This window comes from Canis lupus, chromosome 14 (genome assembly GCF_048164855.1).
Source record: "Canis lupus baileyi chromosome 14, mCanLup2.hap1, whole genome shotgun sequence".
Taxonomy (NCBI): Eukaryota; Metazoa; Chordata; class Mammalia; order Carnivora; family Canidae; genus Canis; species Canis lupus.
The window spans coordinates 42,682,197-42,748,170 of NC_132851.1; the positions used below are offsets into that span (position 1 = coordinate 42,682,197).

The 65,974-nt window shown below is 53.2% G+C and overlaps 8 protein-coding genes and 1 long non-coding RNA gene across 18 annotated transcripts; 8 read left to right on the top strand and 1 right to left on the bottom strand.

Moving 5' to 3' along the window:
* Positions 1-5,093: 5,093 nt before the first annotated feature.
* LOC140604003 (ral guanine nucleotide dissociation stimulator-like) lies at positions 5,094-12,707 on the top strand. The gene is made up of 8 exons (XM_072774858.1): positions 5,094-5,281; positions 5,768-5,875; positions 9,305-9,489; positions 9,828-10,021; positions 10,170-10,456; positions 11,232-11,447; positions 11,804-11,907; positions 12,408-12,707. The coding sequence occupies exons 1-8, from the start codon at positions 5,144-5,146 to the stop codon at positions 12,499-12,501; spliced, it is 1,326 nt and encodes a 441-aa protein (XP_072630959.1). The 5' UTR covers positions 5,094-5,143; the 3' UTR covers positions 12,502-12,707.
* Positions 12,708-12,810: 103 nt separating this feature from the next.
* LOC140604004 (ral guanine nucleotide dissociation stimulator-like) lies at positions 12,811-15,271 on the top strand. 4 transcript variants are annotated; one of them, XM_072774859.1, is made up of 7 exons: positions 12,811-12,998; positions 13,236-13,307; positions 13,425-13,490; positions 13,729-13,803; positions 14,350-14,382; positions 14,736-14,857; positions 15,047-15,271. In XM_072774859.1, the coding sequence occupies exons 1-7, from the start codon at positions 12,990-12,992 to the stop codon at positions 15,123-15,125; spliced, it is 456 nt and encodes a 151-aa protein (XP_072630960.1). In that variant the 5' UTR covers positions 12,811-12,989; the 3' UTR covers positions 15,126-15,271. The 4 variants fall into 4 exon arrangements, with proteins under 4 accessions (XP_072630960.1, XP_072630961.1, XP_072630962.1 ...); XM_072774860.1 differs by having other exon boundaries at positions 12,813-13,005; XM_072774861.1 differs by lacking the exon at positions 13,425-13,490 and having other exon boundaries at positions 12,814-12,998.
* On the bottom strand, positions 15,017-17,491 carry LOC140604005 (uncharacterized). The gene is made up of 3 exons (XR_012007049.1): positions 17,385-17,491; positions 16,741-16,838; positions 15,017-16,628 (listed from the first exon to the last, which is right to left on the bottom strand). It is a non-coding gene; the product is annotated as an uncharacterized lncRNA (long non-coding RNA).
* A 4,059-nt stretch (positions 17,492-21,550) lies between these two features.
* On the top strand, positions 21,551-28,372 carry LOC140604006 (ral guanine nucleotide dissociation stimulator-like). The gene is made up of 7 exons (XM_072774864.1): positions 21,551-21,738; positions 22,225-22,332; positions 25,765-25,949; positions 26,288-26,481; positions 26,630-26,916; positions 27,693-27,908; positions 28,265-28,372. The coding sequence occupies exons 1-7, from the start codon at positions 21,601-21,603 to the stop codon at positions 28,370-28,372; spliced, it is 1,236 nt and encodes a 411-aa protein (XP_072630965.1). The 5' UTR covers positions 21,551-21,600.
* A 595-nt stretch (positions 28,373-28,967) lies between these two features.
* Positions 28,968-31,733, top strand: LOC140604007 (ral guanine nucleotide dissociation stimulator-like). 2 transcript variants are annotated; one of them, XM_072774865.1, is made up of 7 exons: positions 28,968-29,460; positions 29,698-29,769; positions 29,887-29,952; positions 30,191-30,265; positions 30,812-30,844; positions 31,198-31,319; positions 31,509-31,733. In XM_072774865.1, the coding sequence occupies exons 1-7, from the start codon at positions 29,452-29,454 to the stop codon at positions 31,585-31,587; spliced, it is 456 nt and encodes a 151-aa protein (XP_072630966.1). In that variant the 5' UTR covers positions 28,968-29,451; the 3' UTR covers positions 31,588-31,733. The 2 variants fall into 2 exon arrangements, with proteins under 2 accessions (XP_072630966.1, XP_072630967.1); XM_072774866.1 differs by lacking the exons at positions 28,968-29,460; positions 29,887-29,952 and having other exon boundaries at positions 29,514-29,769.
* Positions 31,734-38,012: 6,279 nt separating this feature from the next.
* On the top strand, positions 38,013-44,834 carry LOC140604008 (ral guanine nucleotide dissociation stimulator-like). Its single transcript, XM_072774867.1, has 7 exons — positions 38,013-38,200; positions 38,687-38,794; positions 42,226-42,410; positions 42,749-42,942; positions 43,091-43,377; positions 44,155-44,370; positions 44,727-44,834. Exons 1-7 carry the CDS (start codon positions 38,063-38,065, stop codon positions 44,832-44,834), a joined length of 1,236 nt encoding a protein of 411 aa, XP_072630968.1. The 5' UTR covers positions 38,013-38,062.
* A 595-nt stretch (positions 44,835-45,429) lies between these two features.
* Positions 45,430-48,194, top strand: LOC140604009 (ral guanine nucleotide dissociation stimulator-like). 4 transcript variants are annotated; one of them, XM_072774869.1, is made up of 7 exons: positions 45,430-45,929; positions 46,160-46,231; positions 46,349-46,414; positions 46,653-46,727; positions 47,273-47,305; positions 47,659-47,780; positions 47,970-48,194. In XM_072774869.1, exons 2-7 carry the CDS (start codon positions 46,196-46,198, stop codon positions 48,046-48,048), a joined length of 411 nt encoding a protein of 136 aa, XP_072630970.1. In that variant the 5' UTR covers positions 45,430-45,929; positions 46,160-46,195; the 3' UTR covers positions 48,049-48,194. The 4 variants fall into 4 exon arrangements, with proteins under 4 accessions (XP_072630970.1, XP_072630969.1, XP_072630972.1 ...); XM_072774868.1 differs by having other exon boundaries at positions 45,430-45,922; XM_072774871.1 differs by lacking the exon at positions 46,349-46,414.
* A 6,278-nt stretch (positions 48,195-54,472) lies between these two features.
* Positions 54,473-61,294, top strand: LOC140604010 (ral guanine nucleotide dissociation stimulator-like). The gene is made up of 7 exons (XM_072774873.1): positions 54,473-54,662; positions 55,149-55,256; positions 58,689-58,873; positions 59,209-59,402; positions 59,551-59,837; positions 60,615-60,830; positions 61,187-61,294. The coding sequence occupies exons 1-7, from the start codon at positions 54,525-54,527 to the stop codon at positions 61,292-61,294; spliced, it is 1,236 nt and encodes a 411-aa protein (XP_072630974.1). The 5' UTR covers positions 54,473-54,524.
* A 585-nt stretch (positions 61,295-61,879) lies between these two features.
* LOC140604011 (ral guanine nucleotide dissociation stimulator-like) lies at positions 61,880-64,654 on the top strand. Of its 3 annotated transcripts, XM_072774874.1 has the most exons (7): positions 61,880-62,382; positions 62,620-62,691; positions 62,809-62,874; positions 63,113-63,187; positions 63,733-63,765; positions 64,119-64,240; positions 64,430-64,654. In XM_072774874.1, the coding sequence occupies exons 1-7, from the start codon at positions 62,374-62,376 to the stop codon at positions 64,506-64,508; spliced, it is 456 nt and encodes a 151-aa protein (XP_072630975.1). In that variant the 5' UTR covers positions 61,880-62,373; the 3' UTR covers positions 64,509-64,654. The 3 variants fall into 3 exon arrangements, with proteins under 3 accessions (XP_072630975.1, XP_072630977.1, XP_072630976.1); XM_072774876.1 differs by lacking the exon at positions 62,809-62,874 and having other exon boundaries at positions 61,880-62,389; XM_072774875.1 differs by lacking the exon at positions 62,809-62,874.
* Positions 64,655-65,974: the final 1,320 nt, after the last annotated feature.

Here is a 65,974-nt window from a genome sequence, read left to right on the forward strand (position 1 = left end):
GGTCACAGAAGTGGAAATGCTCAATACTACAGTAGCCTTATTTTTAAATTTTGAGGAACCACCATATCTTTTGCAGAGCAACTGTACCACCCTGCGATCCCAACAACATGGCCCGAAGGTTCCCCTTTCTCCATATTCTCAGCAGCATCTCTAATCTCTTGTCTTTTCTATGATAGCCCTTGCAATGGATGTGAGGTGATGTCTCATTGTGTTCTTGGCTTGCGTTTTTCTGACGGTTAGTCATGCTGTCTACCTGTTTATCATGTGTTCACTTTCTCTAAGAAAATGCCAGAGCATCGTGCACTGCGTCTGGGTTCCAGGGACAAGACCAGTCTCCACAGGACCTTTAGGATACTTGTTTACATAGACATGGATGCGTGCAGGGTCACTCTTCTGGCTGAGGCGCAATCCCATATTTTAAAGAGGATACTAATGGAGAGGACAGGAAAGGGATGAAAGGGAGGCTTCTGAGGTCCTTTACTCTGTCCTTGGAGCTCATAGGTCCTGCTCTTTGCCCCTGTGATTCTGGAAAGACACTGCCTTGAGGACACCCAAATAAAACTGTTCTTTTCTCTGGTGGTGTACCTGCCTGGGGCTGTAATGCTAGAGCTGGAGAACACGATGCAGGAGGCCTCCTCTGCAATGGTACCTAGGGACTTCTGCTGGAGGAACTGCAGGGGTAAGACTCCTGCAGAGGCCATTGTGGTCCTCCCCCTGCCCAGAGCCAACTTGAAACTCTTAGTGGCATCTCTCCCTGCAGTCGAGGTAGCTGAAAGGGGAGGTGGCTTCCAAGAACTTTCATCGATTCATTCCATAACTAGGCATAAGCACTCGGGTACATTGGTGGGCCCAGGGGTGGAGGTGAAAATACCACGAGCTCCCTGACTTTAGGAACTTAACGGTCTGGAAATGGACAAAAGCACAAAAACAACAAGGCATGAAAGGAAAGAGCTGTATGCATGCAAGACTGTATGCTGGAAGCAAGGCTGGGGAGCCATGGGAGAGGAAGGTAAGAAAGGTCTCAGTGAGGGTGACATTGGGGAGAACAAAATAACAAAAGGGGTTTAGATCTGCACACATCTGGGTGCGGCATGTTGGGAAGAAAGGACCCCTGCTGCAGATACTGACTAACAGAAGCTGGTTTGGCCAGAGGAGGTGGAAAAGGCAGCCAGCATGGCTGAGGGGAAATGCTGAGGGATCTGGAGAGAGGGAAAAGGGCAGGGAGAGCCGCTGAGGCCCGGTGGACTGGTGGTAACGTGCTGTTCCCCTGCTACACTATTGCCCCAGGACCTTGCATCTTGCACATTGTATAATTTCTCACCGGTTCTGTGGCTAAGGAAGCCAGGCCCAAATTAGCTTGGTTCCTCCACCTCCAGGTCCATCAGAGGCTGTGGCTGTGGCCTCATGGGAGGCTAGCCTGGCAGAGGATTTTCTGCCAAGTGGATTCAGTTCTCTGCCACGTGAGCCTATGTATGTGGCAGCTCACAACATCTCTGGTTGATTTATGATTCAGGGATAGAGAAGAAAATGGGAAAGGGAAAGGGTAAGAAGTGGAACATGAGTTAGCAGGATAGGACAAGAAAGGGAGGCTATTGAAGGTAGAGGCTATTTCCAATTGGAGCTTAGATGTGACATGCCAACTTGTTGGCTGTACCGTATGGGTCAGAAGCCAGTCACGAAGCACCTCGGGGTGACACAGGGACACTTATGCCACAGGTCAGGTTCCTGGGAGCCATGTAAAGGCTGCGGCCTTCAGAGGTCGAAACGAGGGAACCAGGTCTTCTAAATAGAACAGGAAATGATTGGACAGTTGGACTACAGAAGATGACCATGTCTGCCTCTTGGAGCATTTCCACCCCACAAGGAATAAAAACCAGTCAACACCTCGACATTGAATACTGAAACTTGCAAATTCCAAAGAGAAAGAGAAGATACTTAAAGCAGCAAGAGACAAGAGATCTCTGACTTTTATGGGTAGAAATATGAGATTAACAGCAGACCTCTCCAGAGAGACCTGACAGGCCAGAAAGGGCCGGCAGGATGCATTCAGGATCCTAAATGAGATGAACCTGCAGCCGAGATTACTCTATCCAGCACGGCTCTCATGCAGAATAGAAGGAGAGATCAAGAGCTTCCAAGATAGGCAGGAACTGAAAGAATATGTGACCACCAAGCCGGCTCTGCAAGAAATACAAAGGGGGACTCTGTAATAGAAAGAGGAGGTCCAAGGAAACAATCCACAAAAACAGGGACTGCATAGGTATCATGATGACACTAAATTCCTATCTTTCAATACTAACTCTGAACGTGAATGCACTTAATGAGCCCATCAAAAGGTGCAGGGTTTCAGACTGGATGAAAAAGCAAGACCTACCTATTTGCTGTCTACAAGAGACTCATTTCATTTTTATTTTTTAAGATTGATTGATTGATTGATGATGGACATAGAGAGAGAGAGAGAGGCAGAGACACAGGAGGAGAGAGAAGCAGGCTCCAGGCCAGGAGCCGGACGTGGGACTCGATCCCGGGAATCCAGGATCGCGCCCTAGGCCAAAGGCAGGTGCCAAACTGCTGAGCCACCCAGGGATCCATGAGACTCATTTGAGGCAAACACCTACAGCCTGAAAATGAATGGGTGAAGAACCATGTACCATTCAAATGGTCCTCAAAAGTAAGCAGGGGTAGCCATCCTTATATCAGATAAACTAAAGTTTAACCCCAAGACTGTAGATAGAGACGAAGAGGGACACTATATCATACTTAAAGGATCGACCCAACAAGAAGACCTAACAATCATCAATATTTATGCCCCGAATGTGGGTGCTGCCAAGTATATCAGCCAGTTAGTAACCAAAGTTAAGACATACTGAGATAACGATACACTTACTCTTGGTGACTTGAATGTAGCGCTTTCTACGATCCACAGATCTTGTAAGCACAACATCTCCAAAGAAACCAGAGCTTTAAATGATAGACCGGACGAGATGGATTTCATAGATATTTGCAGAAATTTACATCAGACTAACTGAATACACATTTTTCTCAACTGCGCATGGAACTTTCTCCAGAATAGACCACATACTGGGTCACAAATCAGGCCTGAACCGATACCAAAAGATTGGGATCGTCCCCTGCCTATTTTGGCACCATAATGCTTTGAAATTAGAACTAAATCACAAGAAGAAGTTTGGAAGGATTTCAAACACGTGGAGGTTAAGGACAATCCTGCTGAAAGATGGAAGGCTCAAGCAGGAATTAGGAGAAGAACTAAAAAGATTCACGGAAGCCAATGAGAATGAAGATACAACCGGTCACAATCTTTGGGATACAGCAAAAGCAGCCTGAGGGGCAAATACATCGCAATGCAAGCATCCATCCAAAAACTGGAAAGCACTCAAGTACAAAAGCTAACCTTGCACGGAAAGGAGCTGGAGACAAAAAAGCAAATAGAAACTACACCCAGCAGAAGAAGAGTGTTAATAAAGATTCGAGCAGAACTTAATGAAATAGAGACCAGAAGACCTGTGGAACAGATCAACAAAACAAGGAGTTGGTTCTTTGAAAAAATTAAGAACATAGATAAACCATGAGCCAGCCTTATTAAAAAGAAGAGACAAAAGCCACGAATTAATAAAATCATGAATGACAAAGGAGAGATGACCACCAACACCAAGGAAGCAGAAACCAATTTAAAAAACATATCATGAGCAGCAATACACCAATAAATTAGACAATATAGAAGAAATAGACGCATTTCTAGGAAACCACAAACGACCAAAACTGGAACAGAAAGAAATAGAAAACCTGACAGGCCAATAACCAGGGAGGAAATTGAAGCCGTCATCAAAAACCTCCCAAGACACAAAAGTCCAAGGCCAGAGGGCTTCCCTGGGGAATTCTGTCAAACGTGAAAGGAGAAACCATACCTATTCTACTAAAGCTGTGCGGAATGATAGAAAGAGACGGGGTACTTCCAAACTCGTTCTCTGAGGCCAGCATCGCCTTGATTCCAAAACTAGACAACGAACACAGCAGAAAGGAGAATTATAGACCCATATCCCTGATGAACATGGACGGAAACATTCTCAACAAGATACTAGCCAATAGGATCCAATGCGACATTAAGAGGATTGTTCACCATGACCAAGTGGGATTTATGCCCGGGATGCAAGGCTGGTTCAACACTCTAAAGCAATCAATGTGATTGGTCATATCAGCAAGAGAAAAAACAAGAACCATGGGATCCTCTCCATAGATGCAGAGAAAGCATTTGACAAAATACCGCCTCCATTCCTGATGAAAACTCTTCAGAGTGTAGGGACGGTGGGGACACTCCTTAACTCTTAAGAGCCATCTACCAAGAGCCCACAGCAAATATCATTCTCAATGGGGAAGCACTGGGAGCCTTTCCCCTAAGACCAGGAATGAGACAGGGATGTCCACTCTCACCACTGCTAGTCAACATAGTACTGGAAGTCCTAGCCTCAGACCCTGTCTGGCTCCTGGAGCGTTACCACCACATCGTGGTGCGCCCATCCAAATGAGGCCAGAGGAACCTGCTATTGTGATATCCCATTGTTGGAGCCCAGGCCTCTGCCAAGCGGTGCTCCATGGCTCATCCCACCCCTTCTGGTCAATCTTCCATCCGTACATCTGTGCTTCAGATACACTGGGTACCAACCCACACGCCTTATAAATATCATGCATAGACCCCTGGTGATGTGCCTAGGAAGTAGATTCTAGGAGATTCCAGGCTGATCTCCGCAGTGCAGGTTGGGAAACTGTGAACTATTTGAGAGACCCAGTGTGTTAGGTATGACATAGCACTGAGAAAACTCAGAAATAAAGGTCTGAATTCAGCTCCGTGTCCTCACGGGTAGACCTCATTGCATGTTCAGTGGGTTGTGTCTATGGCATTTCTTGGCACATGATGTAAAGCTAAGGGGATGGCATGGGGTAAGCATTCATCTGCCAAGAAGGGGCTCTGGATAGGGCTGACTGGAGGAAGGGGCCCAGGACCCAGTATCTTGAAAAAGTGATGTCACTTCCTTGGTGACAGGCCTGCAACTGATTTGGAACTCTGGTGACCAGGCACCTGCATTCCACAACCGCTCACTTTACTGGAGACGGTTGAGAGAACAAGATGTCCTCTTGCTGTTGTCCTACTTTGAGTTGCTCTGGGCTCTGGAGAGTCCAGAGTGAGAGATGTTCACGTAGCTGTCGACGTCAGCTCGGCCCTCTTCTCCGACGTTTCTGCTTATGTGGCAGGAGACCTCAACAGGTACAACAAGGCAACCTGGGGAGGCCACTGGAGAGCAGGCACACTGTGATCTCAGCTGAGCGGGCTCCCACCTCTGCCACCTCCTTGTGTGTGTCTCTGTGTGTTTATGCGTGTGTGAGTGTGTCTGGGTGTGTGTGTGTATGTGTGTGTGCGAGTGTAGAGGGGACCGAGGAGAGGAACATGCCCTTCTGGGCACAAAGCAGCTGCCAGCTGTTGGCAGCCTGACACACCTTTGATGTTCAGACCCCAGGCCATAGCAGGCAGATGAGAAGGGGGGTCCTGGGGACCAAGCTCAACTCCCAGTATGGGAGTCATGAGCCCAAGAGCCTCTTTCATCTGGCTTCCTCCTTGCCAGATGTCTCCACAGCTGCCCCTCTGGCCTGAACAGGAGAACGTGGTTTCTAATGCAGGTGTCCCCTGGGGGTGATGTCGCGGGAGGACCCTAAGGTCTCTTGGCCCTGTATTTACGGGGCACTCTATTTGCAGAGCTGCACCCAGGAGGTCTTGGAAGAGATGGTCTCTGGCTTCAACTATTCCAGCTCCCTAGACAATGATCTGGTGCTCCCGACAAACAGGGATCGGTGCTGCTCTGAGGTGAGAAACGGAAGAGGGCTCACCCCAGAAATATGGCCCCCACACGAATGAGGAGAGAAAGCTGGGGCCCTCCCCTAGTGTGTCCACATGAGTGTCCCACAGGCCCAACCGCAGAGAGATCTGAACCTCTACGCCTAGCCTCCAGCTACGTGGGATGTGGGAGGACACTCTTCACCTGTGTTGGAGTGGTGCAGGATATAGTTCATGTTTTGAGGAACTGGAGGGCTTTGTTTTGTTTTGTTTTCCCAAAGCCATGAGGATCTTTGCATTCTACTTCTGTTTTTTTTTATAATAAAGTTGTTTTTATTGGTGTTCAGTTTGCCAACATACAGAATAACACCCAGTGCTCATCCCGTCGAGTGCCCCCCTCAGTGACCGTCACCCACTCACCCACACCCCCTGCCCTCCTCCCCTTCCACCACCCCTAGCTCTTTTCCCAGAGTTAGGAGTCTTCGTGTTCTGTCTCCCTTTCTGATATTTCCCACACATTTCTTCTCCCTTCCCTTATATTCCCTTTCACTATTATTTATATTCCCCAAATGGATGAGAACATACACTGTTTGTCCTTCTCCGACTGACTTACTTCACTCAGCTAATACCCTCCAGTTCCATCCACGTCGAAGCAAATGATGGGTATTTGTCATTTCTAATGGCTGAGGAATATTCCATTGTATACATAAACCACAGCTTCTTTATCCGTTCATCTTTCGATGGACACTGAGGCTCCTTCCACAGTTTGGCTATTGTGGACATTGTTGCTGTGAACATTAGGGTGCAAGTGTCCAGGTGTCTCACTGCATCTGTATCTTTGGGGTAAATCCCCAACACTGCAATTGCAGGGTCGTAGGGCAGGTCTGTTTTTAACTCTTTGAGGAACCTCCACACACTTTTCCAGAGTGGCGGCACCAGGTCACATTCCCACCAACAGTGTAAGAGGGTTCCCTTTTCTCCACATCCTCTCCAACATTTGTGGTTTCCTGCCTTGTTAATTTGCCCCATTCTCACTGGTGTGAGGTGGGATCTCATTGTGGTTTTGATTTGTATTTCCCTGATGGCAAGTGATGCAGAGCATTTTCTCATGTGCGTGTTGGCCACGTCTGTGTCTTCCTCTGTGAGATTTCTCTTCATGTCTTTTGCCCATTTCATGATTGGATTGTTTGTTTCTTTGCTGTTGAGTTGAATAAGTTCTTTATAGATCTAGGAAACTAGCCCTTGATCTGATACGTCATTTGCAAATCTCTTCTCCCACTCTGTAGGTTGTCTTTGAGTATTGTTGACTGTATCCTTTGCTGTGCAAAAGCTTCTTATCTTGATGAAGTCCCAATAGTTCATGTTTGCTTTTATTTCTTTGGCCTTCGTGGATGTATCTTGCAAGAAGTTACTGTGGCCGAGTTCAAAAAGGGTGTTGCCTGTGTTCTCCTCTAGGATTTTGATGGAATCTTGTCTCACATTTAGATCTTTCATCCATTTTGAGTTCAATTTTGTGTCTGCTGCAAGAGAGTGGTCTAGTTTCATTCTTCTGCATTTGGATGTCCAATTTTCCCAGCACCATTTATTGAAGAGACTGTCTTTCTTCCAGTGGATCGTCTTTCCACCTTATCGAATATTAGTTGACCGTAAAGTTCAGGGTCCACTTCTGGGTTCTCTATTCTGTTCCATTGATCTATGTGTCTGTTTCTGTGCCAGGACCACACTGTCTTGATGACCACAGCTTTGTAGTACACCCTGAAATCTGGCATTGTGATGCCCCCAGCTATGGTTTTCTTTTTTAAAATTCCCCTGGCGATTCCCCTGTCTTTTCGGATTGCACACAAACCTTAAAATAATTTGTTCTAACTCTCTGAAGAAAGGCCACGGTATTTTGATAGGGATTGCATTAAACGTGTACATTGCCCTGGGTAACATGGACATTTTCACAATATCAGTTCTGCCAATCCATGAGCATGGAATATTTTTCCATCTCTTTGTGTCTTCCTCTATTTCCTTCAGATGTGTTCTGTAGTTTTTAGGGTATAGATCCTTTACCTCTTTAGTTAGGTTTATTCCTAGGTATCTTATGTTTTTGAGTGCAATTGTAAATGGGATTGACTCCTTAAGTTCACTTTCTTCAGTCTCATTGGTAGTGTAGAGAAATGCCACTGATTTCTGGGCATTGATTTTGTACCCTGCCACGCTACCAAATTGCTGTATGAGTTCTAGCAATCTTGAGGTGGAGGCTTTTGGGTTTTCTATGTAGAGTATCTTCTGTCTTCTGTTTTTATTATTTCACCTACTAGTCCCAGATATGCTTTGGAGAAGCCATCTCCACCGTCCCTGCCGACCTTCTCTGAGCCCTTCCAAATCATCACACTAAGGAGGGTGATTTAACACAAAAGCAAGGGCGGGATGAAGTCATCCTATATGTTTTATATGAAATGTTTACATAGTTTCTCCCTATATGTTTCTCAATAACATGTCGTCTCTCAGAACATATCAGATCATTGTAGGCCCAACAGCTCATGAGCTGTATCCTGATAGATCTTCGTAGTCCTCCATCAATGGGGCCGTCTGCCACAGGCATTCAGACTCTCAAGGCCCTGGCCTTTGACCTAATGCCATTCTCTTGCCATCTCTGCAGTCCTGCAAGGAGCACCTTATGTGTCCCCACAGACTGTTTGGGTTGCTAGACCTGCCATAACCTGGAACCCCAGATGAGGGGGAAGGCCTCTGATGCCTCCTGGCACCAGTAGCTGGCTCTTTTTGGAATGATCCACCCAGGAACGCTTGGATGAGGTGCTCATCCAAGAGTTCAACTCCTCCATCTCCCCTGACAAGCAGAAGGGGATCAGGCCACCAACCACATCCATTAAAGGCCTGCAGTGAGAGCAGGCCCCCATTCATGGTCAATCCACACGCAGAGAGGATCAGGGCATGCCCAGAGCCTACTCTAGAAAAAACTGACACCCTTGGGCCCTGCAGGAGAAGGGAATTTTCCCTTGAGCCTTCCTCCTAGGTCAGGGACAGCCGAAGCCACATCCGCTTAAGGGAAACCCCATGCAGCCCACGCTCTGGTCTCTTCTCACCCGCAATGTATATGAACGTGAACAGCATTTGAGAGTCTAGGCCTCTGTGTTCTCGTGGCAGTTGGGATGTAACTGAAGACTCTGTGGCATCCTGGTCTTCGTAAGAGCTAGTAGTTGAGAGGAATGCTGTTGTTGCTCGGCTAACAGAACGTGTTGAAGTGGCCAATGCTTTACCACGTCTTCTCTAAAACCAGTGGTACTTTGAAGCCTCGAACCTTTTTCTGTGTGGGCACTCGAGTCCCTTGTCCTGTGCAACTTTCTGAGGGGTTGGGAGTCTGTGGGCGGGGCGCCAGACCTTGATCTTCCCAGTGGTTCCCGGTTTGGAGGCTGACTACAGTGCCCCTCCTTGTGTCTCTGGTGTGAAAAGCAATCAACCCTATCCGTGAGTGAGGCCAGGACCATGCTGACGCTCAGAGAAGGGAGAATGGATGATTTTCTACAGTCCTTGGTGCCATCCTTCCAGGACAGAAGCCTCATCATCAACCCAGTCCTTTCTTGTCTCTACCAAGTGTTCACCACAGCCCAACGAGTCCTGGGCCAGCAATTCTCTAGGTGAGTGACCACCCCATACACCACTGGGGCCAAGAACAGAAGCTTTGGCGAGCAGACCACTCACCAATCTGCCACAAACCTAAGCCCCAAATCCGGTGTGCGTGGAGGATGCAGTAGAGGAGGCCCTTGGCCATTGAGAAGAGAGAAGAAGTAGAAACACCAGACTCAGACAGGTTTTCTGGATGACCAGGTCATCTACTGCAAGGCCAGCGACAGGGGGGTTGGAAGTCATGCTGAGGACATTCTCGGGGACCCCTACACAAAGAATGGTGCTATGCGAGTACCACATGGCATGAAAGGCCATGCTCTGATGCGGCTCCGCACCTGACTCTCCCCAGCACCCTCTCTCCCATCTCGGGGACCTGGCCTGACCGCAATCTGCAGGACACCTGGCCGTCCCTGCACCGGGCCTGCTTCGATGTACAGGAGTCCTGGGTGCAGGCAAACCTGTATGCCCTGTATTGCCATGCCCCCATTATCGTGATGCCACGGCAACTTCTGCAGCTCACGGAGGCAGACGCAGAGTCAGAGGGTAAGGGGGATTGCAAGCTGGGCAGACTATCTGGGATGGGGTTCAGGGGCTGCGTGTTTCTCTATCGGCCATGGACTCTGCCCTGTTTCTGGAAGGACATGGGGCAAGTCAGCCCTGTGGACAAACATTTCTCCTTATCCTGTCCCAGTGCCAGCTCCACGGCTCCTTCCGGCGTCTCCTCCGTCGGCTCCTCCAGACCTGAAACAAGAGCTGGTGCCTTCCTCACGCGTACCGGGTCCTGAACTGCAGTCAGTTCCACCACCAGCCTTCGTGGGGACTGACACTCCTTCCCTAAGCACAAAGACGGAGCCACCTCCAGCCCCAGAGGCCACCTGCCACTGGGGAACCCCCGCGCACCAGCGGCATGAGGAGCAGCCTGGGCTCATGGCCTTCCCTCCCAAGCTGGTGGCAGAGCAGTTGACCTCCATAGACGCGGTGAGCAGCGGGGCGCCCAGGCCGGGGCCCGGGGCAGGCTTGCTTCCTGCTATTATCTGCCCCAGTCCTGCCTTTCCCTGATGCGCACTTGTGTGGTCGGGGTCCAGATCTCAGCTCCATCCCTTACCAACCACCTCACCCTGTCCAGCTCCTCAAACCCTTGCTCTCACTGTCCAGCTGCAGACTGTGGAGCTAGACCATGGGATGGACTGACCCAGAGTCCCTGTGTCGATTACATGAGCCAGAACTGATACATAAAGGGGCAGGCCCTGGTCCTGGGCGGGCAGCGGGGGCAACTCACTGTGTGCGGCCGAGCCCACGACTCACCACGCACCTGCCTTGGAGGCCGAGCACCCCACACTTATTAGGCATCTAATGGAAACCGAAGTTCAGGGAGGCAGACAAATGTGTGGCTGCCCCCCACTCTGTGAGAATGTGCTGTTGAGAGAGGAGGAGGGCCAGGGCATGAACAGTGGGAGGGGAAGATGCCCCCTGAGGATCCCCCTTAAACTGCCACCTGTAACTTGAAGTTAGTGGGGATGATCAGGGTACAGAGCCCACCTGCCCCCCTACCACCCCCTGGCAGTACCTGCTCCTCGTTCATCCTGCACTGGGCTCCCTCAGGGAAGAGCAATGGAGGGCAGTCCAGGGACTCTAACTGGGTCAGGCCACTTTCTGTGCTGGCTGAGCCCCGGCTCTGACAGGGGACCCCTATGTAGGACATGAATCCTGCATGTGCAATGGCTGTGTGAGCGAGCGTCCCCCTATTCTCTAGGATCTTTTCAAGAAGGTGCAGCCCCAACAGTGCCTGGGCTCCATCTGGTCCAAGAGAAATGAGCCTGGATATGAGCACCGGACATGCACAGTCAGTGCCACCGTCACCCAGTTCAACAACGTGGCCAACTGCGTCATCACCACCTGCCTTGGCAACGCACGCATGACGGCCCGGGACAGGGCGGAGGTGGTGGAGCACTGGATCAAGGTGGCCAAGGTCAGCCTACGGGAGGCCCGGCTGACCTGCTCTTCTGAGCCTGGCAACTGCTCTTCCCTTGATCATTCCTCAAGGCTGAAGTCTCTGCTCTGAGTTCTTCTTCCCGGGAACATGCTGCCCATCCCTTGCATGGCCTGATGTTGGGATGCTCAGTTCCCACATGACTCTTTCCTTGGAGGGAAGGGAAATGCCGCCTCTCCCCAGCAGGGCTCCTCGGGGGGTCCTCCATGCGCCCTTCTGTAGGCCCCTGCACATCCGTCTCATGCAGGAGAGGAGACTGACACTGAGCAGAGTGCAGCTCTCCAGCACACAGGGCTCCTGCTGGCCACCTGACAGCTCATGCTCTTCCTCCCCAGGCCTGCCGAACCTTACGGAACTACTCCTCCCTGCACGCCATCCTCTCGGCTCTGCAGAGTGTCTCAATTCACCGCCTGAAGAACACATGGGCCAAAGTTTCCAGGTGAGGGGTCCTTGCTCCAGAAGGACCATGAACGATGAGAGATGTCCCATAGGCCTGTCCTTTCTGGCTTCCTCGGTCACCCTGGACTTCCTAGGAGGCAGGAATCCATGACAACAGGATGTGGGTGGGCAGGCGGGCAGGGGATTTTCTCAGGCTTCCTGGCCAAGAGGCCACCATGCCTCCAAAGGTCCCCATTTGGGGAGTCTGGGCTGAGCTGAGGTACAAGGTTTTGGATGCGAACATGACAGCAACTAGAGTCTCTTCGCAATTGAAACCAAAACTGACCAAAGCAGAGCTGTTCAATTAATAGGGCATCGGATGCACCGGATGACCCTCCAAAGAGCTCCCTCCCGTGTCCTTCAACGACCTGAGTGCTCAGAGGAACCCAAGGAAACCCTGATCCAGCAGTTGAACTCCTTCGAGGTCTCAGATCACAGGGTCTGCCCTCAACCCGACCCTAGTGTTCCAACATCCGTCCTGCCTTCTTTCTCTCTCCTCAGGAAGAAGATTCAAGCATTTGAAAAACTGTGCTCCCAGGACAATCCCCAGAGCAGGAACCTGCTTCTCAAGGTAGTATGGGAGGTGTTGGGATAGAAAGAGAGGCGGCGTGGGAGCAACGGTGTCCTACGTGACTGAATTAGGGACTGGCCCGGAGCATTCCTTCGGCGAGTGAAGCCTTTGGCATGAACGTGGACGCAGCCTGGGGTGAAAATCCACCAGGGGTGGAAAAGCAGCTGCTGCTCAACCAGGATCCCTGAGCTGGACCCTCGCGCTCCCTGTCACCAGCCGGTCTCGATGGGGGCCTCTCCCGAACTGGAGAGCCCAGAGGACAGGCCTGCGCCCAGCGAGGGGTTTGAATGGGATGAGGGCCCCAAAGGTGATGGTAGGAACAGGATCCTGGGCACTGGGAGACCGAGGGAGGGAGCTGGAATTCGCCCCTTTCCCAGTGAGGAACCAGGCTCAGGGAGGCCAGGCTGCAAGCTCCAGGTCACACAGGGAGTGAATGCTGGAGCTGAGGTTGTTCTGGAATCCCTCACGGGAGGCTGAAGGAGGACGTCGCGGCTACCCTCTGCTTCTGGTCGATGTCCAGGGTGTGAGGTCAAAGATGGGTGGTGGAAGGGGAGGTGGGCGCGGTGTGGGGGCGACTGGGTGATGGGCACTGGGAGGGGCACCTGATGGCATGAGCACTGGGTGTTATTCTATATGTTGGCAAAATGAACAGCATTAGAAATAAATATATACATAAAAAGAAAAGAAAAAAGAAAGTTTGGTGGGAGTAGTGGCCCGAGGTGATCACGGTCTTGAGGAACTTGTCCTTGGCCCTACAGGACCGGCCGGCTAAGCTTGGAGCCCTGGGGATCAACATGCAGACAGCATGGAAGAGGCGGCAGCAGCAGCAGGTGAGCGAGCCCCGGATCCGTGGCCTCGAGCCCAGAGGAGAGGGTTCTCCCCGGAGAGCTGGAAGGCCCCAAATCAAGGCAGGTGGGGCCTTCCGACTCCAGCTCTGCCTCCCGTAGCCACAGCTTCGACAACCCTTCTTTCGAGGTGACCCGGAGGAGGGTCTATACAGCTGGAAACAATGTGTCTGTGGGGGCAGGGCCCGGAGCACCTACACCCCGATGTCCTACAGCTCGCCCTTGACGCGCTTAGGAGGACTCTGGTGTTGTGGGAGGGTGAGGGGGGGAGCCCAGGGGAGGCCCCAAGGGTCCTGGTGTGCACCACGTGGGAGCTGGGGCGGGCGGGCCGGGGTGCTGACCTGTCCCAGGGAGGGACCCCGGGGACCCGAGAGCAGGGCCTCATTCCTTCCCCGCCCCGACACAGGGTGTCGTCCCCTTCCTGGGCTCCTTCCTCACCGAGCTCTTCATGCTGGATACTGCCATGGAGGAGTACCTGGAGGTGCGTGGGCCCGGGGCTGGGACGGGGGGCCAGAGTCCTGATGTGGGGGAGCACAGGGCCCCTGAGCCGAGCCCCGAGCTCTCCGTCCTTGGCAAGTCTCCCCTCCTGAAAGGCTCCCCGCTGCCCTGGGAGCGCGGGTCCAGGGCCCAGGGCTGGGAGGAGTGAGGGAGGCTGCACCTAGGTCACGGGTCCCGAGATCGAGTCTGCGGCCCGAATGCCAAGCGGCCGAGGTCAGGCTGGGTGGGCCTCAGCCTGTGGGGGCCGAGTGACGTCAGGGTCCCCGGCCTGAGCGGGCCCTTAGCGAGCCTCGCATCTCCTGCCCACCTGAGGCTTTGGCCTCCCCTCCTGTGCTCCGGGACGCCAGATCCGCTCCCTCCCCGCCAGGTCTCCTTTCCCTGGACCCGGGGCCTGGCCTGGATCGCAGGCCTGTCACCGGGGTGTCCTGGCCCCTGTGTGCCTGGCCCTAGGGCGTGAGTGGGGGTGGGTAGCGGCACCCAGTAGCACCCGAGGCCTCTCCCCGATGGACTGTGCTTGTCTGCTTTCCAGGGCAATGAGGTCAACCACCGGAAGAAGAACAAGGTGAGGCTCTCTCTGAGCTCCCGCACGGAGGGGGAGGCTGGGGCTGTCAGAGGGGTCCCCGGGAGCACCACGCCGGGCCTCCATCCCCTCATTGTCACATTGTGGGGGACGGTTCCCTGAGAAAGGGAAAGTCCCCGCAGTTGGCCAGGCCAGAGGCGCGGCCATCAGGGACACCTGGCCAGGGCTGGGCCGGGTGGGCTCCCCTCTGAGAACCAGCTGGGACGGGAGGAGTGTGCAGGATGGGGGGTCGCCACGTGTCAGAGACCAGCCCCGGGCCCCTGTCCCCGGGCGCAGCCCCCGAAGGCCTCGCCGCCCCCAGGCTCCTCATGCCCCCGTCCTCTCTCCGGGCCCAGGAGTACCGAGTCCTGACCGAGATCCTGCTGCTCCAGGTGGCCGCGGATCGGTACCGCATCGAGCCCGAGCAGCCGTTCCGGGCCTGGTTCCAGTCTGGGACGTGGCTCAGCGAGGAGGAGAGGTGAGGCCCCCAGGGCTGAGGGCGGGAGGGCGGCCTGCTCAGGGGCCCCTCAGGGATCCTTCTCCTTTGGCTCCCGGGGCGGCCTCCAGCCCTGCTGCTGGGGCTCCAGGCTCCAGCTCCTTGGAAATCCCAGGGGAGACTCCGGACCTGAAGCTCCTGCTCAACTCACACGTGTCCCTCTGTCCTCAGCTACACCCTGTCCTGCCAGCTGGAGCCCCGAGCCGGCCACCAGACAGGAGGAGCCGGCCGCAGTCACCCTCAGGCCTGAGCCGAGGTGCAGGGGCCTCAAGGGGACGGGGCCCGTCTGTGCGACACCACTTCCTCCCGCCTCTTCTATTGGGAGGATGATATGTCATGGTCTTAACTCATAAATGGAAGATTTCAATGTTGTGATATTAAAGCCGCTTTACTGTCCAGGAGTCGTTTGGGTCTTTTGCTTCCTGTTGGAATCTAAGAGAATCAAAAGGTCTCATAGTCATTTTCTATCTTTTCCATCCAGATATTGTTTTCTTTATTGACGAGGGACAGACAGAGGCGGGCTCCGTGTGGGGGGTCGGTCATGGGCCTGAAACCCAGGGCTCCAGGGTCAGGATCTGAGACAGAGGCAGAGGCCCCGACACTGAGCCACCAGGCGACCCTCTTGTGCTCATTTTATAGGAGAAATCTTACAGAGTCCCCAGCTCCTGTATGTGGGAAGAAGTAGAGGATCCAGCCTCCTCCCAGCTCCTGAAGTGCATCCCCAGGCCCCCTTCCCCAGAGGACAGTGTCAGGAACTTGGGCAGACAGCAGAGACACCCCTCAGAGCTGCTGATATTCAGAGGGTGCAGGGACTTCCCCAGGAACAGCAACACCCCTGACCTGGGGGTCCTGAAGGGGACCGCCCGCCAGGACCCTCTCCTGCCCAGGACAGGGGCTCCCTTTGTACACTTTCAAGGAAGGAGGACTTTGTCTTGCCACTTCTTCTGATGTGGATTCTTTTGGCTTGGGTTTCGGGTTTGCCATTCCCATTATTCGGAGCGTGGAGTCGTCTAGGTCAACCTCTGCAATTGCATCAACACCAAAGTGGGCACACACGTAAAGAGACCCTGTGCTGCACATGGACGGCATGAGGCCAGGGGAAGATCATTAGTGGATGACCTCAGGGCAGGCACGGCTTCCATCCTCAGTCTCGCTCTTGGGTTCCAACTTCACCCCTGACCAAGCCTGGAATCCTCCTGGGTCCTTGACAGTGATCTCTGACGTCCTTTTCCCTCTTGGTGTGCATGAGGGGGAGAGATATTTGTGTACATGAAGGCCACACCTGGGCCAGGTTCCATGAACTCCTGTGCTGACTCCTGAGCTAAGATCTCCTGCCTCCCTGTACCTCCCTGGGCAGCTCTCTTGAAAGCAGCAATTCCCTGATGGCCCCAGTTTCTTGGTCGAGGGCCTAGTGGCCGCTCTTCCCTGCTGGGACCTGATGGGTCAGACATCGGCTCCCCCTTGCCAGAATAATGGTTCGGCCGCAGAAACCCACACAATCTCCCTGCGAGACAGGTCTTTGTTGTTCTGATGTCCGTGGTCCCAGACATTCAGCAGCTTGCACACTCAGGCTCAGTGTACACACTTAGACTGTCTTGTCTGGAATCGCTAACTGAGCCTGACCCCTTAGGTCTTATACTTCGGTTATGTCATGGGGGCTCATGAGCCTTTGCTGTCTGGATCGTTGATAGATGATGAATGAGAGAAGAGCATTCAGGGACTTCCGTGAGGGCAATGCCACCAAGCTGATGACCTGAAGGATCAAATGGCAATAAATATATTCCTATCAATTACCATACGAACGGGGCAGGGGGCAAGGGGGTGGAAGAAGAGGGTCTGCAGGTCACCTGCCCCCCCCAACTTACCTAGATAACTTTAGCATCATCCTGAAAACCTATGAATTCGGCCTGAGATTTAAATAGAGAGTAGCTGGAAGGCCGCAGTGAGAAGAGTTGGCGCTTCTCTGAAGGTCGGAAGATGGGGAAAAAGTAAACAAATAAAAAAGCCAACAAGGGGAGGCCCCCCGAAGAACCAGGCTGAGGCTCCAGGGCGAGGCCCCCAGGGCAGGAGAGCCCCCCCGCCCCCGAGGAGCATGAGTTCCAATGAGTTTGGCAGGATCCCAGGAGGGTGGGGAGGCCCTCAGTCTCCCGGGGGCACTAACAGAGCACCTGCGCCCAGGGGGAGCCCCCACCCCGCGGCCAAGATGCCTAAAGGGCTGCAGGGGGCCCCAGGGCCCCGAGTGCGGATTCCAGCAACGCAGGTCCCAGCGCCCAGGGTACTAGGGGCACAGCCCAGGACCTGGCTTCCACCCGGGACAGGCAAAGCCCAAAGGCCCAGGAGAGGAGGATGTTCCTGCCCAGGGGGATCCAAGTTGTGCAGGTCCACGGCCCTGCCCCCGGAGCATCCAGGCCCCTGGAGACTGGGAGCTGAGGTAGCTACTGCGGGAGCTGACTCCAGGGCTGGGGAGCCGGCTGCCGCCACAGTGGTTCCTCCTGGGGTCACCTTGTACCTGGGATGAGCAGGGACCTCACAGGATGAACAGCTCCCACTTTGCCGTGCACCTGGCAGGGGCCTGCGCAGCTCCCCCAGGTTCTCATTCCTTAGGAACAGCACAGCAGGACCTGCCACCAGAAGACCACCTAGAAGGACAGCAGAAAAGCCTGTTATTGCTCAAACAGCACTGCAAAGGTCCAGGGGAAGTCGAGGGGGTTACAGTACATAGATTCAGAGGATACGCCCCCTGGCTTTTGGTTTTCTGTTTGCTTCCCCTCCGTTTTTTCTCTTCTCCTCCTCGTCCTCCTCCTCTTCCTCCCCCTCCTCCTCCTCCCTCTTCTTCTTCTTTCCTTTTTTTCTGCTCTTTTCTCCTTTTCCCAATACAACTTGTTTCTGGCCACTCTGCACTGAGCAAAATGACTGAAGGAAAAACTAACCTCAAAAGTGAGACTCAGGAACATTCCTCTTTCTCACTGAGTTACAGAATTTGGATTACAATTCAACGTCAGAAAGCCAATTCAGAAGCACAATTATAAAGCTACTGGTGTCTCTAGAAAAAAGCGGAAAGGATTCAAGAGACTTCATGACTGCAGATTTTAGAGGTCACCAGGCAGAAATTAGAAATCAGTTAAATGAGATGCAATCCAAACTAGAGGTCCTAAAGACGAGGGTTCATGAGGTAGAAGAACGAGTGAGAGACATAGAAGACAAGTTGAAGGCAAAGAGGGAAACTGAGAAAAAAAGATAAAAACATTTAAAAGATCATGAGGATCGGTGAAGGGAAAAAAATGACAGCCTCAGAAGGAAAAATCTCCATTTCCTGGGGGTTCCCGAGGGCGCCGCAAGGGACAGAGGTCCAGACATGCATTTGAACAAATCCTAGCTCAGAACTTTCCTCACTTGGGAAGGGAAACAGGCATTCAGATCCAGGAAATGGAGAGATTCCCCCCCAAAAGGAATAAAAACCAGTCAACACCTCGACATTGAATACTGAAACTTGCAAATTCCAAAGAGAAAGAGAAGATACTTAAAGCAGCAAGAGACAAGAGATCTCTGACTTTTATGGGTAGAAATATGAGATTAACAGCAGACCTCTCCAGAGAGACCTGACAGGCCAGAAAGGGCCGGCAGGATGCATTCAGGATCCTAAATGAGATGAACCTGCAGCCGAGATTACTCTATCCAGCACGGCTCTCATCCAGAATAGAAGGAGAGATCAAGAGCTTCCAAGATAGGCAGGAACTGAAAGAATATGTGACCACCAAGCCGGCTCTGCAAGAAATACAAAGGGGGACTCTGTAATAGAAAGAGGAGGTCCAAGGAAACAATCCACAAAAACAGGGACTGCATAGGTATCATGATGACACTAAATTCCTATCTTTCAATACTAACTCTGAACGGGAATGGACTTAATGAGCCCATCAAAAGGTGCAGGGTTTCAGACTGGATGAAAAAGCAAGACCTACCTATTTGCTGTCTACAAGAGACTCATTTCATTTTTATTTTTTTAAGATTGATTGATTGATGATGGACATAGAGAGAGAGAGAGAGGCAGAGACACAGGAGGAGAGAGAAGCAGGCTCCAGGCCAGGAGCCGGACGTGGGACTCGATCCCGGGAATCCAGGATCGCGCCCTAGGCCAAAGGCAGGTGCCAAACTGCTGAGCCACCCAGGGATCCATGAGACTCATTTGGGGCAAACACCTACAGCCTGAAAATGAATGGGTGAAGAACCATGTACCATTCAAATGGTCCTCAAAAGTAAGCAGGGGTAGCCATCCTTATATCAGATAAACTAAAGTTTAACCCCAAGACTGTAGGAAGAGATGAAGAGGGACACTATATCATACTTAAAGGATCGACCCAACAAGGAGACCTAACAATCATCAATATTTATGCCCCGAATGTGGGTGCTGCCAAGTATATCAGCCAGTTAGTAACCAAAGTTAAGACATACTGAGATAACGATACACTTACTCTTGGTGACTTGAATGTAGCGCTTTCTACGATCCACAGATCTTGTAAGCACAACATCTCCAAAGAAACCAGAGCTTTAAATGATAGACCGGACGAGATGGATTTCACAGATATTTGCAGAAATTTACATCAGACTAACTGAATACACATTTTTCTCAACTGCGCATGGAACTTTCTCCAGAATAGACCACATACTGGGTCACAAATCAGGCCTGAACCGATACCAAAAGATTGGGATCGTCCCCTGCCTATTTTGGCACCATAATGCTTTGAAATTAGAACTAAATCACAAGAAGAAGTTTGGAAGGATTTCAAACACGGGGAGGTTAAGGACCATCCTGCTGAAAGATGGAAGGCTCAAGCAGGAAATTGGAGAAGAACTAAAAAGATTCACGGAAGCCAATGAGAATGAAGATACAACCGGTCACAATCTTTGGGATACAGCAAAAGCAGCCTGAGGGGCAAATACATCGCAATGCAAGCATCCATCCAAAAACTGGAAAGCACTCAAGTACAAAAGCTAACCTTGCATGGAAAGGAGCTGGAGACAAAAAAGCAAATAGAAACTACACCCAGCAGAAGAAGAGTGTTAATAAAGATTCGACCAGAACTTAATGAAATAGAGACCAGAAGACCTGTGGAACAGATCAACAAAACAAGGAGTTGGTTCTTTGAAAAAATTAAGAACATAGATAAACCATGAGCCAGCCTTATTAAAAAGAAGAGAGAAAAGCCACGAATTAATGAAATCATGAATGACAAAGGAGAGATGACCACCAACACCAAGGAAACACAAACCATTTTAAAAAACATATCATGAGCAGCAATACACCAATAAATTAGACAATATAGAAGAAATAGACGCATTTCTGGGAAACCACAAACGACCAAAACTGGAACAGAAAGAAATAGAAAACCTGACAGGCCAATAACCAGGGAGGAAATTGAAGCCGTCATCAAAAACCTCCCAAGACACAAAAGTCCAAGGCCAGAGGGCTTCCCTGGGGAATTCTGTCAAACGTGAAAGGAGAAACCATACCTATTCTACTAAAGCCGTGCGGAATGATAGAAAGAGACGGGGTACTTCCAAACTCGTTCTCTGAGGCCAGCATCGCCTTGATTCCAAAACTAGACAACGAACCCAGCAGAAAGGAGAATTATAGACCCATATCCCCGATGAACATGGAGGGAAACATTCTCAACAAGATACTAGCCAATAGGATCCAATGCGACATTAAGAGGATTGTTCACCATGACCAAGTGGGATTTATGCCCGGGATGCAAGGCTGGTTCAACACTCTAAAGCAATCAATGTGATTGGTCATATCAGCAAGAGAAAAAACAAGAACCATGGGATCTTCTCCATAGATGCAGAGAAAGCATTTGACAAAATACCGCCTCCATTCCTGATGAAAACTCTTCAGAGTGTAGGGACGGTGGGGACACTCCTTAACTCTTAAGAGCCATCTACCAAGAGCCCACAGCAAATATCATTCTCAATGGGGAAGCACTGGGAGCCTTTCCCCTAAGACCAGGAATGAGACAGGGATGTCCACTCTCACCACTGCTAGTCAACATAGTACTGGAAGTCCTAGCCTCAGACCCTGTCTGGCTCCTGGAGCGTTACCACCACATCGTGGTGCGCCCATCGAAATGAGGCCAGAGGAACCTGCTATTGTGATATTCCATTGCTGGAGCCCAGGCCTCTGCCAAGCGGTGCTCCATGGCTCATCCCACCCCTTCTGGTCAATCTTCCATCCGTATATCTGTGCTTCAGATACACTGGGTACCAGCCCACACGCCTTATAAATATCATGCATAGACCCCTGGTGATGTGCCTAGGAAGTAGATTCTAGGAGATTCCAGGCTGATCTCCACAGTGCAGGTTGGGAAACTGTGAACTATTTGAGAGACCCAGTGGGTTAGGTATGACATAGCACTGAGAAAACTCAGAAATAAAGGTCTGAATTCAGCTCCGTGTCCTCACGGGTAGACCTCATTGCATGTTCAGTGGGTTGTGTCTATGGCATTTCTTGGCACATGATGTAAAGCTAAGGGGATGGCATGGGGTAAGCATTCATCTGCCAAGAAGGGGCTCTGGATAGGGCTGACTGGAGGAAGGGGCCCAGGTCCCAGTATCTTGAAAAAGTGATGTCACTTCCTTGGTGACAGGCCTGCAACTGATTTGGAACTCTGGTGACCAGGCACCTGCATTCCACAACCGCTCACTTTACTGGAGACGGTTGAGAGAACAAGATGTCCTCTTGCTGTTGTCCTACTTTGAGTTGCTCTGGGCTCTGGAGAGTCCAGAGTGAGAGATGTTCACGTAGCTGTCGACGTCAGCTCGGCCCTCTTCTCCGACGTTTCTGCTTATGTGGCAGGAGACCTCAACAGGTACAACAAGGCAACCTGGGGAGGCCACTGGAGAGCAGGCACACTGTGATCTCAGCTGAGCGGGCTCCCACCTCTGCCACCTCCTTGTGTGTGTGTCTGTGTGTTTATGCGTGTGTGAGTGTGTCTGGGTGTGTGTGTGTATGTGTGTGTGCGAGTGTAGAGGGGACCGAGGAGAGGAACATGCCCTTCTGGGCACAAACCAGCTGCCAGCTGTTGGCAGCCTGACACACCTTTGATGTTCAGACCCCAGGCCATAGCAGGCAGATGAGAAGGGGAGTCCTGGGGACCAAGCTCAACTCCCAGTATGGGAGTCATGAGCCCAAGAGCCTCTTTCATCTGGCTTCCTCCTTGCCAGATGTCTCCACAGCTGCCCCTCTGGCCTGAACAGGAGAACGTGGTTTCTAATGAAGGTGTCCCCTGGGGGTGATGTCGCGGGAGGACCCTAAGGTCTCTTGGCCCTGTATTTACGGGGCACTCTATTTGCAGAGCTGCACCCAGGAGGTCTTGGAAGAGATGGTCTCTGGCTTCAACTATTCCAGCTCCCTAGACAATGATCTGGTGCTCCCGACAAACAGGGATCGGTTCTGCTCTGAGGTAAGAAACGGAAGAGGGCTCACCCCAGAAATATGGCCCCCACACAAATGAGGAGAGAAAGCTGGGGCCCTCCCCTAGTGTGTCCACATGAGTGTCCCACAGGCCCAACCGCAGAGAGATCTGAACCTCTACGCCTAGCCTCCAGCTACGTGGGATGTGGGAGGACACTCTTCACCTGTGTTGGAGTGGTGCAGGATATAGTTCATGTTTTGAGGAATTGGAGGGCTTTGTTTTGTTTTGTTTTCCCAAAGCCATGAGGATCTTTGCATTCTACTTCTGTTTTTTTTTTTATAATAAAGTTGTTTTTATTGGTGTTCAGTTTGCCAACATACAGAATAACACCCAGTGCTCATCCGTCGAGTGCCCCCCTCAGTGCCCGTCACCCACTCACCCACACCCCCTGCCCTCCTCCCCTTCCACCACCCCTAGCTCTTTTCCCAGAGTTAGGAGTCTTCGTGTTCTGTCTCCCTTTCTGATATTTCCCACACATTTCTTCTCCCTTCCCTTATATTCCCTTTCACTATTATTTATATTCCCCAAATGGATGAGAACATACACTGTTTGTCCTTCTCCGACTGACTTACTTCACTCAGCATAATACCCTCCAGTTCCATCCACGTCGAAGCAAATGATGGGTATTTGTCATTTCTAATGGCTGAGGAATATTCCATTGTATACATAAACCACAGCTTCTTTATCCGTTCATCTTTCGATGGACACTGAGGCTCCTTCCACAGTTTGGCTATTGTGGACATTGTTGCTGTGAACATTAGGGTGCAAGTGTCCAGGCGTCTCACTGCATCTGTATCTTTGGGGTAAATCCCCAACACTGCAATTGCAGGGTCGTAGGGCAGGTCTGTTTTTAACTCTTTGAGGAACCTCCACACACTTTTCCAGAGTGGCGGCACCAGGTCACATTCCCACCAACAGTGTAAGAGGGTTCCCTTTTCTCCACATCCTCTCCAACATTTGTGGTTTCCTGCTTTGTGAATTTTCCCCATTCTCACTGGGGCGAGGTGGTATCTCATTGTGGCTTTGATTTGTATTTCCCTGGTGGCAAGTGATGCAGAGCATTTTCTCATGTGCGTGTTGGCCACGTCTGTGTCTTCCTCTGTGAGATTTCTCTTCATGTCTTTTGCCCATTTCATGATTGGATTGTTTGTTTCTTTGCTGTTGAGTTGAATAAGTTCTTTATAGATCTTGGAAACTAGCCCTTGATCTGATACGTCATTTGCAAATCTCTTCTCCCACTCTGTAGGTTGTCTTTGAGTATTGTTGACTGTATCCTTTGCTGTGCAAAAGCTTCTTATCTTGATGAAGTCCCAATAGTTCACGTTTGCTTTTGTTTCTTTTGCCTTCGTGGATGTACCTTGCAAGAAGTTACTGTGGCCGAGTTCAAAAAGGGTGTTGCCTGTGTTCTCCTCTAGGATTTTGATGGAATCTTGTCTCACATTTAGATCTTTCATCCATTTTGAGTTCAATTTTGTGTCTGCTGCAAGAGAGTGGTCTAGTTTCATTCTTCTGCATGTGGATGTCCAATTTTCCCAGCACCATTTATTGAAGAGACTGTCTTTCTTCCAGTGGATCGTCTTTCCTCCTTATCGAATATTAGTTGACCGTAAAGTTCAGGGTCCACTTCTGGGTTCTCTATTCTGTTCCATTGATCTATGTGTCTGTTTCTGTGCCAGGACCACACTGTCTTGATGACCACAGCTTTGTAGTACACCCTGAAATCTGGCATTGTGATGCCCCCAGATATGGTTTTCTTTTTTAAAATTCCCCTGGCGATTCCCCTGTCTTTTCGGATTGCACACAAACCTTAAAATAATTTGTTCTAACTCTCTGAAGAAAGGCCACGGTATTTTGATAGGGATTGCATTAAACGTGTAAATTGCCCTGGGTAACATGGACATTTTCACAATATCAATTCTGCCAATCCATGAGCATGGAATATTTTTCCATCTCTTTGTGTCGTCCTCTATTTCCTTCAGATGCGTTCTGTAGTTTTTAGGGTATAGATCCTTTACCTCTTTAGTTAGGTTTATTCCTAGGTATCTTATGCTTTTGGGTGCAATTGCAAATGGGATTGACTCCTTAAGTTCACTTTCTTCAGTCTCATTGGTAGTGTAGAGAAATGCCACTGATTTCTGGGCATTGATTTTGTACCCTGCCACGCTACCAAATTGCTGTATGAGTTCTAGCAATCTTGAGGTGGAGGCTTTTGGGTTTTCTATGTAGAGTATCTTCTGTCTTCTGTTTTTATTATTTCACCTACTAGTCCCAGATATGCTTTGGAGAAGCCAGCTCCACCGTCCCTGCCGACCTTCTCTGAGCCCTTCCAAATCATCACACTAAGGAGGGTGATTTAACACAAAAGCAAGGGCGGGATGAAGCCATCCTATATGTTTTCATATCGAATGTTTACATAGTTTCTCCCTATATGTTTCTCAATAACATGTCGTCTCTCAGAACACATCAGATCATTGTAGGCCCAACAGCTCATGAGCTGTATCCTGATAGATCTTCGTAGGCCTCCATCAATGGGGCCGTCTGCCACAGGCATTCAGACTCTCAAGGCCCTGGCCTTTGACCTAATGCCATTCTCTTGCCATCTCTGCAGTCCTGGAAGGAGCACCTTATGTGTCCCCACAGACTGTTTGGGTTGCTAGACCTGCCATAACCTGGAACCCCAGATGAGGGGGAAGGCCTCTGATGCCTCCTGGCACCAGTAGCTGGCTCTTTTTGGAATGATCCACCCAGGAACGCTTGGATGAGGTGCTCATCCAAGAGTTCAACTCCTCCATCTCCCCTGACAAGCAGAAGGGGATCAGGCCACCAACCACATCCATTAAAGGCCTGCAGTGAGAGCAGGCCCCCATTCATGGTCAATCCACACGCAGAGAGGATCAGGGCATGCCCAGAGCCTACTCTAGAAAAAACTGACACCCTTGGGCCCTGCAGGAGAAGGGAATTTTCCCTTGAGCCTTCCTCCTAGGTCAGGGACAGCCGAAGCCACATTCGCTTAAGGGAAACCCCATGCAGCCCACGCTCTGGTCTCTTCTCACCCACAATGTATATGAACTTGAACAGCATTTGAGGGTCTAGGCCTCTGTGTTCTCGTGGCAGTTGGGATGTAACTGAAGACTCTGTGGCATCCTGGTCTTCGTAAGAGCTAGTAGTTGAGAGGAATGCTGTTGTTGCTCGGCTAACAGAACGTGTTGAAGTGGCCAATGCTTTACCATGTCTTCTCTAAAACCAGTGGTACTTTGAAGCCTCGAACCTTTTTCTGTGTGGGCACTCGAGTCCCTTGTCCTGTGCAACTTTCTGAGGGGTTGGGAGTCTGTGGGCGGGGCGCCAGACCTTGATCTTCCCAGTGGTTCCCGGTTTGGAGGCTGACTACAGTGCCCCTCCTTGTGTCTCTGGTGTGAAAAGCAATCAACCCTATCCGTGAGTGAGGCCAGGACCATGCTGACGCTCAGAGAAGGGAGAATGGATGATTTTCTACAGTCCTTGGTGCCATCCTTCCAGGACAGAAGCCTCATCATCAACCCAGTCCTTTCTTGTCTCTACCAAGTGTTCACCACAGCCCAACGAGTCCTGGGCCAGCAATTCTCTAGGTGAGTGACCACCCCATACACCACTGGGGCCAAGAACAGAAGCTTTGGCGAGCAGACCACTCACCAATCTGCCACAAACCTAAGCCCCAAATCCGGTGTGCGTGGAGGATGCAGTAGAGGAGGCCCTTGGCCATTGAGAAGAGAGAAGAAGTAGAAACACCAGACTCAGACAGGTTTTCTGGATGACCAGGTCATCTACTGCAAGGCCAGCGACAGGGGGGTTGGAAGTCATGCTGAGGACATTCTCGGGGACCCCTACACAAAGAATGGTGCTATGCGAGTACCACATGGCATGAAAGGCCATGCTCTGATGCGGCTCCGCACCTGACTCTCCCCAGCACCCTCTCTCCCATCTCGGGGACCTGGCCTGACCGCAATCTGCAGGACACCTGGCCGTCCCTGCACCGGGCCTGCTTCGATGTACAGGAGTCCTGGGTGCAGGCAAACCTGTATGCCCTGTATTGCCATGCCCCCATTATCGTGATGCCACGGCAACTTCTGCAGCTCACGGAGGCAGACGCAGAGTCAGAGGGTAAGGGGGATTGCAAGCTGGGCAGACTATCTGGGATGGGGTTCAGGGGCTGCGTGTTTCTCTATCGGCCATGGACTCTGCCCTGTTTCTGGAAGGACATGGGGCAAGTCAGCCCTGTGGACAAACATTTCTCCTTATCCTGTCCCAGTGCCAGCTCCACGGCTCCTTCCGGCGTCTCCTCCGTCGGCTCCTCCAGACCTGAAACAAGAGCTGGTGCCTTCCTCACGCGTACCGGGTCCTGAACTGCAGTCAGTTCCACCACCAGCCTTCGTGGGGCCTGACACTCCTTCCCTAAGCACAAAGACGGAGCCACCTCCAGCCCCAGAGGCCACCTGCCACTGGGGAACCCCCGCGCACCAGCGGCATGAGGAGCAGCCTGGGCTCATGGCCTTCCCTCCCAAGCTGGTGGCAGAGCAGTTGACCTCCATAGACGCGGTGAGCAGCGGGGCGCCCAGGCCGGGGGGCCGGGGCAGGCTTGCTTCCTGCTGTCATCTGCCCCAGTCCTGCCTTTCCCTGATGCGCACTTGTGTGGTCGGGGTCCAGATCTCAGCTCCATCCCTTACCAACCACCTCACCCTGTCCAGTTCCTCAAACCCTTGCTCTCACTGTCCAGCTGCAGACTGTGGAGCTAGACCATGGGATGGACTGACCCAGAGTCCCTGTGTCGATTACATGAGCCAGAACTGATACGTAAAGGGGCAGGCCCTGGTCCTGGGCGGGCAGCGGGGGCAACTCACTGTGTGCGGCCGAGCCCACGACTCACCACGCACCTGCCTTGGAGGCCGAGCACCCCACACTTATTAGGCATCTAATGGAAACCGAAGTTCAGGGAGGCAGACAAATGTGTGGCTGTCCCCTACTCTGTGAGAATGTGCTGCTGAGAGGGGAGGAGGGCCAGGGCATGAACACTGGGAGGGGAAGATGCCCCCTGAGGATCCCCCTTAAACTGCCACCTGTAACTTGAAGTTAGTGGGGATGATCAGGGTACAGAGCCCACCTGCCCCCCTACCACCCCCTGGCAGTACCTGCTCCTCGTTCATCCTGCACTGGGCTCCCTCAGGGAAGAGCAATGGAGGGCAGTCCAGGGACTCTAACTGGGTCAGGCCACTTTCTGTGCTGGCTGAGCCCCGGCTCTGACAGGGGACCCCTATGTAGGACATGAATCCTGCATGTGCAATGGCTGTGTGAGCGAGCGTCCCCCTATTCTCTAGGATCTTTTCAAGAAGGTGCAGCCCCAACAGTGCCTGGGCTCCATCTGGTCCAAGAGAAATGAGCCTGGATATGAGCACCGGACATGCACAGTCAGTGCCACCGTCACCCAGTTCAACAACGTGGCCAACTGCGTCATCACCACCTGCCTTGGCAACGCACGCATGACGGCCCGGGACAGGGCGGAGGTGGTGGAGCACTGGATCAAGGTGGCCAAGGTCAGCCTACGGGAGGCCCGGCTGACCTGCTCTTCTGAGCCTGGCAACTGCTCTTCCCTTGATCATTCCTCAAGGCTGAAGTCTCTGCTCTGAGTTCTTCTTCCCGGGAACATGCTGCCCATCCCTTGCATGGCCTGATGTTGGGATGCTCAGTTCCCACATGACTCTTTCCTTGGAGGGAAGGGAAATGCCGCCTCTCCCCAGCAGGGCTCCTCGGGGGGTCCTCCATGCGCCCTTCTGTAGGCCCCTGCACATCCGTCTCATGCAGGAGAGGAGACTGACACTGAGCAGAGTGCAGCTCTCCAGCACACAGGGCTCCTGCTGGCCACCTGACAGCTCATGCTCTTCCTCCCCAGGCCTGCCGAACCTTACGGAACTACTCCTCCCTGCACGCCATCCTCTCGGCTCTGCAGAGTGTCTCAATTCACCGCCTGAAGAACACATGGGCCAAAGTTTCCAGGTGAGGGGTCCTTGCTCCAGAAGGACCATGAACGATGAGAGATGTCCCATAGGCCTGTCCTTTCTGGCTTCCTCGGTCACCCTGGACTTCCTAGGAGGCAGGAATCCATGACAACAGGATGTGGGTGGGCAGGCGGGCAGGGGATTTTCTCAGGCTTCCTGGCCAAGAGGCCACCATGCCTCCAAAGGTCCCCATTTGGGGAGTCTGGGCTGAGCTGAGGTACAAGGTTTTGGATGCGAACATGACAGCAACTAGAGTCTCTTCGCAATTGAAACCAAAACTGACCAAAGCAGAGCTGTTCAATTAATAGGGCATCGGATGCACCGGATGACCCTCCAAAGAGCTCCCTCCCGTGTCCTTCAACGACCTGAGTGCTCAGAGGAACCCAAGGAAACCCTGATCCAGCAGTTGAACTCCTTCGAGGTCTCAGATCACAGGGTCTGCCCTCAACCCGACCCTAGTGTTCCAACATCCGTCCTGCCTTCTTTCTCTCTCCTCAGGAAGAAGATTCAAGCATTTGAAAAACTGTGCTCCCAGGACAATCCCCAGAGCAGGAACCTGCTTCTCAAGGTAGTATGGGAGGTGTTGGGATAGAAAGAGAGGCGGCGTGGGAGCAACGGTGTCCTACGTGACTGAATTAGGGACTGGCCCGGAGCATTCCTTCGGCGAGTGAAGCCTTTGGCATGAACGTGGACGCAGCCTGGGGTGAAAATCCACCAGGGGTGGAAAAGCAGCTGCTGCTCAACCAGGATCCCTGAGCTGGACCCTCGCGCTCCCTGTCGCCAGCCGGTCCCGATGGGGGCCTCTCCCGAACTGGAGAGCCCAGAGGACAGGCCTGCGCCCAGCGAGGGGTTTGAATGGGATGAGGGCCCCAACGGGGATGGTAGGAATAGGACCCTGGGTCCTCGGGAGACCGAGGGAGGGAGCTGGAATTCGCCCCTTTCCCAGTGAGGAACCAGGCTCAGGGAGGCCAGGCTGCAAGCTCCAGGTCACACAGGGAGTGAATGCTGGAGCTGAGGTTGTTCTGGAATCCCTCACGGGAGGCTGAAGGAGGACGTCGCGGCTACCCTCTGCTTCTGGTCGATGTCCAGGGTGTGAGGTCAAAGATGGGTGGTGGAAGGGGAGGTGGGCGGGGTGTGGGGGCGCCTGGGTGACGGGCACTGGGAGGGGCACCTGATGGCATGAGCACTGGGTGTTATTCTATATGTTGGCAAAATGAACAGCATTAGAAATAAATATATACATAAAAAGAAAAGAAAAAAGAAAGTTTGGTGGGAGTAGTGGCCCGAGGTGATCACGGTCTTGAGGAACTTGTCCTTGGCCCTACAGGACCGGCCGGCTAAGCTTGGAGCCCTGGGGATCAACATGCAGACAGCATGGAAGAGGCGGCAGCAGCAGCAGGTGAGCGAGCCCCGGATCCGTGGCCTCGAGCCCAGAGGAGAGGGTTCTCCCCGGAGAGCTGGAAGGCCCCAAATCAAGGCAGGTGGGGCCGTCCAACTCCAGCTCTGCCTCCCGTAGCCACAGCTTCGACAACCCTTCTTTCGAGGTGACCCGGAGGAGGGTCTATACAGCTGGAAACAATGTGTCAGTGGGGGCAGGGCCCGGAGCACCTACACCCCGATGTCCTACAGCTCGCCCTTGACGCGCTTAGGAGGACTCTGGTGTTGTGGGAGGGTGAGGGGGGGAGCCCAGGGGAGGCCCCAAGGGTCCTGGTGTGCACCACGTGGGAGCTGGGGCGGGCGGGCCGGGGTGCTGACCTGTCCCAGGGAGGGACCCCGGGGACCCGAGAGCAGGGCCTCATTCCTTCCCCGCCCCGACACAGGGTGTCGTCCCCTTCCTGGGCTCCTTCCTCACCGAGCTCTTCATGCTGGATACTGCCATGGAGGAGTACCTGGAGGTGCGTGGGCCCGGGGCTGGGACGGGGGGCCAGAGTCCTGATGTGGGGGAGCACAGGGCCCCTGAGCCGAGCCCCGAGCTCTCCGTCCTTGGCAAGTCTCCCCTCCTGAAAGGCTCCCCGCTGCCCTGGGAGGGCGGGTCCAGGGCCCAGGGCTGGGAGGAGTGAGGGAGGCTGCACCTAGGTCACGGGTCCCGAGATCGAGTGTGCGGCCCGAATGCCAAGCGGCCGAGGTCAGGCTGGGTGGGCCTCAGCCTGTGGGGGCCGAGTGACGTCAGGGTCCCCGGCCTGAGCGGGCCCTTAGCGAGCCTCGCATCTCCTGCCCACCTGAGGCTTTGGCCTCCCCTCCTGTGCTCCGGGACGCCAGATCCGTTCCCTCCCCGCCAGGTCTCCTTTCCCTGGACCCGGGGCCTGGCCTGGATCGCAGGCCTGTCACCGGGGTGTCCTGGCCCCTGTGTGCCTGGCCCTAGGGCGTGAGTGGGGGTGGGTAGCGGCACCCAGTAGCACCCGAGGCCTCTCCCCGATGGACTGTGCTTGTCTGCTTTCCAGGGCAATGAGGTCAACCACCGGAAGAAGAACAAGGTGAGGCTCTCTCTGAGCTCCCGCACGGAGGGGGAGGCTGGGGCTGTCAGAGGGGTCCCCGGGAGCACCACGCCGGGCCTCCATCCCCTCATTGTCACATTGTCGGGGACGGTTCCCTGAGAAAGGGAAAGTCCCCGCAGTTGGCCAGGCCAGAGGCGCGGCCATCAGGGACACCTGGCCGGGGCTGGGCCGGGTGGGCTCCCCTCTGAGAACCAGCTGGGACGGGAGGAGTGTGCAGGATGGGGGGTCGCCACGTGTCAGAGACCAGCCCCGGGCCCCTGTCCCCGGGCGCAGCCCCCGAAGGCCTCGCCGCCCCCAGGCTCCTCATGCCCCCGTCCTCTCTCCGGGCCCAGGAGTACCGAGTCCTGACCGAGATCCTGCTGCTCCAGGTGGCCGCGGATCGGTACCGCATCGAGCCCGAGCAGCCGTTCCGGGCCTGGTTCCAGTCTGGGACGTGGCTCAGCGAGGAGGAGAGGTGAGGCCCCCAGGGCTGAGGGCGGGAGGGCGGCCTGCTCAGGGGCCCCTCAGGGATCCTTCTCCTTTGGCTCCCGGGGCGGCCTCCAGCCCTGCTGCTGGGGCTCCAGGCTCCAGCTCCTTGGAAATCCCAGGGGAGACTCCGGACCTGAAGCTCCTGCTCAACTCACACGTGTCCCTCTGTCCTCAGCTACACCCTGTCCTGCCAGCTGGAGCCCCGAGCCGGCCACCAGACAGGAGGAGCCGGCCGCAGTCACCCTCAGGCCTGAGCCGAGGTGCAGGGGCCTCAAGGGGACGGGGCCCGTCTGTGCGACACCACTTCCTCCCGCCTCTTCTATTGGGAGGATGATATGTCATGGTCTTAACTCATAAATGGAAGATTTCAATGTTGTGATATTAAAGCCGCTTTACTGTCCAGGAGTCGTTTGGGTCTTTTGCTTCCTGTTGGAATCTAAGAGAATCAAAAGGTCTCATAGTCATTTTCTATCTTTTCCATCCAGATATTGTTTTCTTTATCGACGAGGGACAGACAGAGGCGGGCTCCGTGTGGGGGGTCGGTCATGGGCCTGAAACCCAGGGCTCCAGGGTCAGGATCTGAGACAGAGGCAGAGGCCCCGACACTGAGCCACCAGGCGACCCTCTTGTGCTCATTTTATAGGAGAAATCTTACAGAGTCCCCAGCTCCTGTATGTGGGAAGAAGTAGAGGATCCAGCCTCCTCCCAGCTCCTGAAGTGCATCCCCAGGCCCCCTTCCCCAGAGGACAGTGTCAGGAACTTGGGCAGACAGCAGAGACACCCCTCAGAGCTGCTGATATTCAGAGGGTGCAGGGACTTCCCCAGGAACAGCAACACCCCTGACCTGGGGGTCCTGAAGGGGACCGCCCGCCAGGACCCTCTCCTGCCCAGGACAGGGGCTCCCTTTGTACACTTTCAAGGAAGGAGGACTTTGTCTTGCCACTTCTTCTGATGTGGATTCTTTTGGCTTGGGTTTCGGGTTTGCCATTCCCATTATTCGGAGCGTGGAGTCGTCTAGGTCAACCTCTGCAATTGCATCAACACCAAAGTGGGCACACACGTAAAGAGACCCTGTGCTGCACATGGACGGCATGAGGCCAGGGGAAGATCATTAGTGGATGACCTCAGGGCAGGCACGGCTTCCATCCTCAGTCTCGCTCTTGGGTTCCAACTTCACCCCTGACCAAGCCTGGAATCCTCCTGGGTCCTTGACAGTGATCTCTGACGTCCTTTTCCCTCTTGGTGTGCATGAGGGGGAGAGATATTTGTGTACATGAAGGCCACACCTGGGCCAGGTTCCATGAACTCCTGTGCTGACTCCTGAGCTAAGATCTCCTGCCTCCCTGTACCTCCCTGGGCAGCTCTCTTGAAAGCAGCAATTCCCTGATGGCCCCAGTTTCTTGGTCGAGGGCCTAGTGGCCGCTCTTCCCTGCTTGGACCTGATGGGTCAGACATCGGCTCCCCCTTGCCAGAATAATGGTTCGGCCGCAGAAACCCACACAATCTCCCTGCGAGACAGGTCTTTGTTGTTCTGATGTCCGTGGTCCCAGACATTCAGCAGCTTGCACACTCAGGCTCAGTGTACACACTTAGACTGTCTTGTCTGGAATCGCTAACTGAGCCTGACCCCTTAGGTCTTATACTTCGGTTATGTCATGGGGGCTCATGAGCCTTTGCTGTCTGGATCGTTGATAGATGATGAGTGAGAGAGGAGCATTCAGGGACTTCCGTGAGGGCAATGCCACCAAGCTGATGACCTGAAGGATCAAATGGCAATAAATATATTCCTATCAATTACCATACGAATGGGGCAGGGGGCAAGGGGGTGGAAGAAGAGGGTCTGCAGGTCACCTGCCCCCCCCAACTTACCTAGATAACTTTAGCATCATCCTGAAAACCTATGAATTCGGCCTGAGATTTAAATAGAGAGTAGCTGGAAGGCCGCAGTGAGAAGATTTGGCGCTTCTCTGAAGGTCGGAAGATGGGGAAAAAGTAAACAAATAAAAAAGCCAACAAGGGGAGGCCCCCCGAAGAACCAGGCTGAGGCTCCAGGGCGAGGCCCCCAGGGCAGGAGAGCCCCCCCGCCCCCGAGGAGCATGAGTTCCAATGAGTTTGGCAGGATCCCAGGAGGGTGGGGAGGCCCTCAGGCTCCCGGGGGCACTAACAGAGCACCTGCGCCCAGGGGGAGCCCCCACCCCGCGGCCAAGATGCCTAAAGGGCTGCAGGGGGCCCCAGGGCCCCGAGTGCGGATTCCAGCAACGCAGGTCCCAGCACCCAGGGTACTAGGGGCACAGCCCAGGACCTGGCTTCCACCCGGGACAGGCAAAGCCCAAAGGCCCAGGAGAGGAGGATGTTCCTGCCCAGGGGGATCCAAGTTGTGCAGGTCCACGGCCCTGCCCCCGGAGCATCCAGGCCCCTGGAGACTGGGAGCTGAGGTAGCTACTGCGGGAGCTGACTCCAGGGCTGGGGAGCCGGCTGCCGCCACAGTGGTTCCTCCTGGGGTCACCTTGTACCTGGGATGAGCAGGGACCTCACAGGATGAACAGCTCCCACTTTGCTGTGCACCTGGCAGGGGCCTGCGCAGCTCCCCCAGGTTCTCATTCCTTAGAAACAGCACAGCAGGACCTGCCACCAGAAGACCACCTAGAAGGACAGCAGAAAAGCCTGTTATTGCCCAAACAGCACTGCAAAGGTCCAGGGGAAGTCGAGGGGGTTACAGTACATAGATTCAGAGGATACGCCCCCTGGCTTTTGGTTTTCTGTTTGCTTCCCCTCCGTTTTTTCTCTTCTCCTCCATGTCCTCCTCCTCTTCCTCCCCCTCCTCCTCCTCCCTCTTCTTCTTCTTTCCTTTTTTTCTGCTCTTTTCTCCTTTTCCCAATACAACTTGTTTCTGGCCACTCTGCACTGAGCAAAATGACTGAAGGAAAAACTAACCTCAAAAGTGAGACTCAGGAACATTCCTCTTTCTCACTGAGTTACAGAATTTGGATTACAATTCAACGTCAGAAAGCCAATTCAGAAGCACAATTATAAAGCTACTGGTGTCTCTAGAAAAAAGCGTAAAGGATTCAAGAGACTTCATGACTGCAGATTTTAGAGGTCACCAGGCAGAAATTAGAAATCAGTTAAATGAGATGCAATCCAAACTAGAGGTCCTAAAGACGAGGGTTCATGAGGTAGAAGAACGAGTGAGAGACATAGAAGACAAGTTGAAGGCAAAGAGGGAAACTGAGAAAAAAAGATAAAAACATTTAAAAGATCATGAGGATCGGTGAAGGGAAAAAAATGACAGCCTCAGAAGGAAAAATCTCCATTTCCTTGGGGTTCCCGAGGGCGCCGCAAGGGACAGAGGTCCAGACATGCATTTGAACAAATCATAGCTCAGAACTTTCCTCACTTGGGAAGGGAAACAGGCATTCAGATCCAGGAAATGAAGAGATTCCACCCCAAAAGGAATAAAAACCAGTCAACACCTCGACATTGAATACTGAAACTTGCAAATTCCAAAGAGAAAGAGAAGATACTTAAAGCAGCAAGAGACAAGAGATCTCTGACTTTTATGGGTAGAAATATGAGATTAACAGCAGACCTCTCCAGAGAGACCTGACAGGCCAGAAAGGGCCGGCAGGATGCATTCAGGATCCTAAATGAGATGAACCTGCAGCCGAGATTACTCTATCCAGCACGGCTCTCATCCAGAATAGAAGGAGAGATCAAGAGCTTCCAAGATAGGCAGGAACTGAAAGAATATGTGACCACCAAGCCGGCTCTGCAAGAAATACAAAGGGGGACTCTGTAATAGAAAGAGGAGGTCCAAGGAAACAATCCACAAAAACAGGGACTGCATAGGTATCATGATGACACTAAATTCCTATCTTTCAATACTAACTCTGAACGGGAATGGACTTAATGAGCCCATCAAAAGGTGCAGGGTTTCAGACTGGATGAAAAAGCAAGACCTACCTATTTGCTGTCTACAAGAGACTCATTTCATTTTTATTTTTTTAAGATTGATTGATTGATGATGGACATAGAGAGAGAGAGAGAGGCAGAGACACAGGAGGAGAGAGAAGCAGGCTCCAGGCCAGGAGCCGGACGTGGGACTCGATCCCGGGAATCCAGGATCGCGCCCTAGGCCAAAGGCAGGTGCCAAACTGCTGAGCCACCCAGGGATCCATGAGACTCATTTGGGGCAAACACCTACAGCCTGAAAATGAATGGGTGAAGAACCATGTACCATTCAAATGGTCCTCAAAAGTAAGCAGGGGTAGCCATCCTTATATCAGATAAACTAAAGTTTAACCCCAAGACTGTAGGAAGAGATGAAGAGGGACACTATATCATACTTAAAGGATCGACCCAACAAGGAGACCTAACAATCATCAATATTTATGCCCCGAATGTGGGTGCTGCCAAGTATATCAGCCAGTTAGTAACCAAAGTTAAGACATACTGAGATAACGATACACTTACTCTTGGTGACTTGAATGTAGCGCTTTCTACGATCCACAGATCTTGTAAGCACAACATCTCCAAAGAAACCAGAGCTTTAAATGATAGACCGGACGAGATGGATTTCACAGATATTTGCAGAAATTTACATCAGACTAACTGAATACACATTTTTCTCAACTGCGCATGGAACTTTCTCCAGAATAGACCACATACTGGGTCACAAATCAGGCCTGAACCGATACCAAAAGATTGGGATCGTCCCCTGCCTATTTTGGCACCATAATGCTTTGAAATTAGAACTAAATCACAAGAAGAAGTTTGGAAGGATTTCAAACACGTGGAGGTTAAGGACCATCCTGCTGAAAGATGGAAGGCTCAAGCAGGAAATTGGAGAAGAACTAAAAAGATTCACGGAAGCCAATGAGAATGAAGATACAACCGGTCACAATCTTTGGGATACAGCAAAAGCAGCCTGAGGGGCAAATACATCGCAATGCAAGCATCCATCCAAAAACTGGAAAGCACTCAAGTACAAAAGCTAACCTTGCATGGAAAGGAGCTGGAGACAAAAAAGCAAATAGAAACTACACCCAGCAGAAGAAGAGTGTTAATAAAGATTCGAGCAGAACTTAATGAAATAGAGACCAGAAGACCTGTGGAACAGATCAACAAAACAAGGAGTTGGTTCTTTGAAAAAATTAAGAACATAGATAAACCATGAGCCAGCCTTATTAAAAAGAAGAGAGAAAAGCCACGAATTAATGAAATCATGAATGACAAAGGAGAGATGACCACCAACACCAAGGAAACACAAACCATTTTAAAAAACATATCATGAGCAGCAATACACCAATAAATTAGACAATATAGAAGAAATAGACGCATTTCTGGGAAACCACAAACGACCAAAACTGGAACAGAAAGAAATAGAAAACCTGACAGGCCAATAACCAGGGAGGAAATTGAAGCCGTCATCAAAAACCTCCCAAGACACAAAAGTCCAAGGCCAGAGGGCTTCCCTGGGGAATTCTGTCAAACGTGAAAGGAGAAACCATACCTATTCTACTAAAGCCGTGCGGAATGATAGAAAGAGACGGGGTACTTCCAAACTCGTTCTCTGAGGCCAGCATCGCCTTGATTCCAAAACTAGACAACGAACCCAGCAGAAAGGAGAATTATAGACCCATATCCCCGATGAACATGGACGGAAACATTCTCAACAAGATACTAGCCAATAGGATCCAATGCGACATTAAGAGGATTGTTCACCATGACCAAGTGGGATTTATGCCCGGGATGCAAGGCTGGTTCAACACTCTAAAGCAATCAATGTGATTGGTCATATCAGCAAGAGAAAAAACAAGAACCATGGGATCTTCTCCATAGATGCAGAGAAAGCATTTGACAAAATACCGCCTCCATTCCTGATGAAAACTCTTCAGAGTGTAGGGACGGTGGGGACACTCCTTAACTCTTAAGAGCCATCTACCAAGAGCCCACAGCAAATATCATTCTCAATGGGGAAGCACTGGGAGCCTTTCCCCTAAGACCAGGAATGAGACAGGGATGTCCACTCTCACCACTGCTAGTCAACATAGTACTGGAAGTCCTAGCCTCAGACCCTGTCTGGCTCCTGGAGCGTTACCACCACATCGTGGTGCGCCCATCGAAATGAGGCCAGAGGAACCTGCTATTGTGATATTCCATTGCTGGAGCCCAGGCCTCTGCCAAGCGGTGCTCCATGGCTCATCCCACCCCTTCTGGTCAATCTTCCATCCGTATATCTGTGCTTCAGATACACTGGGTACCAGCCCACACGCCTTATAAATATCATGCATAGACCCCTGGTGATGTGCCTAGGAAGTAGATTCTAGGAGATTCCAGGCTGATCTCCACAGTGCAGGTTGGGAAACTGTGAACTATTTGAGAGACCCAGTGGGTTAGGTATGACATAGCACTGAGAAAACTCAGAAATAAAGGTCTGAATTCAGCTCCGTGTCCTCACGGGTAGACCTCATTGCATGTTCAGTGGGTTGTGTCTATGGCATTTCTTGGCACATGATGTAAAGCTAAGGGGATGGCATGGGGTAAGCATTCATCTGCCAAGAAGGGGCTCTGGATAGGGCTGACTGGAGGAAGGGGCCCAGGTCCCAGTATCTTGAAAAAGTGATGTCACTTCCTTGGTGACAGGCCTGCAACTGATTTGGAACTCTGGTGACCAGGCACCTGCATTCCACAACCGCTCACTTTACTGGAGACGGTTGAGAGAACAAGATGTCCTCTTGCTGTTGTCCTACTTTGAGTTGCTCTGGGCTCTGGAGAGTCCAGAGTGAGAGATGTTCACGTAGCTGTCGACGTCAGCTCGGCCCTCTTCTCCGACGTTTCTGCTTATGTGGCAGGAGACCTCAACAGGTACAACAAGGCAACCTGGGGAGGCCACTGGAGAGCAGGCACACTGTGATCTCAGCTGAGCGGGCTCCCACCTCTGCCACCTCCTTGTGTGTGTGTCTGTGTGTTTATGCGTGTGTGAGTGTGTCTGGGTGTGTGTGTGTATGTGTGTGTGCGAGTGTAGAGGGGACCGAGGAGAGGAACATGCCCTTCTGGGCACAAACCAGCTGCCAGCTGTTGGCAGCCTGACACACCTTTGATGTTCAGACCCCAGGCCATAGCAGGCAGATGAGAAGGGGAGTCCTGGGGACCAAGCTCAACTCCCAGTATGGGAGTCATGAGCCCAAGAGCCTCTTTCATCTGGCTTCCTCCTTGCCAGATGTCTCCACAGCTGCCCCTCTGGCCTGAACAGGAGAACGTGGTTTCTAATGCAGGTGTCCCCTGGGGGTGATGTCGCGGGAGGACCCTAAGGTCTCTTGGCCCTGTATTTACGGGGCACTCTATTTGCAGAGCTGCACCCAGGAGGTCTTGGAAGAGATGGTCTCTGGCTTCAACTATTCCAGCTCCCTAGACAATGATCTGGTGCTCCCGACAAACAGGGATCGGTTCTGCTCTGAGGTAAGAAACGGAAGAGGGCTCACCCCAGAAATATGGCCCCCACACGAATGAGGAGAGAAAGCTGGGGCCCTCCCCTAGTGTGTCCACATGAGTGTCCCACAGGCCCAACCGCAGAGAGATCTGAACCTCTACGCCTAGCCTCCAGCTACGTGGGATGTGGGAGGACACTCTTCACCTGTGTTGGAGTGGTGCAGGATATAGTTCATGTTTTGAGGAATTAGAGGGCTTTGTTTTGTTTTGTTTTCCCAAAGCCATGAGGATCTTTGCATTCTACTTCTGTTTTTTTTTTTATAATAAAGTTGTTTTTATTGGTGTTCAGTTTGCCAACATACAGAATAACACCCAGTGCTCATCCGTCAAGTGCCCCCCTCAGTGACCGTCACCCACTCACCCACACCCCCTGCCCTCCTCCCCTTCCACCACCCCTAGCTCTTTTCCCAGAGTTAGGAGTCTTCGTGTTCTGTCTCCCTTTCTGATATTTCCCACACATTTCTTCTCCCTTCCCTTATATTCCCTTTCACTATTATTTATATTCCCCAAATGGATGAGAACATACACTGTTTGTCCTTCTCCGACTGACTTACTTCACTCAGCATAATACCCTCCAGTTCCATCCACGTCGAAGCAAATGATGGGTATTTGTCATTTCTAATGGCTGAGGAATATTCCATTGTATACATAAACCACAGCTTCTTATCCGTTCATCTTTCGATGGACACTGAGGCTCCTTCCACAGTTTGGCTATTGTGGACATTGTTGCTGTGAACATTAGGGTGCAAGTGTCCAGGCGTCTCACTGCATCTGTATATTTGGGGTAAATCCCCAACACTGCAATTGCAGGGTCGTAGGGCAGGTCTGTTTTTAACTCTTTGAGGAACCTCCACACACTTTTCCAGAGTGGCGGCACCAGGTCACATTCCCACCAACAGTGTAAGAGGGTTCCCTTTTCTCCACAACCTCTCCAACATTTGTGGTTTCCTGCTTTGTGAATTTTCCCCATTCTCACTGGGGCGAGGTGGTATCTCATTGTGGCTTTGATTTGTATTTCCCTGATGGCAAGTGATGCAGAGCATTTTCTCATGTGCGTGTTGGCCACGTCTGTGTCTTCCTCTGTGAGATTTCTCTTCATGTCTTTTGCCCATTTCATGATTGGATTGTTTGTTTCTTTGCTGTTGAGTTGAATAAGTTCTTTATAGATCTAGGAAACTAGCCCTTGATCTGATACGTCATTTGCAAATCTCTCCTCCCACTCCGTAGGTTGTCTTTGAGTATTGTTGACTGTATCCTTTGCTGTGCAAAAGCTTCTTATCTTGATGAAGTCCCAATAGTTCACGTTTGCTTTTATTTCTTTTGCCTTCGTGGATGTATCTTGCAAGAAGTTACTGTGGCCGAGTTCAAAAAGGGTGTTGCCTGTGTTCTCCTCTAGGATTTTGATGGAATCTTGTCTCACATTTAGATCTTTCATCCATTTTGAGTTCAATTTTGTGTCTGCTGCAAGAGAGTGGTCTAGTTTCATTCTTCTGCATGTGGATGTCCAATTTTCCCAGCACCATTTATTGAAGAGACTGTCTTTCTTCCAGTGGATCGTCTTTCCTCCTTATCGAATATTAATTGACCGTAAAGTTCAGGGTCCACTTCTGGGTTCTCTATTCTGTTCCATTGATCTATGTGTCTGTTTTTGTGCCAGGACCACACTGTCTTGATGACCACAGCTTTGTAGTACACCCTGAAATCTGGCATTGTGATGCCCCCAGATATGGTTTTCTTTTTTAAAATTCCCCTGGCGATTCCCCTGTCTTTTCGGATTGCACACAAACCTTAAAATAATTTGTTCTAACTCTCTGAAGAAAGGCCACGGTATTTTGATAGGGATTGCATTAAACGTGTACATTGCCCTGGGTAACATGGACATTTTCACAATATCAATTCTGCCAATCCATGAGCATGGAATATTTTTCCATCTCTTTGTGTCGTCCTCTATTTCCTTCAGATGCGTTCTGTAGTTTTTAGGGTATAGATCCTTTACCTCTTTAGTTAGGTTTATTCCTAGGTATCTTATGCTTTTGGGTGCAATTGCAAATGGGATTGACTCCTTAAGTTCACTTTCTTCAGTCTCATTGGTAGTGTAGAGAAATGCCACTGATTTCTGGGCATTGATTTTGTACCCTGCCACGCTACCAAATTGCTGTATGAGTTCTAGCAATCTTGAGGTGGAGGCTTTTGGGTTTTCTATGTAGAGTATCTTCTGTCTTCTGTTTTTATTATTTCACCTACTAGTCCCAGATATGCTTTGGAGAAGCCAGCTCCACCGTCCCTGCCGACCTTCTCTGAGCCCTTCCAAATCATCACACTAAGGAGGGTGATTTAACACAAAAGCAAGGGCGGGATGAAGCCATCCTATATGTTTTCATATCGAATGTTTACATAGTTTCTCCCTATATGTTTCTCAATAACATGTCGTCTCTCAGAACACATCAGATCATTGTAGGCCCAACAGCTCATGAGCTGTATCCTGATAGATCTTCGTAGGCCTCCATCAATGGGGCCGTCTGCCACAGGCATTCAGACTCTCAAGGCCCTGGCCTTTGACCTAATGCCATTCTCTTGCCATCTCTGCGGTCCTGCAAGGAGCACCTTATGTGTCCCCACAGACTGTTTGGGTTGCTAGACCTGCCATAACCTGGAACCCCAGATGAGGGGGAAGGCCTCTGATGCCTCCTGGCACCAGTAGCTGGCTCTTTTTGGAATGATCCACCCAGGAACGCTTGGATGAGGTGCTCATCCAAGAGTTCAACTCCTCCATCTCCCCTGACAAGCAGAAGGGGATCAGGCCACCAACCACATCCATTAAAGGCCTGCAGTGAGAGCAGGCCCCCATTCATGGTCAATCCACACGCAGAGAGGATCAGGGCATGCCCAGAGCCTACTCTAGAAAAAACTGACACCCTTGGGCCCTGCAGGAGAAGGGAATTTTCCCTTGAGCCTTCCTCCTAGGTCAGGGACAGCCGAAGCCACATCCGCTTAAGGGAAACCCCATGCAGCCCACGCTCTGGTCTCTTCTCACCCGCAATGTATATGAACTTGAACAGCATTTGAGGGTCTAGGCCTCTGTGTTCTCGTGGCAGTTGGGATGTAACTGAAGACTCTGTGGCATCCTGGTCTTCGTAAGAGCTAGTAGTTGAGAGGAATGCTGTTGTTGCTCGGCTAACAGAACGTGTTGAAGTGGCCAATGCTTTACCATGTCTTCTCTAAAACCAGTGGTACTTTGAAGCCTCGAACCTTTTTCTGTGTGGGCACTCGAGTCCCTTGTCCTGTGCAACTTTCTGAGGGGTTGGGAGTCTGTGGGCGGGGCGCCAGACCTTGATCTTCCCAGTGGTTCCCGGTTTGGAGGCTGACTACAGTGCCCCTCCTTGTGTCTCTGGTGTGAAAAGCAATCAACCCTATCCGTGAGTGAGGCCAGGACCATGCTGACGCTCAGAGAAGGGAGAATGGATGATTTTCTACAGTCCTTGGTGCCATCCTTCCAGGACAGAAGCCTCATCATCAACCCAGTCCTTTCTTGTCTCTACCAAGTGTTCACCACAGCCCAACGAGTCCTGGGCCAGCAATTCTCTAGGTGAGTGACCACCCCATACACCACTGGGGCCAAGAACAGAAGCTTTGGCGAGCAGACCACTCACCAATCTGCCACAAACCTAAGCCCCAAATCCGGTGTGCGTGGAGGATGCAGTAGAGGAGGCCCTTGGCCATTGAGAAGAGAGAAGAAGTAGAAACACCAGACTCAGACAGGTTTTCTGGATGACCAGGTCATCTACTGCAAGGCCAGCGACAGGGGGGTTGGAAGTCATGCTGAGGACATTCTCGGGGACCCCTACACAAAGAATGGTGCTATGCGAGTACCACATGGCATGAAAGGCCATGCTCTGATGCGGCTCCGCACCTGACTCTCCCCAGCACCCTCTCTCCCATCTCGGGGACCTGGCCTGACCGCAATCTGCAGGACACCTGGCCGTCCCTGCACCGGGCCTGCTTCGATGTACAGGAGTCCTGGGTGCAGGCAAACCTGTATGCCCTGTATTGCCATGCCCCCATTATCGTGATGCCACGGCAACTTCTGCAGCTCACGGAGGCAGACGCAGAGTCAGAGGGTAAGGGGGATTGCAAGCTGGGCAGACTATCTGGGATGGGGTTCAGGGGCTGCGTGTTTCTCTATCGGCCATGGACTCTGCCCTGTTTCTGGAAGGACATGGGGCAAGTCAGCCCTGTGGACAAACATTTCTCCTTATCCTGTCCCAGTGCCAGCTCCACGGCTCCTTCCGGCGTCTCCTCCGTCGGCTCCTCCAGACCTGAAACAAGAGCTGGTGCCTTCCTCACGCGTACCGGGTCCTGAACTGCAGTCAGTTCCACCACCAGCCTTCGTGGGGCCTGACACTCCTTCCCTAAGCACAAAGACGGAGCCACCTCCAGCCCCAGAGGCCACCTGCCACTGGGGAACCCCCGCGCACCAGCGGCATGAGGAGCAGCCTGGGCTCATGGCCTTCCCTCCCAAGCTGGTGGCAGAGCAGTTGACCTCCATAGACGCGGTGAGCAGCGGGGCGCCCAGGCCGGGGGGCCGGGGCAGGCTTGCTTCCTGCTGTCATCTGCCCCAGTCCTGCCTTTCCCTGATGCGCACTTGTGTGGTCGGGGTCCAGATCTCAGCTCCATCCCTTACCAACCACCTCACCCTGTCCAGTTCCTCAAACCCTTGCTCTCACTGTCCAGCTGCAGACTGTGGAGCTAGACCATGGGATGGACTGACCCAGAGTCCCTGTGTCGATTACATGAGCCAGAACTGATACGTAAAGGGGCAGGCCCTGGTCCTGGGCGGGCAGCGGGGGCAACTCACTGTGTGCGGCCGAGCCCACGACTCACCACGCACCTGCCTTGGAGGCCGAGCACCCCACACTTATTAGGCATCTAATGGAAACCGAAGTTCAGGGAGGCAGACAAATGTGTGGCTGTCCCCTACTCTGTGAGAATGTGCTGCTGAGAGGGGAGGAGGGCCAGGGCATGAACACTGGGAGGGGAAGATGCCCCCTGAGGATCCCCCTTAAACTGCCACCTGTAACTTGAAGTTAGTGGGGATGATCAGGGTACAGAGGCCCTCCTGCCCCCCTACCACCCCCTGGCAGTACCTGCTCCTCGTTCATCCTGCACTGGGCTCCCTCAGGGAAGAGCAATGGAGGGCAGTCCAGGGACTCTAACTGGGTCAGGCCACTTTCTGTGCTGGCTGAGCCCCGGCTCTGACAGGGGACCCCTATGTAGGACATGAATCCTGCATGTGCAATGGCTGTGTGAGCGAGCGTCCCCCTATTCTCTAGGATCTTTTCAAGAAGGTGCAGCCCCAACAGTGCCTGGGCTCCATCTGGTCCAAGAGAAATGAGCCTGGATATGAGCACCGGACATGCACAGTCAGTGCCACCGTCACCCAGTTCAACAACGTGGCCAACTGCGTCATCACCACCTGCCTTGGCAACGCACGCATGACGGCCCGGGACAGGGCGGAGGTGGTGGAGCACTGGATCAAGGTGGCCAAGGTCAGCCTACGGGAGGCCCGGCTGACCTGCTCTTCTGAGCCTGGCAACTGCTCTTCCCTTGATCATTCCTCAAGGCTGAAGTCTCTGCTCTGAGTTCTTCTTCCCGGGAACATGCTGCCCATCCCTTGCATGGCCTGATGTTGGGATGCTCAGTTCCCACATGACTCTTTCCTTGGAGGGAAGGGAAATGCCGCCTCTCCCCAGCAGGGCTCCTCGGGGGGTCCTCCATGCGCCCTTCTGTAGGCCCCTGCACATCCGTCTCATGCAGGAGAGGAGACTGACACTGAGCAGAGTGCAGCTCTCCAGCACACAGGGCTCCTGCTGGCCACCTGACAGCTCATGCTCTTCCTCCCCAGGCCTGCCGAACCTTACGGAACTACTCCTCCCTGCACGCCATCCTCTCGGCTCTGCAGAGTGTCTCAATTCACCGCCTGAAGAACACATGGGCCAAAGTTTCCAGGTGAGGGGTCCTTGCTCCAGAAGGACCATGAACGATGAGAGATGTCCCATAGGCCTGTCCTTTCTGGCTTCCTCGGTCACCCTGGACTTCCTAGGAGGCAGGAATCCATGACAACAGGATGTGGGTGGGCAGGCGGGCAGGGGATTTTCTCAGGCTTCCTGGCCAAGAGGCCACCATGCCTCCAAAGGTCCCCATTTGGGGAGTCTGGGCTGAGCTGAGGTACAAGGTTTTGGATGTGAACATGACAGCAACTAGAGTCTCTTCGCAATTGAAACCAAAACTGACCAAAGCAGAGCTGTTCAATTAATAGGGCATCGGATGCACCGGATGACCCTCCAAAGAGCTCCCTCCCGTGTCCTTCAACGACCTGAGTGCTCAGAGGAACCCAAGGAAACCCTGATCCAGCAGTTGAACTCCTTCGAGGTCTCAGATCACAGGGTCTGCCCTCAACCCGACCCTAGTGTTCCAACATCCGTCCTGCCTTCTTTCTCTCTCCTCAGGAAGAAGATTCAAGCATTTGAAAAACTGTGCTCCCAGGACAATCCCCAGAGCAGGAACCTGCTTCTCAAGGTAGTATGGGAGGTGTTGGGATAGAAAGAGAGGCGGCGTGGGAGCAACGGTGTCCTACGTGACTGAATTAGGGACTGGCCCGGAGCATTCCTTCGGCGAGTGAAGCCTTTGGCATGAACGTGGACGCAGCCTGGGGTGAAAATCCACCAGGGGTGGAAAAGCAGCTGCTGCTCAACCAGGATCCCTGAGCTGGACCCTCGCGCTCCCTGTCGCCAGCCGGTCCCGATGGGGGCCTCTCCCGAACTGGAGAGCCCAGAGGACAGGCCTGCGCCCAGCGAGGGGTTTGAATGGGATGAGGGCCCCAACGGGGATGGTAGGAATAGGACCCTGGGTCCTCGGGAGACCGAGGGAGGGAGCTGGAATTCGCCCCTTTCCCAGTGAGGAACCAGGCTCAGGGAGGCCAGGCTGCAAGCTCCAGGTCACACAGGGAGTGAATGCTGGAGCTGAGGTTGTTCTGGAATCCCTCACGGGAGGCTGAAGGAGGACGTCGCGGCTACCCTCTGCTTCTGGTCGATGTCCAGGGTGTGAGGTCAAAGATGGGTGGTGGAAGGGGAGGTGGGCGGGGTGTGGGGGCGCCTGGGTGACGGGCACTGGGAGGGGCACCTGATGGCATGAGCACTGGGTGTTATTCTATATGTTGGCAAAATGAACAGCATTAGAAATAAATATATACATAAAAAGAAAAGAAAAAAGAAAGTTCGGTGGGAGTAGTGGCCCGAGGTGATCACGGTCTTGAGGAACTTGTCCTTGGCCCTACAGGACCGGCCGGCTAAGCTTGGAGCCCTGGGGATCAACATGCAGACAGCATGGAAGAGGCGGCAGCAGCAGCAGGTGAGCGAGCCCCGGATCCGTGGCCTCGAGCCCAGAGGAGAGGGTTCTCCCCGGAGAGCTGGAAGGCCCCAAATCAAGGCAGGTGGGGCCGTCCAACTCCAGCTCTGCCTCCCGTAGCCACAGCTTCGACAACCCTTCTTTCGAGGTGACCCGGAGGAGGGTCTATACAGCTGGAAACAATGTGTCAGTGGTGGCAGGGCCCGGAGCACCTACACCCCGATGTCCTACAGCTCGCCCTTGATGCGCTTAGGAGGACTCTGGTGTTGTGGGAGGGTGAGGGGGGGAGCCCAGGGGAGGCCCCAAGGGTCCTGGTGTGCACCACGTGGGAGCTGGGGCGGGCGGGCCGGGGTGCTGACCTGTCCCAGGGAGGGACCCCGGGGACCCGAGAGCAGGGCCTCATTCCTTCCCCGCCCCGACACAGGGTGTCGTCCCCTTCCTGGGCTCCTTCCTCACCGAGCTCTTCATGCTGGATACTGCCATGGAGGAGTACCTGGAGGTGCGTGGGCCCGGGGCTGGGACGGGGGGCCAGAGTCCTGATGTGGGGGAGCACAGGGCCCCTGAGCCGAGCCCCGAGCTCTCCGTCCTTGGCAAGTCTCCCCTCCTGAAAGGCTCCCCGCTGCCCTGGGAGCGCGGGTCCAGGGCCCAGGGCTGGGAGGAGTGAGGGAGGCTGCACCTAGGTCACGGGTCCCGAGATCGAGTGTGCGGCCCGAATGCCAAGCGGCCGAGGTCAGGCTGGGTGGGCCTCAGCCTGTGGGGGCCGAGTGACGTCAGGGTCCCCGGCCTGAGCGGCCCTTAGCGAGCCTCGCATCTCCTGCCCACCTGAGGCTTTGGCCTCCCCTCCTGTGCTCCGGGACGCCAGATCCGCTCCCTCCCCGCCAGGTCTCCTTTCCCTGGACCCGGGGCCTGGCCTGGATCGCAGGCCTGTCACCGGGGTGTCCTGGCCCCTGTGTGCCTGGCCCTAGGGCGTGAGTGGGGGTGGGTAGCGGCACCCAGTAGCACCCGAGGCCTCTCCCCGATGGACTGTGCTTGTCTGCTTTCCAGGGCAATGAGGTCAACCACCGGAAGAAGAACAAGGTGAGGCTCTCTCTGAGCTCCCGCACGGAGGGGGAGGCTGGGGCTGTCAGAGGGGTCCCCGGGAGCACCACGCCGGGCCTCCATCCCCTCATTGTCACATTGTGGGGGACGGTTCCCTGAGAAAGGGAAAGTCCCCGCAGTTGGCCAGGCCAGAGGCGCGGCCATCAGGGACACCTGGCCAGGGCTGGGCCGGGTGGGCTCCCCTCTGAGAACCAGCTGGGACGGGAGGAGTGTGCAGGATGGGGGGTCGCCACGTGTCAGAGACCAGCCCCGGGCCCCTGTCCCCGGGCGCAGCCCCCGAAGGCCTCGCCGCCCCCAGGCTCCTCATGCCCCCGTCCTCTCTCCGGGCCCAGGAGTACCGAGTCCTGACCGAGATCCTGCTGCTCCAGGTGGCCGCGGATCGGTACCGCATCGAGCCCGAGCAGCCGTTCCGGGCCTGGTTCCAGTCTGGGACGTGGCTCAGCGAGGAGGAGAGGTGAGGCCCCCAGGGCTGAGGGCGGGAGGGCGGCCTGCTCAGGGGCCCCTCAGGGATCCTTCTCCTTTGGCTCCCGGGGCGGCCTCCAGCCCTGCTGCTGGGGCTCCAGGCTCCAGCTCCTTGGAAATCCCAGGGGAGACTCCGGACCTGAAGCTCCTGCTCAACTCACACGTGTCCCTCTGTCCTCAGCTACACCCTGTCCTGCCAGCTGGAGCCCCGAGCCGGCCACCAGACAGGAGGAGCCGGCCGCAGTCACCCTCAGGCCTGAGCCGAGGTGCAGGGGCCTCAAGGGGACGGGGCCCGTCTGTGCGACACCACTTCCTCCCGCCTCTTCTATTGGGAGGATGATATGTCATGGTCTTAACTCATAAATGGAAGATTTCAATGTTGTGATATTAAAGCCGCTTTACTGTCCAGGAGTCGTTTGGGTCTTTTGCTTCCTGTTGGAATCTAAGAGAATCAAAAGGTCTCATAGTCATTTTCTATCTTTTCCATCCAGATATTGTTTTCTTTATCGACGAGGGACAGACAGAGGCGGGCTCCGTGTGGGGGGTCGGTCATGGTCCTGAAACCCAGGGCTCCAGGGTCAGGATCTGAGACAGAGGCAGAGGCCCCGACACTGAGCCACCAGGCGACCCTCTTGTGCTCATTTTATAAGAGAAATCTTACAGAGTCCCCAGCTCCTGTATGTGGGAAGAAGTAGAGGATCCAGCCTCCTCCCAGCTCCTGAAGTGCATCCCCAGGCCCCCTTCCCCAGAGGACAGTGTCAGGAACTTGGGCAGACAGCAGAGACACCCCTCAGAGCTGCTGATATTCAGAGGGTGCAGGGACTTCCCCAGGAACAGCAACACCCCTGACCTGGGGGTCCTGAAGGGGACCGCCCGCCAGGACCCTCTCCTGCCCAGGACAGGGGCTCCCTTTGTACACTTTCAAGGAAGGAGGACTTTGTCTTGCCACTTCTTCTGATGTGGATTCTTTTGGCTTGGGTTTCGGGTTTGCCATTCCCATTATTCGGAGCGTGGAGTCGTCTAGGTCAACCTCTGCAATTGCATCAACACCAAAGTGGGCACACACGTAAAGAGACCCTGTGCTGCACATGGACGGCATGAGGCCAGGGGAAGATCATTAGTGGATGACCTCAGGGCAGGCACGGCTTCCATCCTCAGTCTCGCTCTTGGGTTCCAACTTCACCCCTGACCAAGCCTGGAATCCTCCTGGGTCCTTGACAGTGATCTCTGACGTCCTTTTCCCTCTTGGTGTGCATGAGGGGGAGAGATATTTGTGTACATGAAGGCCACACCTGGGCCAGGTTCCATGAACTCCTGTGCTGACTCCTGAGCTAAGATCTCCTGCCTCCCTGTACCTCCCTGGGCAGCTCTCTTGAAAGCAGCAATTCCCTGATGGCCCCAGTTTCTTGGTCGAGGGCCTAGTGGCCGCTCTTCCCTGCTTGGACCTGATGGGTCAGACATCGGCTCCCCCTTGCCAGAATAATGGTTCGGCCGCAGAAACCCACACAATCTCCCTGCGAGACAGGTCTTTGTTGTTCTGATGTCCGTGGTCCCAGACATTCAGCAGCTTGCACACTCAGGCTCAGTGTACACACTTAGACTGTCTTGTCTGGAATCGCTAACTGAGCCTGACCCCTTAGGTCTTATACTTCGGTTATGTCATGGGGGCTCATGAGCCTTTGCTGTCTGGATCGTTGATAGATGATGAATGAGAGAGGAGCATTCAGGGACTTCCGTGAGGGCAATGCCACCAAGCTGATGACCTGAAGGATCAAATGGCAATAAATATATTCCTATCAATTACCATACGAATGGGGCAGGGGGCAAGGGGGTGGAAGAAGAGGGTCTGCAGGTCACCTGCCCTCCCCAACTTACCTAGATAACTTTAGCATCATCCTGAAAACCTATGAATTCGGCCTGAGATTTAAATAGAGAGTAGCTGGAAGGCCGCAGTGAGAAGATTTGGCGCTTCTCTGAAGGTCGGAAGATGGGGAAAAAGTAAACAAATAAAAAAGCCAACAAGGGGAGGCCCCCCGAAGAACCAGGCTGAGGCTCCAGGGCGAGGCCCCCAGGGCAGGAGAGCCCCCCCGCCCCCGAGGAGCATGAGTTCCAATGAGTTTGGCAGGATCCCAGGAGGGTGGGGAGGCCCTCAGGCTCCCGGGGGCACTAACAGAGCACCTGCGCCCAGGGGGAGCCCCCACCCCGCGGCCAAGATGCCTAAAGGGCTGCAGGGGGCCCCAGGGCCCCGAGTGCGGATTCCAGCAACGCAGGTCCCAGCGCCCAGGGTACTAGGGGCACAGCCCAGGACCTGGCTTCCACCCGGGACAGGCAAAGCCCAAAGGCCCAGGAGAGGAGGATGTTCCTGCCCAGGGGGATCCAAGTTGTGCAGGTCCACGGCCCTGCCCCCGGAGCATCCAGGCCCCTGGAGACTGGGAGCTGAGGTAGCTACTGCGGGAGCTGACTCCAGGGCTGGGGAGCCGGCTGCCGCCACAGTGGTTCCTCCTGGGGTCACCTTGTACCTGGGATGAGCAGGGACCTCACAGGATGAACAGCTCCCACTTTGCTGTGCACCTGGCAGGGGCCTGCGCAGCTCCCCCAGGTTCTCATTCCTTAGAAACAGCACAGCAGGACCTGCCACCAGAAGACCACCTAGAAGGACAGCAGAAAAGCCTGTTATTGCCCAAACAGCACTGCAAAGGTCCAGGGGAAGTCGAGGGGGTTACAGTACATAGATTCAGAGGATACGCCCCCTGGCTTTTGGTTTTCTGTTTGCTTCCCCTCCGTTTTTTCTCTTCTCCTCCACGTCCTCCTCCTCTTCCTCCCCCTCCTCCTCCTCCCTCTTCTTCTTCTTTCCTTTTTTTCTGCTCTTTTCTCCTTTTCCCAATACAACTTGTTTCTGGCCACTCTGCACTGAGCAAAATGACTGAAGGAAAAACTAACCTCAAAAGTGAGACTCAGGAACATTCCTCTTTCTCACTGAGTTACAGAATTTGGATTACAATTCAACGTCAGAAAGCCAATTCAGAAGCACAATTATAAAGCTACTGGTGTCTCTAGAAAAAAGCGTAAAGGATTCAAGAGACTTCATGACTGCAGATTTTAGAGGTCACCAGGCAGAAATTAGAAATCAGTTAAATGAGATGCAATCCAAACTAGAGGTCCTAAAGACGAGGGTTCATGAGGTAGAAGAACGAGTGAGAGACATAGAAGACAAGTTGAAGGCAAAGAGGGAAACTGAGGAAAAAAAGATAAAAACATTTAAAAGATCATGAGGATCGGTGAAGGGAAAAAAATGACAGCCTCAGAAGGAAAAATCTCCATTTCCTTGGGGTTCCCGAGGGCGCCGCAAGGGACAGAGGTCCAGACATGCATTTGAACAAATCATAGCTCAGAACTTTCCTCACTTGGGAAGGGAAACAGGCATTCAGATCCAGGAAATGGAGAGATTCCCCCCCAAAAGGAATAAAAACCAGTCAACACCTCGACATTGAATACTGAAACTTGCAAATTCCAAAGAGAAAGAGAAGATACTTAAAGCAGCAAGAGACAAGAGATCTCTGACTTTTATGGGTAGAAATATGAGATTAACAGCAGACCTCTCCAGAGAGACCTGACAGGCCAGAAAGGGCCGGCAGGATGCATTCAGGATCCTAAATGAGATGAACCTGCAGCCGAGATTACTAAATCCAGCACGGCTCTCATCCAGAATAGAAGGAGAGATCAAGAGCTTCCAAGATAGGCAGGAACTGAAAGAATATGTGACCACCAAGCCGGCTCTGCAAGAAATACAAAGGGGGACTCTGTAATAGAAAGAGGAGGTCCAAGGAAACAATCCACAAAAACAGGGACTGCATAGGTATCATGATGACACTAAATTCCTATCTTTCAATACTAACTCTGAACGGGAATGGACTTAATGAGCCCATCAAAAGGTGCAGGGTTTCAGACTGGATGAAAAAGCAAGACCTACCTATTTGCTGTCTACAAGAGACTCATTTCATTTTTATTTTTTTAAGATTGATTGATTGATGATGGACATAGAGAGAGAGAGAGAGGCAGAGACACAGGAGGAGAGAGAAGCAGGCTCCAGGCCAGGAGCCGGACGTGGGACTCGATCCCGGGAATCCAGGATCGCGCCCTAGGCCAAAGGCAGGTGCCAAACTGCTGAGCCACCCAGGGATCCATGAGACTCATTTGGGGCAAACACCTACAGCCTGAAAATGAATGGGTGAAGAACCATGTACCATTCAAATGGTCCTCAAAAGTAAGCAGGGGTAGCCATCCTTATATCAGATAAACTAAAGTTTAACCCCAAGACTGTAGGAAGAGATGAAGAGGGACACTATATCATACTTAAAGGATCGACCCAACAAGGAGACCTAACAATCATCAATATTTATGCCCCGAATGTGGGTGCTGCCAAGTATATCAGCCAGTTAGTAACCAAAGTTAAGACATACTGAGATAACGATACACTTACTCTTGGTGACTTGAATGTAGCGCTTTCTACGATCCACAGATCTTGTAAGCACAACATCTCCAAAGAAACCAGAGCTTTAAATGATAGACCGGACGAGATGGATTTCACAGATATTTGCAGAAATTTACATCAGACTAACTGAATACACATTTTTCTCAACTGCGCATGGAACTTTCTCCAGAATAGACCACATACTGGGTCACAAATCAGGCCTGAACCGATACCAAAAGATTGGGATCGTCCCCTGCCTATTTTGGCACCATAATGCTTTGAAATTAGAACTAAATCACAAGAAGAAGTTTGGAAGGATTTCAAACACGTGGAGGTTAAGGACCATCCTGCTGAAAGATGGAAGGCTCAAGCAGGAAATTGGAGAAGAACTAAAAAGATTCACGGAAGCCAATGAGAATGAAGATACAACCGGTCACAATCTTTGGGATACAGCAAAAGCAGCCTGAGGGGCAAATACATCGCAATGCAAGCATCCATCCAAAAACTGGAAAGCACTCAAGTACAAAAGCTAACCTTGCATGGAAAGGAGCTGGAGACAAAAAAGCAAATAGAAACTACACCCAGCAGAAGAAGAGTGTTAATAAAGATTCGACCAGAACTTAATGAAATAGAGACCAGAAGACCTGTGGAACAGATCAACAAAACAAGGAGTTGGTTCTTTGAAAAAATTAAGAACATAGATAAACCATGAGCCAGCCTTATTAAAAAGAAGAGAGAAAAGCCACGAATTAATGAAATCATGAATGACAAAGGAGAGATGACCACCAACACCAAGGAAACACAAACCATTTTAAAAAACATATCATGAGCAGCAATACACCAATAAATTAGACAATATAGAAGAAATAGACGCATTTCTGGGAAACCACAAACGACCAAAACTGGAACAGAAAGAAATAGAAAACCTGACAGGCCAATAACCAGGGAGGAAATTGAAGCCGTCATCAAAAACCTCCCAAGACACAAAAGTCCAAGGCCAGAGGGCTTCCCTGGGGAATTCTGTCAAACGTGAAAGGAGAAACCATACCTATTCTACTAAAGCCGTGCGGAATGATAGAAAGAGACGGGGTACTTCCAAACTCGTTCTCTGAGGCCAGCATCGCCTTGATTCCAAAACTAGACAACGAACCCAGCAGAAAGGAGAATTATAGACCCATATCCCCGATGAACATGGACGGAAACATTCTCAACAAGATACTAGCCAATAGGATCCAATGCGACATTAAGAGGATTGTTCACCATGACCAAGTGGGATTTATGCCCGGGATGCAAGGCTGGTTCAACACTCTAAAGCAATCAATGTGATTGGTCATATCAGCAAGAGAAAAAACAAGAACCATGGGATCTTCTCCATAGATGCAGAGAAAGCATTTGACAAAATACCGCCTCCATTCCTGATGAAAACTCTTCAGAGTGTAGGGACGGTGGGGACACTCCTTAACTCTTAAGAGCCATCTACCAAGAGCCCACAGCAAATATCATTCTCAATGGGGAAGCACTGGGAGCCTTTCCCCTAAGACCAGGAATGAGACAGGGATGTCCACTCTCACCACTGCTAGTCAACATAGTACTGGAAGTCCTAGCCTCAGACCCTGTCTGGCTCCTGGAGCGTTACCACCACATCGTGGTGCGCCCATCGAAATGAGGCCAGAGGAACCTGCTATTGTGATATTCCATTGCTGGAGCCCAGGCCTCTGCCAAGCGGTGCTCCATGGCTCATCCCACCCCTTCTGGTCAATCTTCCATCCGTATATCTGTGCTTCAGATACACTGGGTACCAGCCCACACGCCTTATAAATATCATGCATAGACCCCTGGTGATGTGCCTAGGAAGTAGATTCTAGGAGATTCCAGGCTGATCTCCACAGTGCAGGTTGGGAAACTGTGAACTATTTGAGAGACCCAGTGGGTTAGGTATGACGTAGCACTGAGAAAACTCAGAAATAAAGGTCTGAATTCAGCTCCGTGTCCTCACGGGTAGACCTCATTGCATGTTCAGTGGGTTGTGTCTATGGCATTTCTTGGCACATGATGTAAAGCTAAGGGGATGGCATGGGGTAAGCATTCATCTGCCAAGAAGGGGCTCTGGATAGGGCTGACTGGAGGAAGGGGCCCAGGTCCCAGTATCTTGAAAAAGTGATGTCACTTCCTTGGTGACAGGCCTGCAACTGATTTGGAACTCTGGTGACCAGGCACCTGCATTCCACAACCGCTCACTTTACTGGAGACGGTTGAGAGAACAAGATGTCCTCTTGCTGTTGTCCTACTTTGAGTTGCTCTGGGCTCTGGAGAGTCCAGAGTGAGAGATGTTCACGTAGCTGTCGACGTCAGCTCGGCCCTCTTCTCCGACGTTTCTGCTTATGTGGCAGGAGACCTCAACAGGTACAACAAGGCAACCTGGGGAGGCCACTGGAGAGCAGGCACACTGTGATCTCAGCTGAGCGGGCTCCCACCTCTGCCACCTCCTTGTGTGTGTGTCTGTGTGTTTATGCGTGTGTGAGTGTGTCTGGGTGTGTGTGTGTATGTGTGTGTGCGAGTGTAGAGGGGACCGAGGAGAGGAACATGCCCTTCTGGGCACAAACCAGCTGCCAGCTGTTGGCAGCCTGACACACCTTTGATGTTCAGACCCCAGGCCATAGCAGGCAGATGAGAAGGGGAGTCCTGGGGACCAAGCTCAACTCCCAGTATGGGAGTCATGAGCCCAAGAGCCTCTTTCATCTGGCTTCCTCCTTGCCAGATGTCTCCACAGCTGCCCCTCTGGCCTGAACAGGAGAACGTGGTTTCTAATGCAGGTGTCCCCTGGGGGTGATGTCGCGGGAGGACCCTAAGGTCTCTTGGCCCTGTATTTACGGGGCACTCTATTTGCAGAGCTGCACCCAGGAGGTCTTGGAAGAGATGGTCTCTGGCTTCAACTATTCCAGCTCCCTAGACAATGATCTGGTGCTCCCGACAAACAGGGATCGGTGCTGCTCTGAGGTAAGAAACGGAAGAGGGCTCACCCCAGAAATATGGCCCCCACACAAATGAGGAGAGAAAGCTGGGGCCCTCCCCTAGTGTGTCCACATGAGTGTCCCACAGGCCCAACCGCAGAGAGATCTGAACCTCTACGCCTAGCCTCCAGCTACGTGGGATGTGGGAGGACACTCTTCACCTGTGTTGGAGTGGTGCAGGATATAGTTCATGTTTTGAGGAATTGGAGGGCTTTGTTTTGTTTTGTTTTCCCAAAGCCATGAGGATCTTTGCATTCTACTTCTGTTTTTTTTTTTATAATAAAGTTGTTTTTATTGGTGTTCAGTTTGCCAACATACAGAATAACACCCAGTGCTCATCCGTCGAGTGCCCCCCTCAGTGACCGTCACCCACTCACCCACACCCCCTGCCCTCCTCCCCTTCCACCACCCCTAGCTCTTTTCCCAGAGTTAGGAGTCTTCGTGTTCTGTCTCCCTTTCTGATATTTCCCACACATTTCTTCTCCCTTCCCTTATATTCCCTTTCACTATTATTTATATTCCCCAAATGGATGAGAACATACACTGTTTGTCCTTCTCCGACTGACTTACTTCACTCAGCATAATACCCTCCAGTTCCATCCACGTCGAAGCAAATGATGGGTATTTGTCATTTCTAATGGCTGAGGAATATTCCATTGTATACATAAACCACAGCTTCTTTATCCATTCATCTTTCGATGGACACTGAGGCTCCTTCCACAGTTTGGCTATTGTGGACATTGTTGCTGTGAACATTAGGGTGCAAGTGTCCAGGCGTCTCACTGCATCTGTATCTTTGGGGTAAATCCCCGACACTGCAATTGCAGGGTCGTAGGGCAGGTCTGTTTTTAACTCTTTGAGGAACCTCCACACACTTTTCCAGAGTGGCGGCACCAGGTCACATTCCCACCAACAGTGTAAGAGGGTTCCCTTTTCTCCACATCCTCTCCAACATTTGTGGTTTCCTGCTTTGTGAATTTTCCCCATTCTCACTGGGGCGAGGTGGTATCTCATTGTGGCTTTGATTTGTATTTCCCTGATGGCAAGTGATGCAGAGCATTTTCTCATGTGCGTGTTGGCCACGTCTGTGTCTTCCTCTGTGAGATTTCTCTTCATGTCTTTTGCCCATTTCATGATTGGATTGTTTGTTTCTTTGCTGTTGAGTTGAATAAGTTCTTTATAGATCTAGGAAACTAGCCCTTGATCTGATACGTCATTTGCAAATCTCTTCTCCCACTCCGTAGGTTGTCTTTGAGTATTGTTGACTGTATCCTTTGCTGTGCAAAAGCTTCTTATCTTGATGAAGTCCCAATAGTTCACGTTTGCTTTTGTTTCTTTTGCCTTCGTGGATGTATCTTGCAAGAAGTTACTGTGGCCGAGTTCAAAAAGGGTGTTGCCTGTGTTCTCCTCTAGGATTTTGATGGAATCTTGTCTCACATTTAGATCTTTCATCCATTTTGAGTTCAATTTTGTGTCTGCTGCAAGAGAGTGGTCTAGTTTCATTCTTCTGCATGTGGATGTCCAATTTTCCCAGCACCATTTATTGAAGAGACTGTCTTTCTTCCAGTGGATCGTCTTTCCTCCTTATCGAATATTAGTTGACCGTAAAGTTCAGGGTCCACTTCTGGGTTCTCTATTCTGTTCCATTGATCTATGTGTCTGTTTCTGTGCCAGGACCACACTGTCTTGATGACCACAGCTTTGTAGTACACCCTGAAATCTGGCATTGTGATGCCCCCAGATATGGTTTTCTTTTTTAAAATTCCCCTGGCGATTCCCCTGTCTTTTCGGATTGCACACAAACCTTAAAATAATTTGTTCTAACTCTCTGAAGAAAGGCCACGGTATTTTGATAGGGATTGCATTAAACGTGTACATTGCCCTGGGTAACATGGACATTTTCACAATATCAATTCTGCCAATCCATGAGCATGGAATATTTTTCCATCTCTTTGTGTCGTCCTCTATTTCCTTCAGATGCGTTCTGTAGTTTTTAGGGTATAGATCCTTTACCTCTTTAGTTAGGTTTATTCCTAGGTATCTTATGCTTTTGGGTGCAATTGCAAATGGGATTGACTCCTTAAGTTCACTTTCTTCAGTCTCATTGGTAGTGTAGAGAAATGCCACTGATTTCTGGGCATTGATTTTGTACCCTGCCACGCTACCAAATTGCTGTACGAGTTCTAGCAATCTTGAGGTGGAGGCTTTTGGGTTTTCTATGTAGAGTATCTTCTGTCTTCTGTTTTTATTATTTCACCTACTAGTCCCAGATATGCTTTGGAGAAGCCAGCTCCACCGTCCCTGCCGACCTTCTCTGAGCCCTTCCAAATCATCACACTAAGGAGGGTGATTTAACACAAAAGCAAGGGCGGGATGAAGCCATCCTATATGTTTTCATATCGAATGTTTACATAGTTTCTCCCTATATGTTTCTCAATAACATGTCGTCTCTCAGAACACATCAGATCATTGTAGGCCCAACAGCTCATGAGCTGTATCCTGATAGATCTTCGTAGGCCTCCATCAATGGGGCCGTCTGCCACAGGCATTCAGACTCTCAAGGCCCTGGCCTTTGACCTAATGCCATTCTCTTGCCATCTCTGCGGTCCTGCAAGGAGCACCTTATGTGTCCCCACAGACTGTTTGGGTTGCTAGACCTGCCATAACCTGGAACCCCAGATGAGGGGGAAGGCCTCTGATGCCTCCTGGCACCAGTAGCTGGCTCTTTTTGGAATGATCCACCCAGGAACGCTTGGATGAGGTGCTCATCCAAGAGTTCAACTCCTCCATCTCCCCTGACAAGCAGAAGGGGATCAGGCCACCAACCACATCCATTAAAGGCCTGCAGTGAGAGCAGGCCCCCATTCATGGTCAATCCACACGCAGAGAGGATCAGGGCATGCCCAGAGCCTACTCTAGAAAAAACTGACACCCTTGGGCCCTGCAGGAGAAGGGAATTTTCCCTTGAGCCTTCCTCCTAGGTCAGGGACAGCCGAAGCCACATCCGCTTAAGGGAAACCCCATGCAGCCCACGCTCTGGTCTCTTCTCACCTGCGATGTATATGATCTTGAACAGCATTTGAGGGTCTAGGCCTCTGTGTTCTCGTGGCAGTTGGGATGTAACTGAAGACTCTGTGGCATCCTGGTCTTCGTAAGAGCTAGTAGTTGAGAGGAATGCTGTTGTTGCTCGGCTAACAGAACGTGTTGAAGTGGCCAATGCTTTACCATGTCTTCTCTAAAACCAGTGGTACTTTGAAGCCTCGAACCTTTTTCTGTGTGGGCACTCGAGTCCCTTGTCCTGTGCAACTTTCTGAGGGGTTGGGAGTCTGTGGGCGGGGCGCCAGACCTTGATCTTCCCAGTGGTTCCCGGTTTGGAGGCTGACTACAGTGCCCCTCCTTGTGTCTCTGGTGTGAAAAGCAATCAACCCTATCCGTGAGTGAGGCCAGGACCATGCTGACGCTCAGAGAAGGGAGAATGGATGATTTTCTACAGTCTTTGGTGCCATCCTTCCAGGACAGAAGCCTCATCATCAACCCAGTCCTTTCTTGTCTCTACCAAGTGTTCACCACAGCCCAACGAGTCCTGGGCCAGCAATTCTCTAGGTGAGTGACCACCCCATACACCACTGGGGCCAAGAACAGAAGCTTTGGCGAGCAGACCACTCACCAATCTGCCACAAACCTAAGCCCCAAATCCGGTGTGCGTGGAGGATGCAGTAGAGGAGGCCCTTGGCCATTGAGAAGAGAGAAGTAGAAACACCAGACTCAGACAGGTTTTCTGGATGACCAGGTCATCTACTGCAAGGCCAGCGACAGGGGGGTTGGAAGTCATGCTGAGGACATTCTCGGGGACCCCTACACAAAGAATGGTGCTATGCGAGTACCACATGGCATGAAAGGCCATGCTCTGATGCGGCTCCGCACCTGACTCTCCCCAGCACCCTCTCTCCCATCTCGGGGACCTGGCCTGACCGCAATCTGCAGGACACCTGGCCGTCCCTGCACCGGGCCTGCTTCGATGTACAGGAGTCCTGGGTGCAGGCAAACCTGTATGCCCTGTATTGCCATGCCCCCATTATCGTGATGCCACGGCAACTTCTGCAGCTCACGGAGGCAGACGCAGAGTCAGAGGGTAAGGGGGATTGCAAGCTGGGCAGACTATCTGGGATGGGGTTCAGGGGCTGCGTGTTTCTCTATCGGCCATGGACTCTGCCCTGTTTCTGGAAGGACATGGGGCAAGTCAGCCCTGTGGACAAACATTTCTCCTTATCCTGTCCCAGTGCCAGCTCCACGGCTCCTTCCGGCGTCTCCTCCGTCGGCTCCTCCAGACCTGAAACAAGAGCTGGTGCCTTCCTCACGCGTACCGGGTCCTGAACTGCAGTCAGTTCCACCACCAGCCTTCGTGGGGCCTGACACTCCTTCCCTAAGCACAAAGACGGAGCCACCTCCAGCCCCAGAGGCCACCTGCCACTGGGGAACCCCCGCGCACCAGCGGCATGAGGAGCAGCCTGGGCTCATGGCCTTCCCTCCCAAGCTGGTGGCAGAGCAGTTGACCTCCATAGACGCGGTGAGCAGCGGGGCGCCCAGGCCGGGGGGCCGGGGCAGGCTTGCTTCCTGCTGTCATCTGCCCCAGTCCTGCCTTTCCCTGATGTGCACTTGTGTGGTCGGGGTCCAGATCTCAGCTCCATCCCTTACCAACCACCTCACCCTGTCCAGTTCCTCAAACCCTTGCTCTCACTGTCCAGCTGCAGACTGTGGAGCTAGACCATGGGATGGACTGACCCAGAGTCCCTGTGTCGATTACATGAGCCAGAACTGATACGTAAAGGGGCAGGCCCTGGTCCTGGGCGGGCAGCGGGGGCAACTCACTGTGTGCGGCCGAGCCCACGACTCACCATGCACCTGCCTTGGAGGCCGAGCACCCCACACTTATTAGGCATCTAATGGAAACCGAAGTTCAGGGAGGCAGACAAATGTGTGGCTGTCCCCTACTCTGTGAGAATGTGCTGCTGAGAGGGGAGGAGGGCCAGGGCATGAACACTGGGAGGGGAAGATGCCCCCTGAGGATCCCCCTTAAACTGCCACCTGTAACTTGAAGTTAGTGGGGATGATCAGGGTACAGAGGCCCTCCTGCCCCCCTACCACCCCCTGGCAGTACCTGCTCCTCGTTCATCCTGCACTGGGCTCCCTCAGGGAAGAGCAATGGAGGGCAGTCCTGGGACTCTAACTGGGTCAGGCCACTTTCTGTGCTGGCTGAGCCCCGGCTCTGACAGGGGACCCCTATGTAGGACATGAATCCTGCATGTGCAATGGCTGTGTGAGCGAGCGTCCCCCTATTCTCTAGGATCTTTTCAAGAAGGTGCAGCCCCAACAGTGCCTGGGCTCCATCTGGTCCAAGAGAAATGAGCCTGGATATGAGCACCGGACATGCACAGTCAGTGCCACCGTCACCCAGTTCAACAACGTGGCCAACTGCGTCATCACCACCTGCCTTGGCAACGCACGCATGACGGCCCGGGACAGGGCGGAGGTGGTGGAGCACTGGATCAAGGTGGCCAAGGTCAGCCTACGGGAGGCCCGGCTGACCTGCTCTTCTGAGCCTGGCAACTGCTCTTCCCTTGATCATTCCTCAAGGCTGAAGTCTCTGCTCTGAGTTCTTCTTCCCGGGAACATGCTGCCCATCCCTTGCATGGCCTGATGTTGGGATGCTCAGTTCCCACATGACTCTTTCCTTGGAGGGAAGGGAAATGCCGCCTCTCCCCAGCAGGGCTCCTCGGGGGGTCCTCCATGCGCCCTTCTGTAGGCCCCTGCACATCCGTCTCATGCAGGAGAGGAGACTGACACTGAGCAGAGTGCAGCTCTCCAGCAGACAGGGCTCCTGCTGGCCACCTGACAGCTCATGCTCTTCCTCCCCAGGCCTGCCGAACCTTACGGAACTACTCCTCCCTGCACGCCATCCTCTCGGCTCTGCAGAGTGTCTCAATTCACCGCCTGAAGAACACATGGGCCAAAGTTTCCAGGTGAGGGGTCCTTGCTCCAGAAGGACCATGAACGATGAGAGATGTCCCATAGGCCTGTCCTTTCTGGCTTCCTCGGTCACCCTGGACTTCCTAGGAGGCAGGAATCCATGACAACAGGATGTGGGTGGGCAGGCGGGCAGGGGATTTTCTCAGGCTTCCTGGCCAAGAGGCCACCATGCCTCCAAAGGTCCCCATTTGGGGAGTCTGGGCTGAGCTGAGGTACAAGGTTTTGGATGTGAACATGACAGCAACTAGAGTCTCTTCGCAATTGAAACCAAAACTGACCAAAGCAGAGCTGTTCAATTAATAGGGCATCGGATGCACCGGATGACCCTCCAAAGAGCTCCCTCCCGTGTCCTTCAACGACCTGAGTGCTCAGAGGAACCCAAGGAAACCCTGATCCAGCAGTTGAACTCCTTCGAGGTCTCAGATCACAGGGTCTGCCCTCAACCCGACCCTAGTGTTCCAACATCCGTCCTGCCTTCTTTCTCTCTCCTCAGGAAGAAGATTCAAGCATTTGAAAAACTGTGCTCCCAGGACAATCCCCAGAGCAGGAACCTGCTTCTCAAGGTAGTATGGGAGGTGTTGGGATAGAAAGAGAGGCGGCGTGGGAGCAACGGTGTCCTACGTGACTGAATTAGGGACTGGCCCGGAGCATTCCTTCGGCGAGTGAAGCCTTTGGCATGAACGTGGACGCAGCCTGGGGTGAAAATCCACCAGGGGTGGAAAAGCAGCTGCTGCTCAACCAGGATCCCTGAGCTGGACCCTCGCGCTCCCTGTCGCCAGCCGGTCCCGATGGGGGCCTCTCCCGAACTGGAGAGCCCAGAGGACAGGCCTGCGCCCAGCGAGGGGTTTGAATGGGATGAGGGCCCCAACGGGGATGGTAGGAATAGGACCCTGGGTCCTCGGGAGACCGAGGGAGGGAGCTGGAATTCGCCCCTTTCCCAGTGAGGAACCAGGCTCAGGGAGGCCAGGCTGCAAGCTCCAGGTCACACAGGGAGTGAATGCTGGAGCTGAGGTTGTTCTGGAATCCCTCACGGGAGGCTGAAGGAGGACGTCGCGGCTACCCTCTGCTTCTGGTCGATGTCCAGGGTGTGAGGTCAAAGATGGGTGGTGGAAGGGGAGGTGGGCGGGGTGTGGGGGCGCCTGGGTGACGGGCACTGGGAGGGGCACCTGATGGCATGAGCACTGGGTGTTATTCTATATGTTGGCAAAATGAACAGCATTAGAAATAAATATATACATAAAAAGAAAAGAAAAAAGAAAGTTCGGTGGGAGTAGTGGCCCGAGGTGATCACGGTCTTGAGGAACTTGTCCTTGGCCCTACAGGACCGGCCGGCTAAGCTTGGAGCCCTGGGGATCAACATGCAGACAGCATGGAAGAGGCGGCAGCAGCAGCAGGTGAGCGAGCCCCGGATCCGTGGCCTCGAGCCCAGAGGAGAGGGTTCTCCCCGGAGAGCTGGAAGGCCCCAAATCAAGGCAGGTGGGGCCGTCCAACTCCAGCTCTGCCTCCCGTAGCCACAGCTTCGACAACCCTTCTTTCGAGGTGACCCGGAGGAGGGTCTATACAGCTGGAAACAATGTGTCAGTGGTGGCAGGGCCCGGAGCACCTACACCCCGATGTCCTACAGCTCGCCCTTGATGCGCTTAGGAGGACTCTGGTGTTGTGGGAGGGTGAGGGGGGGAGCCCAGGGGAGGCCCCAAGGGTCCTGGTGTGCACCACGTGGGAGCTGGGGCGGGCGGGCCGGGGTGCTGACCTGTCCCAGGGAGGGACCCCGGGGACCCGAGAGCAGGGCCTCATTCCTTCCCCGCCCCGACACAGGGTGTCGTCCCCTTCCTGGGCTCCTTCCTCACCGAGCTCTTCATGCTGGATACTGCCATGGAGGAGTACCTGGAGGTGCGTGGGCCCGGGGCTGGGACGGGGGGCCAGAGTCCTGATGTGGGGGAGCACAGGGCCCCTGAGCCGAGCCCCGAGCTCTCCGTCCTTGGCAAGTCTCCCCTCCTGAAAGGCTCCCCGCTGCCCTGGGAGCGCGGGTCCAGGGCCCAGGGCTGGGAGGAGTGAGGGAGGCTGCACCTAGGTCACGGGTCCCGAGATCGAGTGTGCGGCCCGAATGCCAAGCGGCCGAGGTCAGGCTGGGTGGGCCTCAGCCTGTGGGGGCCGAGTGACGTCAGGGTCCCCGGCCTGAGCGGCCCTTAGCGAGCCTCGCATCTCCTGCCCACCTGAGGCTTTGGCCTCCCCTCCTGTGCTCCGGGACGCCAGATCCGCTCCCTCCCCGCCAGGTCTCCTTTCCCTGGACCCGGGGCCTGGCCTGGATCGCAGGCCTGTCACCGGGGTGTCCTGGCCCCTGTGTGCCTGGCCCTAGGGCGTGAGTGGGGGTGGGTAGCGGCACCCAGTAGCACCCGAGGCCTCTCCCCGATGGACTGTGCTTGTCTGCTTTCCAGGGCAATGAGGTCAACCACCGGAAGAAGAACAAGGTGAGGCTCTCTCTGAGCTCCCGCACGGAGGGGGAGGCTGGGGCTGTCAGAGGGGTCCCCGGGAGCACCACGCCGGGCCTCCATCCCCTCATTGTCACATTGTGGGGGACGGTTCCCTGAGAAAGGGAAAGTCCCCGCAGTTGGCCAGGCCAGAGGCGCGGCCATCAGGGACACCTGGCCAGGGCTGGGCCGGGTGGGCTCCCCTCTGAGAACCAGCTGGGACGGGAGGAGTGTGCAGGATGGGGGGTCGCCACGTGTCAGAGACCAGCCCCGGGCCCCTGTCCCCGGGCGCAGCCCCCGAAGGCCTCGCCGCCCCCAGGCTCCTCATGCCCCCGTCCTCTCTCCGGGCCCAGGAGTACCGAGTCCTGACCGAGATCCTGCTGCTCCAGGTGGCCGCGGATCGGTACCGCATCGAGCCCGAGCAGCCGTTCCGGGCCTGGTTCCAGTCTGGGACGTGGCTCAGCGAGGAGGAGAGGTGAGGCCCCCAGGGCTGAGGGCGGGAGGGCGGCCTGCTCAGGGGCCCCTCAGGGATCCTTCTCCTTTGGCTCCCGGGGCGGCCTCCAGCCCTGCTGCTGGGGCTCCAGGCTCCAGCTCCTTGGAAATCCCAGGGGAGACTCCGGACCTGAAGCTCCTGCTCAACTCACACGTGTCCCTCTGTCCTCAGCTACACCCTGTCCTGCCAGCTGGAGCCCCGAGCCGGCCACCAGACAGGAGGAGCCGGCCGCAGTCACCCTCAGGCCTGAGCCGAGGTGCAGGGGCCTCAAGGGGACGGGGCCCGTCTGTGCGACACCACTTCCTCCCGCCTCTTCTATTGGGAGGATGATATGTCATGGTCTTAACTCATAAATGGAAGATTTCAATGTTGTGATATTAAAGCCGCTTTACTGTCCAGGAGTCGTTTGGGTCTTTTGCTTCCTGTTGGAATCTAAGAGAATCAAAAGGTCTCATAGTCATTTTCTATCTTTTCCATCCAGATATTGTTTTCTTTATCGACGAGGGACAGACAGAGGCGGGCTCCGTGTGGGGGGTCGGTCATGGTCCTGAAACCCAGGGCTCCAGGGTCAGGATCTGAGACAGAGGCAGAGGCCCCGACACTGAGCCACCAGGCGACCCTCTTGTGCTCATTTTATAAGAGAAATCTTACAGAGTCCCCAGCTCCTGTATGTGGGAAGAAGTAGAGGATCCAGCCTCCTCCCAGCTCCTGAAGTGCATCCCCAGGCCCCCTTCCCCAGAGGACAGTGTCAGGAACTTGGGCAGACAGCAGAGACACCCCTCAGAGCTGCTGATATTCAGAGGGTGCAGGGACTTCCCCAGGAACAGCAACACCCCTGACCTGGGGGTCCTGAAGGGGACCGCCCGCCAGGACCCTCTCCTGCCCAGGACAGGGGCTCCCTTTGTACACTTTCAAGGAAGGAGGACTTTGTCTTGCCACTTCTTCTGATGTGGATTCTTTTGGCTTGGGTTTCGGGTTTGCCATTCCCATTATTCGGAGCGTGGAGTCGTCTAGGTCAACCTCTGCAATTGCATCAACACCAAAGTGGGCACACACGTAAAGAGACCCTGTGCTGCACATGGACGGCATGAGGCCAGGGGAAGATCATTAGTGGATGACCTCAGGGCAGGCACGGCTTCCATCCTCAGTCTCGCTCTCGGGTTCCAACTTCACCCCTGACCAAGCCTGGAATCCTCCTGGGTCCTTGACCGTGATCTCTGACGTCCTTTTCCCTCTTGGTGTGCATGAGGGGGAGAGATATTTGTGTACATGAAGGCCACACCTGGGCCAGGTTCCATGAACTCCTGTGCTGACTCCTGAGCTAAGATCTCCTGCCTCCCTGTACCTCCCTGGGCAGCTCTCTTGAAAGCAGCAATTCCCTGATGGCCCCAGTTTCTTGGTCGAGGGCCTAGTGGCCGCTCTTCCCTGCTTGGACCTGATGGGTCAGACATCGGCTCCCCCTTGCCAGAATAATGGTTCGGCCGCAGAAACCCACACAATCTCCCTGCGAGACAGGTCTTTGTTGTTCTGATGTCCGTGGTCCCAGACATTCAGCAGCTTGCACACTCAGGCTCAGTGTACACACTTAGACTGTCTTGTCTGGAATCGCTAACTGAGCCTGACCCCTTAGGTCTTATACTTCGGTTATGTCATGGGGGCTCATGAGCCTTTGCTGTCTGGATCGTTGATAGATGATGAATGAGAGAGGAGCATTCA

Bases quoted from the DNA above. Each gene is read 5' to 3' on its own strand.
- LOC140604008 (XM_072774867.1), top strand. From the start codon at position 38,063: ATGTCCTCTTGCTGTTGTCCTACTTTGAGTTGCTCTGGGCTCTGGAGA. The intron at 42,411-42,748 runs GTGAGTGACCAC...GACTCTCCCCAG, and splicing joins CTGGGCCAGCAATTCTCTAG to CACCCTCTCTCCCATCTCGG. The intron at 44,371-44,726 runs GTCAGCCTACGG...CTTCCTCCCCAG, and splicing joins ACTGGATCAAGGTGGCCAAG to GCCTGCCGAACCTTACGGAA.
- LOC140604009 (XM_072774868.1), top strand. The intron at 46,728-47,272 runs GTGCGTGGGCCC...TCTGCTTTCCAG, and splicing joins CCATGGAGGAGTACCTGGAG to GGCAATGAGGTCAACCACCG. The intron at 47,781-47,969 runs GTGAGGCCCCCA...CTCTGTCCTCAG, and splicing joins TGGCTCAGCGAGGAGGAGAG to CTACACCCTGTCCTGCCAGC.
- LOC140604010 (XM_072774873.1), top strand. From the start codon at position 54,525: ATGTCCTCTTGCTGTTGTCCTACTTTGAGTTGCTCTGGGCTCTGGAGA. The intron at 54,663-55,148 runs GTACAACAAGGC...CTCTATTTGCAG, and splicing joins GTGGCAGGAGACCTCAACAG to AGCTGCACCCAGGAGGTCTT. The intron at 59,403-59,550 runs GTAAGGGGGATT...ATCCTGTCCCAG, and splicing joins GGCAGACGCAGAGTCAGAGG to TGCCAGCTCCACGGCTCCTT.
- LOC140604004 (XM_072774859.1), top strand. The intron at 13,308-13,424 runs GTGAGCGAGCCC...TGCCTCCCGTAG, and splicing joins AGAGGCGGCAGCAGCAGCAG to CCACAGCTTCGACAACCCTT. The intron at 13,491-13,728 runs GTCTGTGGGGGC...GCCCCGACACAG, and splicing joins TATACAGCTGGAAACAATGT to GGTGTCGTCCCCTTCCTGGG.
- LOC140604003 (XM_072774858.1), top strand. From the start codon at position 5,144: ATGTCCTCTTGCTGTTGTCCTACTTTGAGTTGCTCTGGGCTCTGGAGA. The intron at 5,282-5,767 runs GTACAACAAGGC...CTCTATTTGCAG, and splicing joins GTGGCAGGAGACCTCAACAG to AGCTGCACCCAGGAGGTCTT. The intron at 11,448-11,803 runs GTCAGCCTACGG...CTTCCTCCCCAG, and splicing joins ACTGGATCAAGGTGGCCAAG to GCCTGCCGAACCTTACGGAA.
- LOC140604011 (XM_072774874.1), top strand. The intron at 63,766-64,118 runs GTGAGGCTCTCT...CTCCGGGCCCAG, and splicing joins ACCACCGGAAGAAGAACAAG to GAGTACCGAGTCCTGACCGA. The intron at 64,241-64,429 runs GTGAGGCCCCCA...CTCTGTCCTCAG, and splicing joins TGGCTCAGCGAGGAGGAGAG to CTACACCCTGTCCTGCCAGC.
- LOC140604006 (XM_072774864.1), top strand. From the start codon at position 21,601: ATGTCCTCTTGCTGTTGTCCTACTTTGAGTTGCTCTGGGCTCTGGAGA. The intron at 22,333-25,764 runs GTAAGAAACGGA...TGGTGTGAAAAG, and splicing joins GGGATCGGTTCTGCTCTGAG to CAATCAACCCTATCCGTGAG. The intron at 25,950-26,287 runs GTGAGTGACCAC...GACTCTCCCCAG, and splicing joins CTGGGCCAGCAATTCTCTAG to CACCCTCTCTCCCATCTCGG.
- LOC140604007 (XM_072774865.1), top strand. The intron at 30,266-30,811 runs GTGCGTGGGCCC...TCTGCTTTCCAG, and splicing joins CCATGGAGGAGTACCTGGAG to GGCAATGAGGTCAACCACCG. The intron at 31,320-31,508 runs GTGAGGCCCCCA...CTCTGTCCTCAG, and splicing joins TGGCTCAGCGAGGAGGAGAG to CTACACCCTGTCCTGCCAGC.